The sequence below is a fragment of the Arachis ipaensis genome, chromosome B3 (genome assembly GCF_059453495.1).
Source record: "Arachis ipaensis isolate K30076 ecotype BB chromosome B3, ASM5945349v1, whole genome shotgun sequence".
In the NCBI taxonomy this organism is placed as follows: Eukaryota; Viridiplantae; Streptophyta; class Magnoliopsida; order Fabales; family Fabaceae; genus Arachis; species Arachis ipaensis.
In genome coordinates, this window is record NC_142438.1 from 89,753,719 (window position 1) to 89,825,807 (window position 72,089).

The window sequence follows — 72,089 nt, forward strand, 5'->3', positions numbered from 1 at the left end:
AAGAGTGTGCTTAAGAGCTCTGTGGCAATTATGTATCCGGTGGTAATACTGGAAAACAAAATGCTTAGGGTCACGGCCAAGACTCATAAAGTAGTTGTGTTCAAGAATCAACATACTGAACTAGGAGAATCAATAACACTATCTGAATTCTGAGTTCCTATGGATGCCAATCATTCTGAACTTCAAAGGATAAAGTGAGATGTCAAAATTGTTTAAAAGCAAAAAGGCTACTAGTCCTGCCCATCTAATTGGAACTAAACTTCACTGATATTTTGGAATTTATTTTATATTCTCTTCTTTTTATCCTATTCTGTTTTTAGTTGCTTGGGGACAAGCAACAATTTAAGTTTGGTGTTGTGATGAGCGGATAATTTATACCCTTTTTGGCATTATTTTTACATAGTTTTTAGTATGATTTAGTTACTTTCTATTATATTTTTATTAGTTTTTATGCAAAAATCACATTTCTGGAATTTACTATGAGTTTGTGTATTTTTCTGTGATTTCAGGTATTTTCTGGCTGAAATTGAGGGACCTGAGCAAAAATATGATTCAGAGGATGAAAAAGGACTGCAGATGCTATTGGATTCTGACCCTCCTGCTCTCGAAATAGATTTTCTGGAGCTACAAAAGCCCAATTGGCACGCTCTCAATTGCGTTGGAAATTAGACATCTTGGGCTTTCCCACAATATATAATAGTTCATACTTTGCTCGAGATTTGATGGCCCAAACTGACGTTCAAAGCCAGCCTAAAACTTTCTAGCGTAAAACGCTAGAACTGGCACAATTCTTGGCGTTAAACGCCCATTTTGGCACCCAGATCCTGAGGTGTCAAGGAATTCTACTCCCTGCACCATTCTGGCATGTAAACGCCCTCTGTGTGCCAATTCTGGCATTTAACGCTAGCTCTGCTACCTTTCCTGGTATTAAACGCCAGTCTGCTGCCCCTTTCTGGCGTTAAACACCAGCCAAACACCCTTTTCTGGCGTTAAATGCTAGACACCTTTTTTTGGCGTTAAACACCCAGAGTGCTGCCTATTCTGGCATTTAACGCCCAGAATGCTGCCAGGCTGGGCGTTAAACGCCCATTCTGCTATCCTTACTGGCGTTTAAACGCCAGTAAGCCTGTCCTCCAGGGTGTGCTATTTTTGATGTTGTTTTTCATTTTGTTTTAATTCCGCAATTATTTTTATGACTTCACATGATCATCAACCTAAAGAAAATATAAAATGACAATGGAATATAAATAAATATAATTAAATAACATTGGGTTGCCTCCCAATAAGTGCTTCTTTAATGTCAATAGCTTGACAGTGAGCTCTTAGAGAGCTTCACAGAGACTCAGAGCTTGATGATAGCCTCCCAACACCAAACTTAGAAGTTGAGTGTGGGGGCTCTGTTTGACTCTGTATTGAGAGAAGCTTTTCATGCTTCCTCTCCATAGTTACAGAAGAAGATCCTTGAGCCTTAAACACAAGGTAGTCCTCATTCAATTGAAAGACTAACTCTCCTCTGTCCACATCAATCACAGCTCTTGTTGTGGCTAGGAAAGTTCTTCCAAGGATAATGGATTCATCCTCATCCTTCCCAGTGTCTAGGATTATGAAGTCAGCAGGGATGTAAAAGCCTTCAACCTTCACTAAGACATCCTCTACAAGTTCATAAGCCTGTTTTCTTGAATTGTCTGCCATCTCTAGTGAGATTCTTGCAGCTTGTACCTCAAAGATCCCTAGTTTCTCCATTACAGAGAGTGGCATGAGGTTTATACTTAAACCAAGGTTACACAGAGCCTTCTTAAAGGTCATGGTGCCTATGATGCAAGGTATTAAGAACTTTCCGGGATCCGGTTTCTTCTGAGGTAATTTCTGTTGAACCAAGATATTCAGTTCATTGATGAGCAATGGAGGTTCATCCTCCCAAGTCTCATTACCAAATAACTTGGCATTCAGTTTCATGATTGCTCCTAGATACTGAGCAACTTGCTCTTCAACAATGTCTTCATCCTCTTCAGAGGAAGAATACTCATTAGAGCTCATGAATGGCAACAGTAAGTTCAGTGGAATCTCTATGGTCTCTATGTGAGCCTCAGATTCCTTTGGTTCCTCATTGGGGAACTCTTTAGTGGTTAGTGGACGTCCATTGAGGTCTCCCTCATTGAAAATCACTGCCTTTTAACTCTCTCCAGGTTCGTCCATGTTGGGCATATTGATGGCCTTGCACTCTCTTTTTGGATTCTCTTATGTATTGCTTGGGAGAGTACTAGGAGGGATTTCAGTAACTCTATTACTAAGTTGACCCCCTTGTGCCTCAAAATTTCTGATGGAGGACCTTGTTTCAATCATGAAACTGAGAGTGGTCTTAGATAGATCAGAGATTATGGTTGCTAAGTCAGAGAGGCTCTCCTTAGAATTCTCTGTCTATTGCTCAGGAGATGATGGAAAAGGCTTGCTATTGCCAAACCTATTTCTCCCACCATTATTATTATTGAAGCCTTGATTAGGCTTCTGCTGATCCTTCCATGAGAAATTAGGATGATTCCTCCATGAAGGATTATAGGTGTTTCCATAGGATTCTCCCATGTAATTCGCCTCTTCCATTGCAGGATTCTCAGGGTCATAAGCTTCTTCTTCAGAGGAGGCTTCTTTAGTACTGCCGGATGCAGCTTGCATTCCAGTCAGACTCTGAGAAATTATATTGACTTGTTGAGTCAATATTTTATTCTGAGCCAATATTGCATTCAGAGTATCAATCTCAAGAACTCCTTTCTTCTGAGTCATCCCATTATTCACAGGATTTCTTTCAGAAGTGTACATGAACTGGTTATTTGCAACCATCTCAATGAGTTCCTGGGCTTCTGCAGGTGTCTTCTACAGATGAAGAGATCCACCAGCAGAGTGATCCAATGACATCTTGGACAATTCAGATAGACCATCATAGAATATACATAGGATGCTCCATTCTGAAAGCATGTCAGAAGGACACCTTCTGATCAATTGCTTGTATCTTTTCCAAGCTTCATAGAGGGATTCACCTTCCTTCTGTCTGAAAGTTTGGACTTCCACTCTAAGCTTGCTCAACTTTGAGGTGGAAAGAACTTAGCCAAGAAGGCATTGACCAACTTTTCCCAAGAGTTCAGGCTTTCTTTAGGTTGTGAGTCCAACCATATCCTAGCTCTGTCTCTTACAGCAAAAAGGAAAAGCATAAGTCTGTAGACCTCAGAATTAACCCCATTGGTCTTAACAGTGTCACAGATTTGCAAGAATTCAGCAAAGAAGTGATGAGGATCTTCCAATGGAAGTCCATGAAACTTGCAATTCTGCTGCATTAGAGAAACTAATTGAGGCTTTAGCTCAAAGTTATTTGCTCCAATTGCAGGAATTGAGATGCTTCTTCCATAGAAGTCAGAAGTTGCTGTAGTAAAGTCACCAAGCACCTTCCTTGCATCTCCACCATTGTTGTTATTTTCGGCTGCCATCTCTACTTCTTTTTCGAAAATTTTTGTAAGGTCCTCTCCAGAGTGTTGTGCTTTAGATTCTCTTAGCTTCCTCTTCAGAGTCCTTTTAGGTTCAGGATCAGCTTCAACAAGAATGTTCTTATCCTTGTTCCTGCTCATATGAAAAAGAAGAGAACAGAAAAGAAGAGGAATCCTCTATGTCACAGTATAGAGATTCCTTTATGTGAGTAGAAGAATGGAAGAATAGAAGAAAGAAGGGAGAAGAAGAAGAATTCGAACACAGAGAGAGGGAGAAGGTTCGAATTTTTAAGAAGAAGAGAAGTGTTAGTAATTAAATAAAATAAATAGAGAGAGATGAGAGAGAGAAAGTATTCGAATTTTTTATTAAAAAAAAAAGAAAAATATTTTTGTTTTTATTTTAATTATTAGTTAGAATTTGAAATTATTAAAAGAAATAAAGTAAAATTAAAATTTAAAATAATTAGTTAATTAAAAAGAATTTTGAAAAAGTGGTTGGTGATTTTCGAAAATTAGAGAGAGGAAAGTAATTAGGTAGTTTTGAAAAAGATAAGAAATAGTAAAACAAACAAAAAGTCAAGTAGTTAATTGAAAAAGATTTGAAAATAAATTTTGAAAAGATAAGAAGTTAGAAAAAGATTTTGAAATTAAATTTTGAAAAGATATGATTGCAATTTATTTTGAAAAAGATTTGAAAAATAAATTTAAAAAGATTTGATTTTGAAAATTAAAATTGATGACTTGACTAACAAGAAACTAAAAATATGATTCTAGAATTTAAAGATTGAACCTTTCTTAACAAGAAAGTAACAAACTTGAAATTTTTGAATCAAAACATTAATTGTTAGCAATAATTTCAAAAATTATGAAATAAAATTAAGAAAAAGAATTTGAAAATTTTATTTTGAAGAATTTTTGAAAACCATGAAAGAAAATGAAAAATATTTGATTTTTGAAAAATATTTGATTTTTGAAAAATATTTGAAAAGATAGAATTTTTAAATTGAAATTTTGACTTGACTAACAAGAAACAACTAAATTTTAAAAATTTTTGACCAAATCAATTCAAAATTTCGAAATTTATGAGCAAAATAAGGGAAAGATTTTTTTTTTTTTTGAATTGATGAAGAAAGAGAAAAACCACAAAATGATACAAGACATAGGAATTCAAGATTAAAACAAATAATACATGCAAGAACACTTTGAATGTCAAGATGAACACCAAGAACACTTTGAAGATCGTGATGAACATCAAGAACATATTTTTGAAAATTTTTAAGAAAATAAACACATGCAAGACACCAAACTTAAAATTTTTTTAATGTTTAGACACTATGAATTCGAAAATGCATATGAAAAACAAGAAAAAACACGAAACAAGAAAATCACAAGATTAAATAAAGAGAATCATCAAGAACAACTTGAAGATCAAAGAAGAACACAATGCATATATTTCGAAAATTCAAGAAATATTAAAAACCTGCAATTGACACCAAACTTAAAATTTGACACAAGACTCAAACAAGAAACATAAAATTTTTTTGTATTTTTTGAAAATTAATTTGGAAAAAGAAAAATAGGAATTTCAAAATTTTTAATAAGAATTCCAGGATTCATGCATTGTTAGTCTAAAGCTCCGGTCCAAAAGATTATGCATGGCTTAATAGCCAACCAAGCTCTAAGTGAAAGCTTCGGTCCAAAAGATTAGACAATGCCAAATGGTCAGCCAAGCTTTTGCAGATCATGACATACAACAGCCAAATAGATGGGAATCCAAAGGCTCTTGCAATGATAAGTGGAAGCCTCAGTCCAAAAGATTAGATATGGCTTAACAGCCAGCCAGGCTTCAACATATCTCAGTAATCTCTAGAATTCATTCTTAAAAATTCTGAAGAAAATTTTTTTGAATTTTTCGAGAACTATATAATTTCTTTGTTTTTTTTTTTAAAATAAAAATAAAAAGCTTAAACATAACATAAAATTACCCAATCAAGCAACAAGATGAACCGTCAGTTATCCAAACTCGAACAATCCTCGGCAACGGCGCCAAAAACTTGGTGTGGGAAATCGTGATTCACACTTTTCACAACTTCGCACAACTAACCAGCAAGTGCATTGAGTCGTCCAAGTAATAAACCTTACGTGAGTAAGGGTCGATCCCACAGAGATTGTCGGCTTGAAGCAAGCTATGGTCATCTTGTAAATCTCAGTCAGGCAGATTCAAATGATTATGGGGTTTTGATAATTAAAATATAAATAAAACATAAAATAAGATATAGATACTTATGTGATTCATTAGTGGGAATTTCAGACAAGCGTTTGGAGATGCTTTGTTGCTTCTGAACCTCTGCTTTCCTATTGCTTTTTTCCAACCATGCGTGCTCCCTTCCATGGCAAGCTGTAGGATCCTCTCAGTGAAAATGGTCCTCTACGGATTCTGCACGGCTAATCAACTGTCGAATTTCTCGTCTCGGATGAAAAATACCAGGCACAGCTACCGCATGGCTAATCATCTGTCGGTTTCCGCTAGTGTCAGACTAGGATCCATTGATCCTTTTGCATACTGTCACTGCACCCAACATTTGCAGGTTCGAAGTTCGTCACAGTCATCCCTTCCCAGATCCTACTCAGAATACCACAGACAAGGTTTAGACTTTCCGGATCTCAAGAATGACTGTCAATGCTTCTAGCCTATACCACGAAGATACTAATCTCACGGACTCGGTCCGTGTATTAGATATCCAAGAGAATATACTCCAGCTGTCGTCCAATGACTACGTTGAACATCATGTAGACCGCTTTGTGGTTGTCAGGCACGCGGATCTTGGCTAAGCGAGTAACGAAGATTGGGTGATTGTCACGGGTTACCCCTTCATTCTGACTTAACTGAATTAAGTATGAGAGTATATCTTGGAGAAGAAGTAGGCGTGAATTGAAAGGAAAACAATAGTAATTGCATTAATTCATGAAGAACAGCAGAGCTCCACACCTTAATCTATCAGGTGTAGAAACTCCACCGTAGAAAATACATAAGTGAAAAGAGGTCTAGGCATGGCCGTGAGGCCAGCCTCCAAACATGAACAATGGTCTCTAAAGTATGATCAAAAGATAGATAAAGTATCTGAATACAATAGTAAAAAGTGCTATTTATACTAAACTAGTAACTTAGGTTTATAGAAAATGAGTAACTAAGTGCAGATAGTGCAGAAATCCACTTCCGGGGCCCACTTGGTGTGTGCTTGGGCTGAGCATTGAAGCTTTCATGTGCATAGGCTATTTCTAGAGTTAAACGCCAGCTTGGGTGCCAGTTTGGGCGTTTAACTCCAATTCTGGTGCCAGTTTGGGCGTTTTACGCCAAGAAGTTTTAGGCTGGCTTTAGACGCCAGTTTGGGCCATCAAATCTTGAGCAAAGTATGGACTATTATATATTGCTGGAAAGCCCATGATGTCTACTTTCCAACACAATTAAGAGTGCGCCAATTGGCTTCTGTAGCTCCAGAAAATCCACTTCGAGTGCAGGAGGGTCAGAATCCAACAGCATCTGCAGTCCTTTTTCAGCCTCTGAATCAGATTTTTGCTCATGTCCCTCAATTTCAGCCAGAAAATACCTAAAATTACAGAAAAATACACAAACTCATAGTAAAGTCCAGAAATGTGATTTTTGCATAAAAACTAATAAAAATATAATAAAAAGTAACTAAAACATACTAAAAACTATGTAAAAATAATGCCAAAAAGGGTATAAATTATCCGCTCATCACTATTCCTCCTAGATTTTGAAGCAGGTCCAGGTTTAACTATCATTCTAAATGCGACACTCTTGTAAACAACATGCGTGAGCTTTAATGGTGCAATAGTAGAGTCTAGAAAAAAGCCTATTATTACTATGCTAGAAGAAATTAGGGTTTATTTGATGAGTAGATGGGCTATTAATAGAGAAAGAATTCAAAGGTTTAGTGGTACAATTTTACCTCGAATTAGGAAGAAAGTAGAGAGAAGGGGCAGGTCAGCTGGTGAGTGGAGGCCTTATTGGTCTGCTGCACAGACATATGAGGTTGTAAATGCGTTGAACAAATATGTTGTTGACTTGTCTGCTCATGAGTGCTCTTGTAGGAAGTGGCAGCTCAGTGGCATTCCATGCACACATGCCATCAGCTACATCAACTTTAAAGGTTTTGGTATGGATGCATTTGTTGATGACTGCTATAAGAAAGAGGCCTATGTCAGGTGCTATGACTCGGTAATCAACCCTCTAAATAGCCCAGATTTGTGGGAGAAGATTGAGTTAGATGATGTGATGCCACCACCCTATCGGAAGTCTAGCCACAGACCAGTGAAAAAGAGAAAGAGAGGACCTAATGAAGCTGAGGATAGAAGCCAGACTCACTTGTCTAGGAAGGGGCAGATTTAGAAGTGCTCAAAATATGATGAATCAGGTCACAAGAGGGAAGGATGCAGCAAGCCATCCTTCCCTGTAAGTGTATTTACAATATGTATATTAGGGTTTTATTGCAATGGTTGGTTAAATGTAATTTGCCTTATTTTTATTGTATTTCAGGTCCAACTACCTAAGTACTTTGCTGTCAAGAAAACCAATAGAGGAAGGAAGAGATCATCTTCACAACCTGCTATCCAATCTGCTACTAGAGGGAAGAAGAGGTCCAATCTGCAACAAAAATTATCATCACAGCCCCCAACCAGCCACCAGCACAACACCCACAATCAGGTCCAAGTCATCCCAACCCAAGTCCAAGCCCACACTACCATCATCTAGGCCCAACACACCAGCAGTAGCTCCTCTCCACCGAAGGCCCAAGATGAAGCCCATCAGAAGCTCAACACAACCACCACCAATGCCCAAGGAGAAGGATACATCCAGCTCAAGCCAACAAGTTATCAAGAATGTCTCCATCAGTCACAATATGTTTCTCCAAGAAAGTTGAGGCTGATGGCAAAACTGCCTCCAAGAGCTTGGGAAAAACTTTAAAAATTTGAGATCCTGATTATGTTGTTATGTGCAAAATGTAGGCTATAAGTTGATTATACTCTAAGTTTGCTTAGACTTTATATTGGCTGAAACTTATTACATACTCTTTATGCTTATTGTTGTTTAGATAGCAACAAAGTTGCTCTAGGTTTGTGGTGACTGAAGTTTTCATCTTTGTTGTTGTTTTCTTTAGGGATAATATTTTGTTTTGGGTCCAACTGTCAACTAAGACAACAATGGGACATATGCTTATTAATGAATTTGATATAGTTGTGTTTTAATGTATCTGCTTGTGGTGCTCTCTTATGTTAATTCATATTGCATATTGCATATTATACATTATTAAAGCGGGTCATGGTATACCAATCTCGTTGACACAATTCTTGAGTAACAATTCCAGGCTACCAGATTCAATTTCATTAACAATTTCTTGTTTAATTACAGCTACACAATTTCACTTACACAATTCTTGACCAACCTATAAAAACCAAACTCATTAACACAAACTCTGTTCGGCCACAAAAGCAGATTTTCATTAACACAATACATGTCAAGCTACAAAACTCAATTTCATTCAAACAAAAAAGCTCAAGTAATAACACAATCTCATTAAAGCCTAAATACATCCTAACTAAAAGAGCCCTATTTTATCCCCTAATTTCATCAAGCTATTTTCAGAAGCATTACACAAGGTAGCCCCTGCTTATAATTCAATGAAATCTGCAACCAGAAAAAAAAAATAACCAACTCAACCAACCATGCCCAAGATTGCAATGCAACAACCTTCAACTTCTATTCAAAGTCCTTCACTTTTGCTTTTAGGCCTACAATTTTCAACCTTGCAACTTGCAAATCTTCAGTTTCAGCTTATGGGTCTGCCCAACAAAACAACTGACACTCTTTTTTAATCTACAAAATTTCACCATAGTTCAGTCCCCAAAAACAAAACATTATCATCAATTAAGAACAAAAATAAAAAAAAACGCACCTCATAGTAGACGCAGCCCCAAAATCGTCGACTAGGGTTGTTTTTCGTTCTCGAAATTTACAACACAGGTCTCACCATGCCCACAAAGAAGCTCTCTCTTCTGCGCAGGCAAGCGACTTCGAGACGACCTTGAGCTCTCCGAAGTCATGGCTGCACTGCAACCTCTGGAACCCTAACAGACGTTCTATTATTTTAGTTGGTGGTGAGATTTTTTATTTAATCTCTATCTCTCCAACCAATTATATAAAAATAACTTAATTTTTTTAATCAATTAAAGGTATCAACTATCGGTAATAACCTAAAGAGTAAAAGTGTCAGAAAAAATTCGTTAATGGAGGGGGAGGATGATTTTAAAGTGTTCATAAACGTTGAGGAAGATTTTAATAACAAAAAAAGGTCAGGGACGAATTTGATTTTCATCCCAGACCTTTGGGACGAAAAAAGTACTTAACCCTAATTTTTACTATTCAATTTTAATTTCTAAATTTTGTGTGAAAGAAAAAAATAAATTATATTTTTTATTATTTATTCTATCTTATCTTCAATTTATCATCAAGTAAAATACAAAAATATTTTTTTTATGTTTCTATTCTTTATATATTTTTATATCTTATTCTCATAATTATATGTGGCATACGTATTAATAATTCTTGTGAGAAGTAGGGCTGGAAGTGAGTCGAGTTAGACCAAGCTCAAACTCGACTCACAGAAAGCTCACGAATTTGCTCAAACTCACGAACTGGCTTAAATAAGAGAATATATAATATATAATATATAATTTTATATCAATAAATCATAATTTATATATATTAAAAATATTTTAAAAGATCAATTTTATATATTGACTATCTATCAATTATAAATTTTTTACTCATGTCCTACATCAAAATTATATATAAAAAATGACTATAAAATTTTAATATATATATATATATATATATATATAATCGAGCCAGCTCACGAGTTAATGGGTTTGAGCTGATCAAAGTTTAAGCTCGCCTCATTTAATATATGAGCTCAATTTCAAACTCAAACTCAGTTCGCTAGCTCGCGAATTTAGTTTATCGAACTATTAATAAGTCGAACTCGAACTGATTTATGAGTTGACTTGACTCAATTGCAGCCTAGTGAGAAGTGTTGCAAAACTGTGTCAGCTGCATAAAGGAATAACGAAAAGTCTTAGTACAACTACAATGAAAAAAATAAATAAAAGCTAATTTCTGATTTTTGTGTATGTCACGGCCGGTCGGCCCAATCCAAAGAGGGTGAAGACGACAAGAAAGCCTCTAATAAGTTGTTTATGCCTGATCCAATAATTAAGGTTTATATAGCACAACCAAAGATTGAGAAAGAGAGACAGAAGATGAGGTGTCATAGTAGAAGAGACATAGAAAAAATAGAAAAGAAAAAAATAAATAAAAATGAGAGGCCTGAAATCGCTATAGCCTTAAATTCTCTCCGTGCGTGTATGTGTACAAGAAGAAGAGGCTACCCTGGCTTTAGTTTTCCCCTTGGCTTACCTTATCCTATCCACACTCTCTTTTCTCTTTTGTTTTCATGTTTTATTTCTCTCTCTCTCAATATCTTCTCATGAACTAATCTCTATTTTACGTACCCTTTTTTGCGCTGAGTACCCCCACCTACACTTTCACTTGATCCTTAATTAAGCTCAAGATTCTTCCACACCCATTTCTGTTCAGTACTCAAAATTAAAGCTCTTATTAGCTTCCCGCACTTCTTCGGCTCCATTTATTCCGTTCAATATATTTTTTATTTCCACAAACAAGATAACATCTATTTTTTTGCTTAGCTTCCGTGTTTGAAGTTAATTACAAGCAGGTTTCTTGAGATTCAAACTCCTATTAAATATCGTGTATATTATGATTAATATATATTCTTTTTTGGCTTGTTGAGCCACATATCAACTGATGAAATGTGTTGATTTTTGAGGCACTGGTTGGTTAGATAGTTGCTGTTCTATCTGTTTGTTCACAAAGAAACTTGACATAGTTTAAGGACGGAGAATAGATTCTTCCCAGTTCACGTGCAGAAGGATTTCATTTAATTATTCGATGAATTCAACCATTGTGTCATAGTTATTTCCGTCGGAGAGGAAGCTTTATAATTGAACTGCCGGTTTAGTTTATTTTGAAGTACAATAATGGCTCCCAAAACTGGGAAAACCAAACCTCACAAAGCTAAGGGAGAGAAGAAGAAAAAAGAAGAGAAAGGTACGGTTCACATAATAATAGTCCATCCTGCATTCGATGCCTGTTTCATTTTCCCTTTCTGTTTATGTGTTGTCTTTGAATACAATGCCTTCTGTTTATGAAACATATATACAAGAAGTAGCAATAATTCCTTTGGCCGTAAAAATAGAAAGATAGACGCAATATGTCTCTCATCTCCTTCTTTTAATTATTCATTCTATTCTATTCAGTGCTTCAAATTCTCGGTTATGAACTTGCTAACGTGACTCAACTTCAATATTATTGTGCTCTTTTGGTTCTTGCATTGTTATTGAAAAGTTTTTTTTTACCAGTTTTAGGAGTATGTGATGTTCATGTTCTTTCATGTTTCCTCTTGCTAGACTAACGGCCGGAGAAAACTAAACAAATCAAATAAATTATATAATAATCAATGTCTAATATTTTAAAAATATTATCTTATTCAGAGATTAATCAAGAAATATTAAATTGATATTTGCCATAAGTATGTAGTTTTTTTCTATTTATAAAATCTATTATTTAATTATAATAATTATTTTTATGTAAAGAATATTTTATTATATTAATAACCTCAATTTATTGTAACTAATGTAAAATATATAGCAAAAATTAAAGATATAATTGAATTAATTAATAATGTGAAAAAGGTGCAATATCACAAGAAATCGCAGATTCGAATGTCCTTATTTTTTTGTTAAAAAAAATATATCACATACAGAGACACAAAAACTTGTATATTAAAAATTTGAAACAGGTCCAACAAGAACATGAGAATATTTTTTTTTCTCTTTAAATTGATTATTGACATTTATTAAAAATTGCTGATATAAAACAACTAATTAAGAAAAATCTTTATACTCATTCTATAATAATTGTTATCAACTTTATATAACATAAAGAGATTTTATCATCCTTTGTATGTGGTAACCAAACATTAAAGCGGTGTTACTTATCTCAAATTTCATTGGCTCTGAGAATTCTCCACCTTATCCTATGAGAATTTTAATCAGAATCACATTATATCCATTTGCAGTTTTGCCAACGGTCGTTGAGATTTCTGTGGAGACACCGGACGACTCGCAAGTTACACTTAAGGTATGGACTACGGATCGGCATTTCCAGTTTCTTTGTCTTCTTTCACAAATTACGATACTTGAATTTCGTTCATATTCGTTTATTAACACTCAAATTAAATATTAATTTATCTTCTTTTCCTTTTAATTCTTTCTTCTCTTCTTCAATCAACATAAAGGCGTATTTATATCTAAAAATGCTCCGAGTGAAATCAACTCTTATATATATATAGAGTCAAATCTCTTTGCTATAGAATAATCAAATCTTTTATTTGTGAAATAAAAAATCAGTCATTATTGTATTTTAATTTTGAATATAAATCTAGTTTAATTATATTATTTATAAAATCTAACATAAATTTGAATATCTTAATTATATTATTTATAAAATTTGATTATAAATATAAATATGTGGTCATTCCAAATTTCATATTTATATAATATTGTTTATTTTACTTTTATTAGAGAAAATGTTACACTATTTATATAAACAAAAATTGAATCAATATCACGAATCATTCAATACATTTATGTATATTTATAAATATTCTCCATATTATTTTAATATAATAATTAATCACCCAAAAAAAAATCAAATCTTTATCAAACTTTCAGTAATGGAGTAATCAATTTCGCACTTTTCACTAACAATAAAATTATTGATAATTTTTATTTGTTTTACTTTCACTCATATTTTAATTATAAATTTGAATAAAGTTTAATTATATTATATATAGAGTTTTATTATAAATAAATTTGTTTATTATATTATTTATAAAATTTGATTATAAATATGAAAATAGAGTTATTCTGTATTATTAGTTGATTTTTTGTATTCATGCAATGTGACAAATAAATTAAAAGTTTAACTAATATATATCTTAAAATTAAATGTTAAAATTATCATTAAAAAAGTTTTTAAACTTTTTATTATAATAAAAGTAAAACAAATATATTAAAAAATTGAATTTTTATATTTTTTATAAAATATCTTTTAATTAATAACATGTATCTTTAAAACAAACTCAAAAATAAAATATGAATAAAAATTTTGTTTTTTATTTTTAGCACGCGATTGTTTAGTACTATTTTGTATTTATGTTCTCTGGTCACAGGGTATTTCTACGGACAGGATCCTGGATGTGAGAAAGCTTTTAGCGGTACACGTTGAAACTTGTCATTTGACTAATTACTCCTTATCACACGAGGTATGCTTCTCTTTGTACTTCTAGATTTCCAGAAAATTGGAAAACAATAATCTCACTTTTAAATTTATAAATTATTTTTTTAATTATATTTTTTTATGTTCTTCTAACTATTTATAATTTTTATTTATCATATTAATATTTTATGATATTTTTCTTTATATCCATAAAAATTATGGATAATTTAAAAAAATATATATAACTAAAAAAGAGTAAAGTTATCAATATGAAAATAATATTATCATCTTCTTAATCGGATGACTTAAAACCTACTTTTCTTATAATTAAATAAGAAGAGAGAAACTTAGAACTACTTTGTTTGTGTTTTTATTTTTAACATTTTTGTTTTTAAAATTTTTAAAAAATGAAAATAAAAGATAAAATAAAAAATTATTAATTTTACTATATTTTCTTTTTTCTTAATAAAATGAAGAAATAAAATATTAAAAATAAAAAATAAAAACACACAATTTACCATTTTTTTTAAATTAATAAAACTCTTTTTCGACAACATGCACTTTATCATCCTTTTGTAATGTTATTTTGATAAATGTATAGGCAATAAATAGTCATAACCAATGGTTATCATGCATATAGAAAGGTAAAGGACAAATAATATAAGCTAACATCACACCTAAATTTTTTTGCCATTTTTTGTCAAAAATTTTTATTGAAAGATTCATGTGTCTAACAAAAAGGAATAATAAAGAATAAATTGTTATTTTTTAATCGTTAAAATACGAGTTGTCTAAATTAAAAAATTAAAGAATAAAAACTGAAAAAAAAGTTTACTCTTTTTAAATCTACTTCTTTCATGTTCTCTCTCCCTTTTTTCATATTTCTTTATTTTTTTATTTGAATCTATTGGGTTATTCATATTAGTATGAATAATTATATCCTACCATTTCTTATTAAATAATTGTTTTGATTTTTTTTAATTTAGATAACATTACCAAAGTTTTCTAAAGAAATAATTATTTATAAAAGAATAAAATATTATTTTAATTCCTAATATTTAGACTATATTCTAATTTCGTTTCTAATGTTTAAAATATTTTATTTTTATGTTAAGCATTTTATTTTATCCTATTTTAATCTTCGGATCAAAATTAAATTTTTTTTTTCAAAAATAAACATTTTTCTCTATTATTATTTTTTCTTATTAATCTATCACTTACGCATTCAAATGACCACAATAATTACTATGATCATTACAATTACAATATTTTTTGTTATCTAAAAAAAATTATAATGAAAAAAGAGTATTTTTTAAAGAAAAAATGTTAATATTAACCAGAAAATTAAAATAAAATAAATAATATTTAAAATAAAAAAATATTCAAAATATTAAGAATAAAATTAAAATTTAGTCTAAATATTAAAAACTAATATGAAATTTTATTCTTTACAAAAACTTAAAAAGTATACCATTTTTTAAGGAGTATAAATACAGATATACTCGCCTGCGCCCATGTCCAAAAAGTTCTAGTTTATTTATTTGTTAAAAATATGTGAAAAATTGCGCTATTAGATTTGGATATAACTCTAATCACTACTCTTAATAATTTAAAAAATAAAGTATTATTTTGATTTCTAATATTTAGATAAAATTTTAATTTGGTTTTAAATATTTTAAATGTTATGTTTTTGTTCTAAAAAATTTTAGACAGGTTTAATATTATCATATAATTAAATTTGACACTAATAATTAACAACATAATTAACGTGTACATTAATAATATTATTATTTGAGATATATTTTTTTCATGTATTAAAAAAACATAATCAAAATCGTCCTATAACTTCTTTTTTTCAATTTTCTTTTTGTACAAAACTCTAAATCCTAACACTCAATTATCAATACTTCAAAATTAAAGAAAAAATTTTTATATTAATGATCGTTGATAGATTGATTTTACTTACATACTGAAATCGATTGCTATTGGTGAAGGATTACCATATGTTCATAATACGTAGGAAAAGAAATGAAAGTAATCCTGAAGATCTATTTTATGCTTAAATTTCATTCTTATTTTCTAAAAATTTGTGAATTAATATAATTAATTCATGTTTTAAATATTTAAGCATGTAATTTAGTTATTTCTATTGAGATTTTTTAATAAATTAATAGTTAATTTATTTTAATTTTAATTATTTAATTAGGATTAAATTCTCATTCTTTTAATTTAATACCTATGTTATAATCAAATATTTGATTTATTTATTTATTTATTAAATTTCAGTAACTTTGGTCACATTAAAAGGAGTAAAATACAAAATTAACTTTTTGCTTGTTTCTTTTATATATATATATTGAGAATGTAAAATTTAATTTTATAGTTTTATAAAGTTAAATATTAATCTAATAAAAATCAAATTTTGATTTGATTATGACAACTAGGAGTTTTATTTTCAAGATAATAATAAGTGAGTACAAGTTTTTTTGTTGTCAGGTCGCTCATGGTAAATAAGAGATAGATTTATTTTTGACAAGCTCCTACCTTTTAGGACTTATCTTTGTCAAAGAATTTGTGTCAGTACCCATAGATTAAATTTTATACTCCCAAATTATCTAGATAAAATATAAAATTAAATTTTTAAAATTATAGTATTCAAAACATATTAATCAAATCAAAATTTGATTTTAATAGACTAACGGTTAGTTTTATAAAATTATCAAATAAAATTTGACATTTTCAATATATACACTTATATATATAGAAACAATAAAAATTTATTTTTATATTTTATTCTTTTTAATGTGATCAAAGTGTAAGATGAAATTTAATAAATAAATAAATCAAATTAAATATTTGATTATAACATAGGTATTAAATTAAAAGAATGATAATTTAATCATAATTAAATAATAGTAAGACAATATTGTATCCACTTAAAATTTTTTTGAAATTGAAATAGGACATTTAAAAATTTTCAGAATTAAAATATAACATATAAAACGTTAAAAATCAAATTAAAATTTGGTTCAAATGTTAGAAATTAAAATAATATTTTATTTTAATTTAAATTTATAATATGAAGATAATATATCCTCAAAAATAAGTTTATAAGTTTTAAATAAAACATCCACCCTAACAAATTGTCTTTGGGATTAGAGGAAGGAGAAAAAGTGATGCACTGGGAAGCTTTTCTAAAACAAGTTAGCACCGTTGGGCGTTGGCTAATACAATTTTCAACCATTTAAGCCTTTTGGTCTATCCTTCTTTGTAACATCAGTTTTTTGACTTTTTCTATCTTCTAAGTAAAAGAATGATAAAGTGAGAAAATATAAACAGATTAATGTCATTAATCACTTTTGTGAATTAATCTCGACAAATAAATAAACATTACAAAGACAGATAGTAATTATCTACAAAAGTGATTAATCCCTAAAATTATTGTCACAGAAAAACGCTAAAATTATTATTATTATTATCATTTTTTGGTGTGATGGATCAAGATTAATCCTCATTTGTTTTTTACTTTTCAAACCATTTTACCAAATTTTTTGAAATTTTTTTAAAGTGATGCAATGGATTAATGGAGTTAACCAAAAAGATCCCGCCTGGCGACTGGCGTTAACGAAGTTCGTTATTGGTTGCACAGGTGCGAGGTGCTAGGCTGAAGGATTCAGTGGAAATCGTGTCCCTCAAACCCTGCCACCTTGCCATCATCCGAGGTAAATTCTTCATTCTTCGTATCATATATTCATAGTAAAAACAACATATTTAACCAACTTAATTAAGCTCTTTTTGATAAAATAACTTAAATAATAAATAATTCTATTAAAAGTAATTTATAAATAAGTTATTTTGTGTTTGGATTTTTAACTCTAAAAGTACTTATTTTATAGAAATGTGATGAAAAATAGAAGTATTATGAGAGAAGTCATTTTTTTTAACTTCTCTATAAGCTCCTAAATAGCTTCTTAGAAAGTTACAATTTAGTTTTGAAAATTGCACCAGACATTAATACTACTACTTTTCATAAGTCAAAAGTTAAAAAAAGTTACTTCTAAAGTTTCCCAAACGGCCCTTATTGGTTTAGAGAATGGTACTGTCTCGGCTCAAGATTCGGTGGTCCAAGAACCTTTGGACTACTTAGTGGTCCAAGTAGAAAATATGTTTTTGGAGTTTTTTTATCAATTGCTACGTAGTCCTTGAACTAATTTTAATTACAAATCAATCCCATATATTTTATTTAATTATAAAAATAGTTTTTTATTTTATAAATTATTATTTTATCAATTATCTATTATATTTATTAACAATCAAATACAAAAATAACAACCAATTATATCCTCTATTCATCCTAATAATTCCAATTGATTAAAAAATTAACTTTGATCTCGTTACGTTCGTCCATGGCTTCCAAATCGTGTTTCCTTAAAATTCAATCGATTGTTTGAAAGTTGTAAGGTAGAATGGTAAAAAGCTTAAACCAATCGATTGTTTATACTTTCCAATCGAATGAATGTCTCAAAGTAATCGATTGTTGTTGTTACTCAATTGATTGAATTCACGAAAACAACATGGATTTGCCAAATACAATCGATTGAAAAGTGATGACATTGAAGTTTTAGCCAAATTCAATCGATTGGTAATGTAATCCAATCGATTGGTAATGGAATATCCATCTACTCAATCAATTGGTAATGTTCTCATTTTTCAGAATTCTGTAAAATTTTGCACAATTTATTCTATTCTACTCTCATAAATCACAAATAGGTTGTACAAATCCTCATTAATCCAATTTTTTTTTTCAATCACCATGATCAGGATCTTATTATCTTCTTGCACTAATATCAATGTATTAACATAAGAACAATTTTTATCACTTAACTTAAATCATTGATCCTGTAGTTTGGTCTAATTTGGACGAAGAAAATGTATTTCTACTAGTATTAATTAAATCTGTGATACTACATGACGAAATTAAAGCCATGGACGAACGTAACGAGATCAAAGTTAATTTTTTAATCAATTGAAATTATTAGGATGAATGGAGGATATAATTGGTTGTTATTTTTGTATTTGATTGTTAATAAATATAATAGATAATTGATAAAATAATAATTTATAAAATAAAAAATTATTTTTATAATTAAATAAAATATATGGGGTTAATTTGTAATTAAAATTAGTTCAAAGACTACGTAGTAATTGATAAAAAACTTCAAAAACATGTTTCCTACTTAGACTACTAAGTGGTCCAAAGGTTTCTCGACCACCGAATCCTGTGCCTACTGTCTCTATTTCTAAAATTTTAGTATTTCAGTATTTTTAAAAAATAGAGACACAGAAGACTAAATTTTTTAGAGATGGAAACTAAAATTTTAATAATATTTTATATCTAAAATACATTCATTTCAATTAATTAATTTCAATTTTATCCTTTGTGCAAACTAAATTAGAGTTTCATTCTTATTTTCTTTCATTTTGTACCAAACAAAATACTGAAATTTATTTCAATCTCTGACTTTTAGTTTCTGTTTCTCAGTCTCAATCTTTTCGTTTCTGTCTCTTCACTAACACTGTGTTTGTTTGAGGTGAAAATGGGAGGAAGGAAAAGGAAGGAAAAGAAATTAGAAGAAAAATAGTTATTTTCTCTTGTTTGGTTGAGGGAAAAAATGGGAGAAGAAAGAAAATGGGATAGAAAAATACTGGTGGGACCCACCAATTTTCTTTCCCTACAACCATAAAGAGAAAATGGAGAAAAAATTAATTCTCTCTCTACTTCCAATATTATCTCTTTACTTTTTTTAATATATATTATAAATAAATACTTAATTTTTAATATACATATATTTTTGGTGTCTTTTTAATATATATATATATATATAGTTAAAATGTATATAATATTTATTAAATTTAACTTCAAATATAAGATTTTATTATTTTATTATATAAAATTTATAAAATTATATACATTAATTATATATCAGCTGAATCTGAGTTACTCTAATTTATTTTGATTGAATTTACTCTAATTTATTTTGATTGAATTTAAGATTGGATTAGATTGACTTACCTAGTTTTACTTTTATCAATTTAACAAAAATACTATTCATATACTAAAATTAATTATTAATATATTTGTATATAAATATATATATAATTTAATTTATTTTTAATATATATTTATATTTTAATATATATTCTATATTAGTAATTAATTTTTGTAGTTAATTTTTGTATACATATAATATAATTGCCAATTTAATTGTATGAAAGATTCTAGTATCAAACTACACCCATTAAAACTGTGGTTCACCAATTTGTCAATTGAGGGTGTTTGAAAAGCTTTAAAAATTGTTTTTTTGGATTTTTGACTTATAAAAAGTAGGAGTATTAATATTTGGTGTAATTACAATTCTCTAAAAAACTATTTAAAAATTTATAAAAAAAATTAAAAAAAATAACTTCTTTTATAATATTATTTTTTTATCATATTTTTATAAAATAAATATTTAAAAATTAAAAACTAAAAACTAAAAACTAAAATAATTTATTTATAAACTATTTTTAATATAATTATTTATTATTTAAATTATTTTTTTTTAAAATTTAATTAAACTATTTATCCAGACTAAATAAGCTGTTTTTGTCCGGTTTTGATAACTGAAATTTAACTGACCAACTCTCTCGACACTCCTCTCCTTTTCTTTTCTCCAATTTTTTTATTGAAGTTTTCAATTTATTTATGTAATTACTATTTTCTAGAGGACTACAGCGAAGATCTCGCCGTCGCTCACATTAGACGACTCCTTGACATCGTCGCATGCACCACCTCCTTGGGCAAGTCCACCGCCAGCAGGCCCACTGTCAAAGAACTCGCCGCCGCCAAAGACTCTGTTTCCGTGGACAACGAACAGTCGCAACAGAGCTTTGGCCCAGAAAATGGGTCCGAAACGAGTCCAAAGCCCAAGCCCAGCGACCCGAATTCGGATTCTGGAAATGCCAAGAGCGAGAAGGCAGAGAAATTGGAGGGAGACATATCCATGTGCCCCCCACCCAGACTCGGACAGTTTTATGATTTTTTTTCATTTTCGCATCTTACGCCGCCGTTTCAATGTAAGCTTTTCTTCTCTTCCCCGTTTCTATAATTGCTATGTCTGCAAATGTGTTTTCTAGGGGAGTCAAAGCGGGTAACCCGGCCCACCAAGCCCGTCCCGTCCTTTCGAAGTGTCGTTTTCATTTTCATCGCAGCATCATGTTGTTTTACTAAGCAGAAGTGAGAAAGTTCATATCGTTGAAGAAGAATTGTAACATAAAAGACTTAAAACTAGTAAATGCTCAATTTACTCCCTGGAATTTCTTTGAATGAAGTTGGTCCTCAATTTCTATTTTTTGTTTATTTTCCCCCTTAAATGTTAGGTACTAAGTATACTCTAGAACCAACTTGATTCAAGCATGAAATTTGAGAGACTAACTTGAGTATTTACTCAAAAGTTTATGTTTTTAAAACTTGAGTTTAATTTTCATGCACTTAAAAGTGTAAAAAACGTGCAATCACAACGTTTTTCTTAGATGACCATTCATGCGGTAAATCTAAAAGATAGTATTATGTGATTGGATACACGTGGAAAATGGTTTTACATGATAGTGTATCAAAATTAAATTCTTAAAACTTATCTTGAGCCAACGCATTATTTATTTGTTTATTTATTTATTCTTGAAGAATTTAATTTTGATGCATTGTTCGTGTAAAGTAGTTTTACACGTGCCAATGAGTTATAGTTCAAATGGCATAGTCTCCCCATACTCAATCCCATACTCAATTAAGAGGTTGCGGGTTTAAGTCTCATATCTTTGGTAAAAAAAAAAAAATAGTTTTACACGTGCATCCAATTACGTAACGCCACATCAGTAAAAATAAGCACGACTGTTACACTGTCAGCGCATCAAAATTAAACTCTATTTTTGAAACTGCATGCATTTTGCAATATAAAAACCACGTAGCTTCTGGCATTGTAGAAAAAAAATGTTATTTTCTTTTACTTAGATGAATCTATATATGTTTGTGGAAATATTTTAGATAAAATTCTTTAAGGCAAACGGTATTTAATTTTTATTCGATTGTTTTCTTTTCTTTACAACTTCTAATTCAGTTTCCTCTTTAATAAATTTGTTACAATGTAGTTTACAGGCAAATGGGTTATGCCTGTGGATTTTAGCTTGGTTGAATAAGTAATCAAACTATTCAGGCACGGGAAACCAAGAAGACTTTGGTTGATACTAGATTGAATCCAAAGCTATGTTCTTTTTTGACATACTTTTTGTTTTCTTGCAGACATACGGAGATCAAACCGTCCATTCCTTGAGGATAAGACAGAAAATGATTTCTTTCAGATTGATGTGAGGATCATGTTGTTAACAGTTTAGCAGCCGGTTTTGTTGTTGTTGGGGTGTGTGTGTGCGCGCGAGCCTTTTTGATTGAGCTTTGGTAGACTAACTCATCTTTGACGTGGGATTGCTATGGATATGGCATGTGCAGGTCAGGGTTTGCAGTGGTAAACCAACTACTATTGTTGCTTCAAGAACAGGATTCTATCCTGCTGGAAAACGTCTTCTTGTCTGTTATACTTTGGTTGGTCTTCTTCAGCAGATAAGCAGGGTGTTTGATGCTGTAAGTTTAGTGTTTGCTTACGGTTGATGCTATAAATTATTTCTGGCCCTTCCGGATCACTTAATTTGATTACTGTTTGACTATTTGAAGGAATAGAAGAGTCGTTGGATTATTATAAAATTTTTTACTTTCTTCTCAAAGTATATGTTTATGTTAGTAGAATGTGAAGGTCCAAAGGATGCTTAGTGAATTTCATTTGTAAGCTTTGAATTTGCCTGTGTTTGACAGGTATAAATGTAGAAGTCGTCCTTGAAAATAGCAACATAGCATGAAAATTATACTCATAACCCATATCCATCTCTCTCTCTTTCCCCCCTCCCCCTTAAAATTAAAATCTTTTAAACGTGGACTCCTATCTTGTGTTTCTTTTCTGTACAAAAACCTATCATCATATCTAATGAATTCGAAACAGTGTAAATAAATGATAGCACTGGAAGCAAATACATGAGAGATCTAATTTCATAAACATTACATTGTATCTTTAAAGTTACCCCACGAAATTGATGGTGCATTGCTCTAAACAATATCTATTTCCTTTTAAGAATTAATAATAATGTATTGCAATCTTTCATGCAGGCCTACAAAGCTTTGATGAAAGCTTTCACGGAACACAATAAGGTATATACTTCTCAGCATAAATTTTCACACTACTCTGCTACCTATACTAGACGTTCTTAATATCATAGTGGCATCTTTTCAGTTCGGCAACCTTCCTTATGGTTTTCGTGCAAACACTTGGGTTGTTCCTCCAGTTGTTGCTGACAATCTATCTACATTTCCTCCACTTCCCGTGGAAGATGAAATGTGGGGTGGAAATGGTGGTGGGCAGCGCAGAGATGGTAAACATAAAAAGAGACGGTGGGCCAGAGATTTTGCAATACTAGCTGCAATGCCTTGTCAAACAACAGAAGAGAGGCAAATTAGAGATAGGAAAGCGTTTCTTCTTCACAGTTTATTTGTCGACGTGTCGGTCTTTGAAGCTGTTTCAGCAATACAGCATCTTAAAGATAGTAAGCAAAGCCCTTTCAGTGATACAACTATTCCAACTTCCTATGAAGAAAGAATTGGAGATTTGACTATAAAGGTAACAAGAGATGTATGTGATGCAAGTTTGAAATTGGACTGCAAAAATGATGGGAATCAGGTTCTTGGATTGTCGGAGGAAGAACTTGCTCAGAGAAACTTGCTTAAAGGCATAACTGCTGATGAGAGTGCAACTGTCCATGTAAGTGATATAATAAGTGTTGTGAACCTATTAGAATTCCCCTAAGTTCCTTTTTGATAAATCATTCTTTTGCTCTTGTAGGATACTCCTACTTTAGGTGCAGTAATTATACGACATTGTGGCTACACAGCTGTTGTGAAAGTTTCAGCTGAAATGGATTGGGAGGGGAGTCCTGATTCCTTGGAAGTTTCTATTGAAGACCAGCCTGAAGGAGGTGCAAATGCCTTAAATGTTAACAGGTAATTTTAATCACTGCCTTGATCTACTTTGGTTATTGGGTACCATCATGTGTACCTACACAAATTTAATTCTTGGGTTGCATTCTTGTAAACTTTAACCTGTGAAATCATACACCAATAATGAGGAAAAATGCTGGCTTGGCAAATGATAGTGCAATAGTGACAATCTGTTTTGGTACATCTGCTTTTATAAGTTTTTGATATGACCCTATTAACATATTAGCTTCAGCGTGAGGATGTTTTTAGTTAGTTTTCTTGGATATTATTATTATTATGATAATATTTTCTTTCCTTTATTTTTTATTTTAATTTTTAAAACAAAATTAGCTTGAGGATGCTGTTGCATAAGTCATCTGCATCCCAATTGTCAAATACAACTCAACGAGTTCAGAGCACAGATAATGAAAATTCACGTTCTGCGGTGTCCTTGGTTAAGAAAGTTCTAGAGCAAAGTTTACATAAACTAATGGAAGAACCCACAAGATATAATAAGTCTATCAGATGGGAGCTAGGGGCATGTTGGGTGCAACATTTGCAAAATCAAGCTACGGGAAAGACAGAGACAAAAAAGACGGAAGAAGCTAAACTTGACCCTGCTGTGAAGGGTCTTGGGAAGCAAGGTGGGTTGCTGAAGGAATTGAAGAAAAAAATTGACAACAGGCACTCTAAAGTTGAACATGGGAATGATATTTCCACCTGTAATGGTGTTGATACAAACAAGCTAGATGCCAGTCAACAGTATTTAGAGAAACAAGATGAAGAAAAGGAAACAAAATGGAGAAAACTGCTTTCTGATGCTGCATATACAAGACTCAAGGAATCGAAAACTGGTCTTCATCTGAAGGTTGTTTAAAACATCTGTATCTTCCTTTTTCTCTGTGCATAAATTGTAATGTGATTCTCCCAAAGATTACATGAAATTTGTAATATCTAATGGTATTATCATAATAGTACTAAAAATTAAGGATATACTTTGATTCAATACTTTATTGGTTCTTTATCTTTACAGTCACCTGATGAATTGAGGGAAATGGCCTACAAATATTATATTGATACTGCCCTTCCAAAGCTGGTTAGTTTCTTACTTATTAACATGTTTATCTGTTACTGTGAAATATATTTGATTATTGTGACTTCAAATTCCTAGGTGGCAGATTTTGGCTCCCTTGAGCTCTCACCAGTTGATGGAAGGACATTGACTGATTTCATGCATACTAGGGGATTGCAAATGTCTTCCTTGGGAACAGTGGTAATATATTTAATCATTCATCTTCTTTTGCACCCTTTAACCAACTGTTTTGCAGTGTTTCTCTTTGACATTGTGCAAAATAGATCAAATGAAAATTCGGTGATGCTGCTAACTATGGCTGTTTTTTATGAAACAATTGATAAATGAAAACCATATACTATTACAGTATTGCAGCAGAAGAAATATAATGAACTGGCTTTTATAGATTCCATGGATTGAGAATGGAATGGAATGTCCTCTCCCAGGTTACAGTTTGGTAGCTTTAGGATTAGCACTCCCATGTTTGTACATAGAATCAAAGTTGGTTCAAATTATTTGAATGTCTGTCATGGTATAAACAACTAAGTTTAGCAAATTTCAATTTTAACATATGTGTTCAAGCAAAATAGGATGATAGGAATAGAAAATCAAATCTCATTCCAAATAGTATGTTAACTCAGACCCAACTTCCATTTGAGAATCTTCATTCTTAATTATGTAATGAGGTATGAGATAGAATCACAATTCTCTACTTTTGGAACGGAGCAGAGGATGCTTAGTAGTCTGCACATTTCTCAATTTATATGTCATCATAGCATCTTAATCTACTGTTTCCTGACATTGAATTCTACTACAACATACTTGCTCTTGCTCTCCTGTAGGTTTGCAATATGTCTCAAAGACACTGTTCTCACACGGGGCACACACATGCGTGCACACACACAACTTTAACAATAATATGTTATCTTAATTCTGTTTTCAATTGCCAGGTTGAGCTTGCAGATAAGCTTCCACATGTACAATCACTATGTATTCATGAAATGATTGTTCGAGCCTACAAGCACATCTTGCAAGCTGTTGTTCCAGCAGTTGATGATTTTTCTGATTTGGCTTCATCGATAGCCGCATGCTTAAATATTTTATTTGGAACACCATCTTCTGATTCTGATACTAATGATGCCAAGATCATTAGTTGTTATGAATTGAAATGGAAATGGGTAGAATTATTTCTTTTGAAGAGGTTTGGGTGGCAATTTAAGCGTGAAAGTTGTCAAGATTTAAGAAAGTTTGCAATTCTTCGTGGACTGTGCCATAAGGTTTGAAAAAACACACACACTAGGTTGATTTTGTAATACAGTGATATATTCCGTTATCCAATATGAGAATCTTTTGACAGGTTGGGGTTGAGCTGGTTCCGAGGGACTATGATATGGATAGAGCCTCTCCTTTCAGAAAGTTTGATGTTGTAAGCATGGTTCCCATATACAAGGTAAAATATAGTACAAAGTGAGTTGGTTGCAAGGAAAATTTCATCACTATCATTATTATTATTGTTATTACTGTTGTTGTTGTTGTTGTTGTTGAATTGTAATTGTGATTGTTTCTGCAGCATGTGGCATGCTCATCTGCTGATGGTCGCACACTGTTGGAATCGTCGAAGACGTCATTGGATAAAGGTAAATTGGAAGATGCTGTCAATTATGGCACTAAGGTATGTTTAAATTCAATCATCTTACAATATAGTTTGTTCACAAGACCAATAGTTAAATGAATTAACATTCCACATTCAATGTTGAAGGCGCTTTCAAAATTAGTGTCAGTATGTGGGCCTTACCATAGAATGACAGCAGGAGCATATAGTCTTTTGGCCGTTGTGCTTTACCATACTGGAGATTTCAATCAGGTATGTGTTTTATATATTTTAAGTGCTCTTTGTTTATTCATCAGAAATGGTGACATTTGCTGTGAAAATGAATGGCAATTGATGTGCGCTATGTCAGGGTCAAACTATTTCTAATATACAAAACTTGTTGATTTTATAATTCACTAAATTTTCCAAATATTGGGGGGAAAGAGCATTTTTTTTTTCTGGACGTGAATTACATCTTTTCTGATATAAATATTTACTCTTAAAATGTGGTAGAGAGATTTTACAAGTTGCAGCATTATCTTGTTCATCCCAGTCGATACTTGATATCAAATAGAGACCGCTATCAACATTTATTCATTGCAAAGTCTTCAACTGATAAATATTTTTTTTATAAATTTGTTAGTGGTGGAAAACATATAATACACTAGGTTCTGTAACTTACATTTTCTTCTCTATGCTAAGTTTTGATGGAAATATCATTTCCTAATAAATGTATTATAGCCTGAACATGTGATAGTAATGCTCAGGTTGCAGCAGAGAATTCCATGATGATGACATTTTTCTTACGTAAATTTTGATTATTGCAAATGACATTTCAATTAAGAATATAAGGTTGACATTTTCTTAACTCATTTGGAAACATAGACACAGATCAATAAAATATCTACTTGCTAAGCTAAAGTGATTCTAGTCAGTATCATCGTAATCATTGTAGCAATGATTTTGTTAGGCAACTATCTATCAGCAAAAGGCACTTGATATTAATGAGAGAGAGCTTGGACTGGACCATCCTGATACCATGAAAAGTTATGGAGACCTTGCTGTTTTCTACTATCGACTCCAACATACAGAGTTGGCTTTAAAGTATATTTCCCTATCCTATTAAATTGTCGAATTATTATACCATAGCAATAACGTTTGTGGTTCATTGACTATCGACTCCGACATACAGAGTTGGCTTTAAAGTGTATTTCCTATCCTATTAAATTGTTGAATTATTATACCATAGCAATAACGTTTGTGGTTCAATGTATGAGAATCTATTGTTCCAATCTTCTGGGATCCTTTCTATCTCTATTCTTTCTTCATAAAACTAACATTATGGTAAAGTAATAATACTGTCATTGGAACAAAATTCTAAAAGTGGTTCAAGTCCTCAGAATTCGGCCATTCCTTTGTCTATAATTACCTTAAAGTATGATTCGCAATTATAAACTAGTAATCTTTGATGGTTTGTTTTATATCATTGTGGGGACCATTGATTAAAATCACAGATAGGAGTGTCATCCCATGAATTCATTAACCTAATTGCTTTAGTAGTTGTTGTTCAAATTATAGGGATCTGGCAGTAAGAGATGATATATGCTGGCTAATGTATATAAAATTGGTCATGGTATCAAATGGGAAACTCCTGTGAGTTATTCTTGTTCTGCTGCTGAAATTGATTTTGACCAATTTTATGTTTTTCCTTATATGCTAGGTATGTCAATCGAGCACTATATCTTTTGCACCTTACTTGTGGACCTTCACATCCAAATACTGCTGCCACCTACATTAATGTAGCCATGATGGAAGAAGGATTGGGAAACGTCCATGTTGCTCTCAGATATCTTCATGAAGCTTTAAAGTGTAATAAAAGGTTACTTGGAGCTGATCATATTCAGGTTCTCTCTCATTCCAAAGCATGAGGAATTTTCCATGTGTTGCATGAGTCATCTTATTTTAGAATGGCTTGACATGTTTCTAGAACTTTTGAAACTTAGAAGCATGCTCATGTATGTGCACTAATTAATGTCGGACTACGTTCAAATGGATAGTAAAGAAGTGGGACACGACATAGTTTATTTGGTGACAAAAATAGGGATTCTAAGCTAACCACTTTTATTCAACCTTTTCTTCATGATTCATGAAGATTAAAATTTGTAACAGACTGACTTATAATTGTTGGAAACAAATAGGTTTTCAAAATCTAGCTTGACTTGAACCACCATGGTTTCTGGGTTTGAACCTTTTGAGCCACTATTTTATTGTCAATACTAAAAGCTCAAAGACAACTTGGTTCCAAAGTGGTGGGTTTACAAAACCTAAAAGTTGGAGATTTGGGCACACCTGGGTGGCCATTAATTAGCTGAATCAAGTAAAATGAAATTCTTGCTAAAAATTAAAATAAATAGATAACTCAACATGATATTTAAGTACAAAAGATTTTAAAGAAGATGAGGGAACCAACATTTAGTTAGCCAACTTTGGGGTTTATAATTTAAAGTTTAGGGTTAAGGGTATATAATTTGGTGGATTCTAGTATGAGTATACTATGGTGACTACGGTGATTATGCAAGTGTTGTTAAAATTAAAGTTACATTTTCTTTTACATTTTGGTAACACTTTTTTTAAGCAATACTTTTTAAAGTGTTGTTTGACAATAAAAAAACATTACTTTAATTTTAGCAACACTTTTTGAAACACAATAGCCACCGTATCATAGTCATACTAGAATGACTTATAATTTAGTGTCTAAAATTTAAGATGAGCAAAAAGTAATTTTAAAAAAGTTTATTAATGTTGGCTGCAAAAAGTTGGTTCTCTAGCATTACTCATGAGAGGCCATCGTTCTCTTTTATGTGACATTTGCTTTTCAAACTTAAACGAGCTGACATAATATGATTTTCTGTTATTTGCAAAAGAAATAAAAATTAAAAAATTGTTTGGTTGGACTTTGATGCCTTGAACATAAAGCTTAGATCGTTCTTATAGTGGAAGTTCAATTCAATTGATCTTGCAAGTTAAAAACCGATAAATCTTTTAATAGACACTATTTGTTCTACACAATGTATAAGTCACAATTATAGTTGAAAAACCAATCGAGTACAGAAAATATTATATCATATCATATCTTGATTTCTAACAAATTCTTAGAAATGCAATCAAATCTTGTACTGGTTTATGTGGTCGCATGCCATTGTTTTTGTTGGCACATTATACGCTTGAGTTCTTGGTTCATATTAATTAGATTAGGGTAACTGGCATCTTTAACTTGTTTTATGAATTCATGGCTTATTCAGACAGCTGCAAGCTATCATGCAATAGCGATTGCTCTTTCTTTGATGGAAGCATACTCGCTAAGTGTTCAGCATGAACAAACAACCCTCCAGATATTGCAGGCTAAACTTGGCCCTGATGATCTAAGGACACAGGTAGGTTGCTATTCGATGGTAGATGAAATACATTCCAATTGTTTTTCTTGTTCTTCAAGCCTACATGAATCTATTACAGGATGCTGCTGCTTGGCTAGAATACTTCGAATCAAAGGCTCTGGAGCAACAGGAGGCTGCACGCAATGGCACACCTAAGCCAGATGCCTCAATTTCCAGCAAAGGTCATTTAAGGTACTCATTACAATTAGCACAAGTCCTTCTTATTTGAGTACCCCTGTTTCAGTTCACGACATTTTCACTGTCTCTGAATGGCCTGCAAGACTTGAAATTTAAATTAAATTTCCATTTTAGAAAGAAAAAATATTCTCTGAAATTTTATGCCTATAAAAATGATTTTATCAGTGTGTCAGACCTTTTGGATTACATAACACCTGATGCTGATCTGAAAGCAAGAGAAGCACAGAAAAAGGCCCGTGCGAAGGTATCACATAACTCCTTTCGTCTATGAATACACTTGTCCTTTCCTGGGTACTTCTTTCTTTTCTCTATTTCATTGAATGAAACCATTTTTCATGAATCTTACAGTTAAAGGGAAAACCAGGCCAAAACTGGGAAACTACATCAGATGAAAATCACAAGGTTGAAGATGTGTCTCAAGGTTATTCACTTGCTGAGACTACAAGTGACAAAGAAAATAAAACAGAAGCTCATTTGGAAGAACACAGGATTCATAAAGTTGAGACCACTCACTTAGATGAAGCACAAACAGTACTGAACGAGAGCAATAATATGGCTCAAGATGACAGCTCAGATGAAGGATGGCAAGAGGCTGTACCTAAAGGTCGTTCACTTACAGGGCGCAAAACTGCTTCGTCGCGGAGGCCTACCCTAGCAAAACTGAATACAAATTTCATGAATGTTTCTCAGTCGTCAAAATATCGGGGCAAGCCTACAAATTTTTCTTCTCCAAGAACAAACATAAATGAGACTTCTTCCATTGGTCCATCCTCTCCTGTATCAAAAAAGTTCCTCAAGAGTGCAAGCTTCAGTTCTAAAATAAATAGCCCCAACTCGCAAGCTGTTGGAGCAGATAAATCAGGGGATTCAAATTCAAAGTCAGCTCCGGCAAGTCCAGCTGATAACATTAAAGCTGCTGCTCCTAGCAGTGCCATCAGTATTAAGTCAGCAGGTAAACTTTTCTCTTATAAAGAAGTTGCCTTAGCCCCACCTGGTACAATTGTCAAGGCTGTGGCTGAACAGTCACCAAAAGGAAACCCTGATGTGAGTCATGAGATAGTTGCAACAAAGGAGATTGATAGTGATGTGCCAAGTACAAAGGTTGCAGAGGAAGATTATGGTCAGAAACCAATGGATGATAATCAGCAAAGCTTAGTACATGAACACAAAGAAAAACAATTGGTGATTGATATGGTAAAAGGTAATGAGGTCCAACATGAGGTTGTGGAAGTTGAATCCCAGGAGCAGAGAATAGCCAATGATGATTTGGTAGATAAAAAAGTTGAAGAAGTTAATATCACAGCCATGGAGGTAGAGAATTCTGGTTCCTTTTGGCATATAAGCAACAATGCCTATGAAGATGCATCAGTGATAGAAGTGATAGAAATTTGCCAAGCAACTTCCTCTGATCCAAATCCCCTACCAAGGTTAGTTGAAGATTCAAAACATTTATTTGACAACGATGACTCTGTCTCAAAAGAGAAGGTCAAGGAAGATGAGAAGCAACAAGTTATTAAGTCACTACCAGCCGAAGGAGAAAAGCAAGATGCATTAGAAACAGGAAAAGAACCAACCAAGAAACTGTCTGCAGCTGCACCACCATTTAATCCATCCACAATTCCAGTTTTTGGTTCAGTTCCAGTTCCAGTTCCAGTTCCAGTTCCAGTTCCTGTTCCTGTACCAGGTTTCAAGGATCATGGGGGAATTTTGCCACCACCAGTAAATATTCCTCCCATGCTTGCAGTCAATCCCCGAAGATCAGCTCATCAGTCAGCAACTGCACGGGTTCCATATGGTCCGCGAATATCTGGTGGTTACAACAGATATGGGAATCGTGTTCCACGGAATAAAAGTGTATTCCACTCCTCAGGTGAACACACCATTGATGGCAATCCCAACAGCCCTCCTAGAATAATGAATCCACATGCAACTGAGTTTGTACCTGGGCAACCTTGGGTTCCAAATTGCTATACTGTTTCTGCTAACGGATACCTGGCTCCTCCAAATGGAATTCCAGTTTCACCAAATAGTTTCACACCCATGTCTCCAAACGATATCCCAGTGTCACCCAGTGGATTTCCTACTTCATTAAATGCTATCCCAGTGAATCAAAACGGGCTTGCAACATCTCCAACCAGTTCTACAGATTCAGCACAAGTTGTAAATGTTGAACCGAATGCTGAAAACAAGGATCAAGCTCTTGATGTGGAAAACAAGGATGCCTCCTTAGCGGAGGTGATCATATGTGAGAGTGAGCAGCAGCACGCTGAGCAAAATCCTGGAAATGTATCTGCCATTGATGAAAATTGTTGTCCCAGAACGGAAGAGAAGCATGCAGGCTTTGGCTTGACAGCTGGTTGTAGTGAAGAGGATAAAGTGACCACCAGCAAGGAAACATTAGATGAGGAAAAGCCAAGCAAGTGCTGGGGAGATTATAGTGATGGCGAAGTGGAGATGATTGAGGTCACAAGTTAAATAATGACATGCTTTTTCTGACCTATCAAGCTACCCTGAATGTGATGCCAGGGACTTGACTTAAAGTTCTTTGACCTGAATTTTCACGGCGGAATTGACTTAAAAGTTCTTTCAAGCAATGTGAATGTTATATACATATTAGTACTACTCGTTTACTGTGATTAAGAGGATCAGGTTTTATAGCCTGTTTTGGGATGTTACCATGGAAGGATTTGTAGATTAACTATCTGGCACTGTCTTCAATCTTTTCCTAATATATATTTTTCCTGAGATATCGGCATATCGCCTGCTTTGCGGTCATAAGACTCTGAACTGATGACGTGGTGTCATTTTTGAGGCCAGTGTATGTTTTTCCAAGTGGTTATCTTTGTAGCAGACTTTGTATTCATGAATTTGTTCATATTTCTAGTTTGAAACGGTATGTTTCATTTGATAAATGACAATATTCAGCACCAAAGGTGATGAAGTATTTTACTATTTTGAGAATGTGAAGCAAACATTGTATCTTAATATGGGCTGAAAATTTAGATATGGATGATTGGATGTTATTTTGGTGAAATGTTTTAAAACGGGACTCACTAGTCGAAGATATCGTACTATTGCATGGAACATTTTAAAGTAATAGAAAAAATTTAGAAATTTATTATTTATTTTAAATTTTAAAATTTTAATTTTATTCTTAAATAATATACTTCAAATTCTTTAGAAATGTATAAGTATATAACTTTTTAATAACATAAATATTAATTTATCTACAGAAGTATATTCTACGTTAAATAAAATTAATACTAATTTGTTCAATTTAAAAAAAAAGATATTTACAAACTATATATTTTCTAAAACATAAAGCTTTATTAACATGATGATGCCACGTAATTATAATTTGTTTCTCTGTTGTTAGTACTTAGTATAAATAGATATGGATGAAAGCAAGCTGAAGTGATGTAGAGGTAAAAATGCTTTTGTAGATGGAAAAGTCTGGGCCAGCAACTTTGTTAAATTCTGGCCAGCATGTAACCAGCAAAGAAAAGTGAGTCATTGGATGAAATTTTACATCATTAAAATCATCATTGATGGCTATTTGATAGCTACAAATCACAAAAGTTGCTAGCCCCGTAGCATTCCTCTTTGTAGATTGAGTTGAAGAATTCAATTTTTTCGAGTAATTGATTAATATTAAAATAATATTTTTTAAACGAAATCTAGATGTTATAAAATGAAAAAATGTTATATATATATATATGCTAGTTGTGATGACTACTTATCAATCTTTCATTATAAGTTTTTCTTCTTCATTGTATCCCATTTAAAGTTTCTCATCTTCAATCTTCAATCTGTATAAGCGTGGAGCTGAGTAGTTAACAAGGTTTACTGTAACGATGAGATCATATCATATACATGTAAAGTAATTACTTTGCCGCATCAGAATAGTATCGGCACACTACGGAAGGCTGCATTTATACCTAGTATAGTAGTATTACTAAATAATCATTGCTATCAGTATTAGCTAGCCATTCCTTCCTAATATTACAATAACGCAATTCATAAAAGAGAAATAACCAAGAAGATATGGTGGTTTTGTATATATAGCAATTTTCATGGTGAGTTATGCGTGAATTGCAGAAAATGCACAGGTTGGCGATCCACGGCGAAAATCCATTATCCATAGAGTTGCAACACTATGTGCAAGAGCTCCAAGAACAACAAAAGTATGGAAAATCTGGTGGCTATGCCCTGCAATATCAAACGCACCAGGCTTCCATCTCTCAGGTATTCTAGTAACATAAAAGACTGCTCCTGTGGCATATAAAACGGCCATAACAACCTCGTATCCGAGTGCAACAAGAACAGGAGAGTGGTCCCAATGGAGCAGCAGAGCATGAATGGCCGGGATGACACCTGAGAATCCCATGGCAAGGAATATGGACGCCCGGAATGGTCGAAAGCGAGGGGCCGAGAGCGCAGGCGCAAGAAGAGTGATGATGGAGAGGACACCAAGCAGTGATATTGAGGTCATGTAGAGTAACCTCACGGGAGGGTTGCAGAAGAAGACATAGTGAATTGGAGCAAAGAAGGAGCATACTATCATTAGAGAGATTCCGGCGTAGTCGAGTCGCCAGAAGAAGAGATTGAAGTGCTGCGAGTGGCAGGCCAGCAGATGGGAGATAGAACTGCATGCCAAGCATCCCATTGCTCCGCCCAAGAAAACTAACCATGGCCATAGTGATATTGTTTCTGCACCCTTGTCTCTCAGATCATGAAAAACTAGGGGTTCCAAAAGCCGTCTCAAATGTGAAACCTGAGGGGAAAAAAATAAATAAAAGAACAGTTTTGTTGGTAAGAATACACATCAATTCGATAATCCAAAAAGCTGAAATGTAAGTTTACAACCAACGCACAGGTATTATTGTCACGGAATAAGTTACTTCCTCCTGTCAACCCAAAGAGGGATGAAGTCGTAAACCAAGCTATTATGGACAAGTAAATTGTTTGATTTTCAGATTTTTGGGCATAATGAACATATTAACATGGTTCTGAAAACCGAACCGGACCGGCCGGTTCAACCGGAAAAACCGGAAACCGATCACCTAACCGGTCCGGGTAAGATCAAAAACCGTCTGACAAAAAACCGGTGAAAAAACCGGTCGAACCGGCGGTTAACCGGTGAACCGAGAGAACTGGCCGGTTTTTTTACGGTTTATTGGTTTGAAAATATAATCCTAAACGGCGTCGTTTTGCTCTTAAAAAAAAAAAAAAAAAGAAAAAAATAAAACCCAACAAATCCCTAACCCTATCAGAGCCCCCAGCCGTTGTGCGTCCCTACCCCTCTCTCTTCTCTCTCACTCTCACATTCAAATCCCTAACCCTATCAGAGCCCCCAGCCGCCGCTACCGTCAGCCCCCATTCGCCGCTACCGTCAGCCCCCAGCCGCCGCCACTCTTCTCTTCCTCAACGTCTCTGTGCTCGTCGCGAAGCCACTCACCGCACCTCCTCAACCCTAATTTCCTCTTCTAACTTCCTCCAACAAACTCCACCGTCACTACCACAATTGACGCCGAATCGGAGCTTCTGTCAGCGAAACTGCCACCGTCGCGGATCGAAGCAGCTTCCAGCGGCGTCGTCATCTTGAACTCTGAACTCTGAAGCTTCCGGCATCGCGAACGTCTACTCAGCCCTGTTCTTCTCGCCGTCGCCAACGTGTTTGTTCTCCTCGCCGTTGCCAACGTGCTTGTTCCCCTCGCCGTCGCCAACGTGCTTGTTCTCCTCGCCGTCGTTCCAGTGCCTCCAGAAGCTTCCTTCCTCCAACAACAAGTTCACCTACAACTGCGACAACCACACCTTCAACTTCCTCGTCTATAATGGCTTCATTCGGTTTCTCTATTTTTCTCTCTAGATCTGTTTCCTCTGATTCAATTTTGTGTATATATGTATACATTTTTGTGTAAATTGTGTTGTTTTGAATTTGATTTGTTTTGTTTGAATGGTGCAGTACTGAAATTGATATGGTTTTGAAACTTTAATTAAAATAAAAAAAAAGAAACTGATGATCCTCTTCTAGCTCACTGTCACCACGGTCGTTCCTCCCTCGCCGTGTCTCCAGTAAGCCGCTGCTTCTTTAGTTTCAATTTCTAAGATTTTGGCTTCTGAGTTGATTTTTTGTACTAGATTCTGAATTGGGATTGTGTTCTGAGTTGGGTTGTTCTAAGTTGGGTTGTTCCTTAATGTGAGTCTGAATTTAATTTGAATTATTTCACTTAGTTTTTCTGATTCTGGATTTGGAGGTTGAGTTTTCTGATTCTGAATTTAATTTAATTTTCTGTTTCACTTAGTTTTTCTGATTCTGTATTCTGAGTTTTTGTTGTTGAAAAGCATTGAATTTGTTGAATCTAGTTAGGGTTTGGTTAGTTATAAGAAGCTTGTTGCATAATAAGAAATTTCATCAATGTGTTATTCAATTGAATTGTATATTGGCAGCCCAAAAAGGGATAATTGGATTGTATAAGAGAATTGATGTTGAATAATTAGCCTTGGCTTGACAATGTTGCCTGCAAGATCTTTAATTTTTTGCAGCTTGAGTGAAAATTCTGCCTCAGTTAGTTGTTTTAAAGTTATCAATAAATTTAACTCGATCTGAATATTATTAATGAACTTTTCATCTTCAATTTTTATTATATCTTAAATTCTATTAAAATTTTTTTACTTAAAAATTCATGAATTTTAATGAATTTAAATATATAAAATTATATATTAAATTTTTAATAATTTTATTTAATATTTAATTAAATCGGTTGAACTCCGGTTGGACCCCGGTTGAACCACTGAACCAGTAAACCAGTCGTCTCACCGGTTCATTGACCGGTCCGGTTCTCGCAACCTTGCATATTAAGCCAGTTTATAACTTACATGGTACCCTAGTTTCGGGGGAGTGCTCAATCACATTTTTTTTATTCTAAATGTTATATGATTTCATTACATATATTAGTTACCAAATAAAATTTAAAATAACGTTATATGTTCTTTTTAGTCAGTATTTAATTAATAATAATTTGTATTTATATTTATAGAAATATTATAGACAAAAAATTATATAATTTATACTTATATTTATCAGAATTTACATATATAAATTAATATAATTTATATTTATATTTTTTAAAATTTATACGTATAAATTAATAAAATTTATTTGTTAAACATAATTTAATATTTATATTGATCAAAATGAGAGCCAAAAATATTAAAAAATCCAATGCATAGGCATTTAATTTGAAGCATAGGATTTTGATTATTGATTGTCAGATTAAAACTTCATAATAAGTGATTTTACAAAATTATAATGCGAGTCACGGCGGTCATATTTCCCCTTAGAAATTCATCGGTTGGTCGTTTCACAAAAAATATTTTATCAGTTGATAGAACCACCATGAACAAATAACAACAACTCAGGTTATTATCATAAATATTTATTTATTTCTTTGGTCCACTACTATCATATTATTATATCATAACTAATTTTTAATCCATGAAATGCACTGGAAAGTTGTAAAATATTCATGAGTAAGTGTTTGTTAAAAATTAAGTATGATGTGTATCTTTGTAATATGCTAACTCTTATTGATTAAATATGTTTACATTTATACCACCCGCCGTGAGGTGCAAAAATTATTAAGAATTTTTTAATGTTAATTAATACAATCTAATAGTTACATATAATTTTTTTTTTAACTAATGACAACTATTCTAAATACTATACATAATATGCAACTTCGTCAAACCTAACAACCCTGCCATTTTCTGTTGATATATATATATATATATATATATACGCACACCCCTTATGTCTTTATTGTTTGGGATTGGTTTCAGTTTATTTCAAGCATTTCGCCTCCCTTGCCCCTTCCCCAATTTTACTCATAAGATGTAAATACTCAGTAAAAGATTCCCAAGAATAAATTAGCTGTCCAAGTACTTTTATTAATTATTTTATTAATACCTACAATATATAATAATTTCTAAATTAGATAATACTATTTTAAAATTAGACTCATGTTTTCTATTTGTTTATTCTAGAGAATATTATGCTGTAAGATAAAATTATAATGTCCTTCAATATCAATAAATCAATTAATACATTACTTTTATTATCATTATATTTGATTTTGTAAATGTCGTGTATACATATATAGTTGTATGTATTAAAAACTGTTTTATTTAGAATCATAAGCTTTATTTATTATTATTATTATTATTATTATTATTATTATTATTATTATTATCAAATTTAATTTTCTATATCGTTACATTTTCTTTTGTAATCATCACGCATTTTTATATAATTAGTGTGTATTAAAAAAACAGCATAATTGAATTTGGGTTTAACAAAATCACGTACCCGACCCATGGATAAGAGCAGAAATCACATGAAAATGGGCTATGCTGGCCCACTTAGCACCTAAGTTCGGAGAATATTAGAATTCCTGTTCTTTGTATTTAAAAAATAAAGAATAATATTATACGTTGAAATAATAAAAATTAAAATAATATTAATTATAATTAATTTGATTATATTAGATTAATTTAATTAAATTCAATTTATAAAAAAATTTAGATGTATAGTATTATTTAAAAATAAAATAAAAGCTGGGATTCCCTTGTTGGCTTGTTGCCTTTTAAAAGTTAAACTCCACTTCAATTGACAAGAGAAATTAAATATATTGGATTTGATCAAAAACCAAAAATCAGAGGGACTGGATAATTATTGATACGAACCAGATTATCAGAAAACAATTGTGAATAAATTTTTTATAACTTGTGATAAAGATAGATGTCTATTTAATGGGTCCCTCATTTTTTTAAGAATAATATTAAGGAAGACTGAAGTGAATGTAATATGTGATTTTTGTACGTATAAAAATAAAGTATAAGTGGAGACAAAAAAATACACAGAATATGAATATAAAAACACTTTTTTTTTTTGTTCTATAGATATATGTTACAACATATAATAGTAGTAAATATATATAAATTATTTCAGTTATATTGAGATAATAATATTAGTGAATATTAATATTAGAGATTTTTATTTATATTTTTTATTTTATATTTTTTTTATTTATTTTACAACATGTTATTATCACGAAATTCTGATTAAAATTTAGAAAGATTCAAGTAATAAATTTTTATTATGTCAAAATTTTTTCATCTTGAATTTAATGCTCTTGATATATCTAAAAATAACTACTTATTATAGATATTAGATGTCGAAATTCATCTTGATTCAATGAATTTTGGAGATACTATTAAGGTTGAAAATAAAACATCACAGAAGGATAAAAGCCAAAGCCATGACAATCTTCCTTCGCGGTCAACTTGACGAAGGATTGAAAAATGAATATCTCACACTAAAATATTTTGTAGATTATTTGTGGAAGAACCTTTATCAATCCGATATGAGTGGACACACTTGCGTCTACAAGATTTTAAATTTATAAATGAATACAATTCAGCAATGTTCCCAATTATCTCACGAATGAAATTATGTGGGAAAAAGATAACTAATAATGATATGTTAGAGAAAGTTTTTTTGACCTTCCATGTATTGAATGTGCTGCTGCAATAACAATATCGAGAAAAAGAATTTAAAAAATATTCTAAACTAATTTCTTGTCTTCTTGTTGCTGAACGAAACAATGAATTGCTTTTAAGAAATCATGAAGCGCGCCCAATTGGCGTCGCCCCATTTCTTGAAGCAAATGTGACAAATTATAACCCCAGAAGAGGTAAATGGTATGGCTTTGGTAAGAAGAAAAATTATGGAAGGAAGAAAACGTGAAGTTTTTAGACCTGTAGTCCGTACACCAGAAGATGTAAAACTTGTTGGATACAGATGAGTATTTGTGAGAAAACAAAATGAGAAAAATGAAGTTGTACGCTACAAAGCTCGACTTGTGGCACAAGTTTTTTTCACAAAGGCCCAGTATAGATTATGAATAAACATATTCTCCTGTAGTAGATGCAATAACTTTGCATTATTTGGTCAGTTTATCCGCATACCATAAACTACATATGCATCTAATAGATGTAGTGACAACTTATTTATATGGATCATTAGATCGTGATATCTATATGAAAATCTCTGAAGGACAAAAAGATATTTAAACTATCCAATGAATATTCAAAGGGGTTATACTTAGTCAAATTCCTAAGATCTTTATATAATTTGAAGTAATATGAACGAATGCATTATAATCGTCTTATTAAGTATTTGGCCGAAAACGGATTCAAGAATAATGATATCTGCCAATGTGTTTTCATAAAGAAATCTGCATATGGATTCATTATAGTTGTTGTGTATGTCGATGATTTAAACATCATTGGAACTCTTGAATAGATTTTAACAATTATAAAAGCTCTAAAAGAAGAGTTTGAGATGAAAAATTTTGAAAAAACTAAATTTTGTTTTGACCTGTAGATTGAGCATACAAAAAATGGGATTTTTATTCATCAAACAACATACACAAAAAAGATCTTAAAAAGATTTTATATGGATAAATCATATCCATTAAGTATCCCAATGATTGTAAGATCTTTGGATGTGAAAAATGATCAATTTTGTCCTAAAAAAAAAAATCTTTGGTTCTGAAATAGCATATCTCAGTGCTCTCAAAACACTAATATATCTTGCTAACAATACACGACTTGATATATCATTTATTGTGAATCGAAAATTTTTTTGATATCTTCATAGAACAGTTGATATGGGTTTGTTTTATTCATATGAATCTAAGTCACAATTACTTGGCTATGCAGATGCAGGATACATGTTTGATCTATACAAAGGAAGATTTCAAACAGGATACCTATTCACATATGGTGATACAGCTATATCATGGAGGTCTACAAAATAGATGATAGTAGCAACATCCTCTAATCATGCTGAAATACTAGCGATATACGAAGTAAGTCGCGAGTGTTTTTTGTTCAAAAGTTTAATCCAATATAATCTGTCGTGTGAACTGATTAATTATAAAATAGCTTCAACTATTCTATTTGAAATAATATAACATGCATTGCTCAACTGAAGAGTGGATACATTAAATGTGATAGAACAAAACACATTTCTCCCAAATTCTTCTTCACTCATGTTTTTCAAAATAAAAAACAATTGATGTCCAACAGATCTATTCAAATGATAATTTGACAGATTTATTTATAAAGTTATTTCCAAAAATTCTCCTTTAAAAGATTGATATATCATATTGGGATGCATCGATTTCGAGATATTAAATAATGTCGACAAGAGGGGGAGGTTATATTCTTTTTTCCTTAATCAGGTTTTTATCCCTATTAAGTTTTTCTTGACAAGGTTTTTAATGAGGCAGTCCTTAAAGAATATTGTACTCTTTTTTTTTTAACTAAAATTTTTTTCTATTAAATTTTTTTTAGTAAAATTTTAATGAGACATAATTTTAAATGAACATCTAAAGAAGAGTGTTATGATAAAAATGAATGGCCATTTAATAGAAGCTCACTTTTTTAATAGTAAGAATTTAATTTATGAAGGAAGACTAAAATTAATAAAATTTGAATATTTGACTTTTGTATGTATGTAAATAAGCATGGGTTGAGACAAAGAAGATACACACAATACTAATATAAAAACATTTTTTTTTCTCTATAGATATATATTGCAACATATAATAGTAGTAAATATATATAAATTATCTCAGTTATATTGAGATAATAATATTAGTAAATATTAATATAAAATTTTTTATTTATATTTATTTATTTTATATTTATTTTCTTTTTTTTATTTATTTATTTTACAACATAACTAATATTAACTAATATTTTTTCTTTACCTTTTTTTTACCTTTCTTAATCTTTTATTTGTTTATTATTTTGTGGGAAGGTTTTTTGGTTAACACGAAAATCTATTTTCTAACAAATAGATTAAAATTTAGGTGATAATGTTGTTATAATTAGTGTTGGTGGAAATTCGGGTGAAGTCGACTTCACATGAAGTTGATACCTGAAAACCATCAGATGATTTGACTAATTTGACTAAATTTTCATCTAATAGCATCCAACGGCTCAGGTATCAACTTTACGTGAAGTCGACTTAACCTGAGTTTTCAAGTTAAGTCATACCTAAATAAAAAAAAAACCCACATGCTAACAAATTAATTACGTAGAGTAAATAAATAACTAACCGGGAACATATTTGTGTCGTGTGGAGAACCATTGATCTCTTTCTCCGTCGTCAGCGACCCCATTCCGTCTGCCCTACTGGCTCCACCACATACAAGATGCATACAACATCAGAACGTGACATTTTGTTTTATAGGTCTAGCTAATGATTTGGTATAAATAAAAAGTACGAGAAGAATTTCTCTTTAGGAAAGGCTTTTCTTATCTGATTTCATTAATATAAAACACCAAAGATATACCCAAATTAAAAGTATTCAACCATATTGTCTTCAACAACGACGACATATATACCTGTAGAAATTTGAGGTAAAGCCTCCAAGACCGCCGGTTCCAGTGGTTCCCACGGGCAACAAGCTCATGACCGTCATCGCCCCAAATATCAGAAAACCAACCAAATGCCTGCTCCATACCAACATAATAAAATGAAAACATGGTAATAATTAGAAGAAGTAGCAATTAAAAAATAATTACACAACAGCAAAATACAAATTAATTGTATCCTGAATGAATTTTTTAGAGCACAAAAAATGAAATTGGCTTACGTCCAAACGTTTAAGGTCTCGTTATGCCAGGCGAAGATGCTCCATAATGCATCCTTGACGGGCCATTCCGAACGGTAATGGTCCAAGATGAACTCGTTATCTTTCATGTACTCCGGCAACTCCTCGAACCTGAGCAATCGAGGTTCGAATCTCGCTTCTGCCTTCGTTTTCGTCTTCGCCTTCATCATCATCATAGTCGTTCCGTTGTGTTTGCCGCCGCTCTTCTTGCCTCTCCGGTATTGGACGCTGCCGTTCATCCTCCGCCAAAAGGTCGCCGGAGAAGAAATATAAATTAACTCCCTTCCGGCGAGGTTGTCGCCGGCTATTTCGTATTCCTCCTAGATCTTTGCTTCTCACACCTTTGTATTTGTATATCCTATCTCTCTCCTTCTATTTATATACTCATCAATAAAACAAGACAAAGTCATGTGAAAATATTTTCTTATTCATTTTTTTGATAATAAGAAATTAATCAAATTATACATAGGATGGGACGTCTCTCACTCTCTGGTATTGAAAATTTGTGTTTTTTAGTATTAGTTTATTTTTTAAATAAGTTTTATTACCAAAAAAGAAGAAAGTGTACCATTTTTTACTTTCACGCTTGTTGATTTTTGGGGAGAAATCGGACATAAAAAGAAAAGAAAAAAGAAAAAGAAAAATAGATTTGGTGGCAGCAAGTTGAGAATGAGAAGTGAGATTTCTGTCGGAACTTAAAAGCCAAATCTAGTGACTCGTTTCTTTTGGGAGAAGGTGAAGAATGAGTTTTCAGTGTGAACCAAGAAAAATGTGATAAAGCCAAAGTTCTAAGACTTGGGATTGAGAAGCATGTTGAGGAGTCATAACAAATCTAATCTTCCCCTTCTTTTTCTTAACATTTTTCCCGAAATAATTAATTAAATTGATTGTATTTCATTTAACTATTTTTTTACAGATCCATATGATCGATGAAGTATGAGGTAACTGTCAACAGGGTAAAAAGTTATTTTATGGGTTTGTATTCAATTGCAAGATTTATTGTCGGGGGAGTAGATGGTTCATACACTTTTATCACAAGGTACTAGGAGTGTTTAAAACCGATTTAAATAGAACAAAATCGATCAATCCAACTAAAAAGACTGATAATCAAATAAATTGAAAATCGAATTGAAAAAAAAAAAAAGTAGTTTGCACGCAGTTTTTTTTTTTATTTAATTTGATTTTTGATTCTGATACTAAAAATCTTAATCGAATCGAACCGGACCAATTTTTTACAAAAACCCTATATATATAAAAGACCCACTCTAAATGACTTAACCCACCCATGACTATCAGAAATCCTAACTACTTCTAGCCCTCTCTCCAATCTCTAATCCTTTAAACTCTCACTACCTCTCAGCGCCAAAAACTCCTCCCACAGCGCCAAATCTCACTGCCAAAACTCCTCCCTCTTCTTCGCTATCGATGCTGCTAGACAGAATCATCAAAGCGTGGCGGCGCGACCCTTTTCTCTCCCTCCCCATTTCTCATAGCGCTTCTCTCTCTACATTGTCCTCCACGACTCCACACACCATCTCTTCCAGCAGCACGTCGTCTCTTCCACTTATTAGCAGCCGCCGTTGTCCTCCACGCATAGCAACAGCACGCACCAAAACTGTTGTTCGTCGTCCTCTGCGAGTTCGCAGCCATTGTTGTCATTTGCGCTGCAGTCAGCACAGTAGCATTCTTCTGCATCTAGAATTGGGATGCTTCTTAGGTAAATTATTTGTTCTAATAATTGGTTTTTTATTCCTCTGATTAGTTGTTTTTAGTTTTATTCTAATAATTGGTTTTATTTTTATTTTGCTACTAGTGTTAAATCCGTGCGATGCACGGGTTTATATTTTAATTTGACATGATAAATTAAAAATAGTATTTTATAACTATAATTTTTTTAACTTTAGTATAATACTATCATCGTTATTATATAATAAGTGTATTAAATGTTATTTTATATTTATTTAAAATAAAATCTAAATAAAACAGTTTAAAATTTATAATATTCTTGAACAATAAGAAAATAGACCTAAAAAGATAAGAATATATATAACTGTATTGGTAGTATATTGATGAGTCTATATTTGATGGTATATTTTGACTCAATTTGGATGGATTCTAGCACATGAACTCACTTAAGCACCAAAATAGCATACTTTTGTGTTTGATCCCTAATTTAGAATTAAATGTGAAAACATGCATTTTTGTGCTTAAATCGAGTAATTTAATTCCACTGTTATGTCATTCGATGCCGTGATATGTTTTGTGAGTGATTTCAGGTCATTTTGGCAAGATTGGCTAAGCAAAAGTGGAAGAAAGCATGTAGAAGGGAGAACACATGAAGAAAATATGGAAAAGCACACATAGCAAGGTGTGCGTGCGCACAAGCAAGCATGCGTACGCATAAGACCACATCAGCCAAGTGTGCGTGCGCACAAGCTAGCGTGCGTACGCACAAGAGGAAATTTCTATGCATGTGTGCACACAAGTACCCGTGCATACGCACAGGAGCCAAAATAGCCAAGTGTGCGGATGCACACACCTGTGCGTCCGCACAGGTCCCTGCACGTGATTTCATTAATGAAACGCGTGTTGTGCATTTTCTGTGGGCTTTTGGCCCATTTTGGAAGGCTTGGATGCTAATTTTGGAGTGCTATATAAGGGGATTCAACACATATAAAAAAAGAAGCTTTTTAGGGTAGATTAGGTAGAAAATGCATTAGGAGTAGGAGTAGAGTAGAAAATGCTTTCTTAGGGTTTAATTTTTATTTTCATCGTAGCATTTTATAGCAAGCTTTTCCTTGGATTTTTGCTTCTTTTATTGTAAGTACTCTTGATCTTCTCTTTAATTACATTGCTTTTGCCTTTATTTTCTTATGGTTCAAATTACTTTGTTTATAATTACAATTTTGAGTTTCTTGAAGTTTTGATTGATGAATTTAATGTTTCATGCTTTCTTTATATTTGTTTGGATGTTTATTGTTGGTATTGTTGATAGTTGGTTATAGTTTGTTATTTTTCCTTGCAATTTTTCATGTTTTACTTTTATGCACACAAGGTGTTTGTGAAAATGTCAACTTTAGAATTTGAGTAGATTTTCCCACCTTAGCTTGTGGTTTGAGTTCCTAGGATACTAGAGTCATAATGTCCGACATTTAGTGGTAATTCTTGGGTAGTTAGTTGACTCTTGTTTCCATTGACGTTAGCTTTTTATCAACTAGTTTGGTAAGTTAACTAGGACTTATGGATTAAGGTCAATTATGCTTGTTTGACTTACTCCTCGATGGTTGGGTTGACTAGGCGAGATTGACTCATCGTAATTATCATAGTTGTGGTTATGGCGATGATAGGATTCCTTGGATTCTCATTCCCAAGTAAAGGCTTTTTTTTGCATTTATAGCATTTTCACTAGTTTTGATCTTGTTTTCCCTTTACTTGCATTAATTCACAATTTCGCTCATTGCTTAGTTCTTTTATTTCTTGGTTCTTTTAATATTTTGTTCTTTGATTGCAAAACCCCTTTTGTCCTCTTAACAACCAAAAGCGTGACATTTCCAATTGCATCCTATGGAGAACGAACCGAGGTTGAAAGACTCTCGGTTTATATGTTTTGAATTGAAAATACTAAACTTTGATTGAGAGGATTGTTTGTTGGTCTAGGCTATACTTGCAACGAACATATTCTATTTTGAGAAATTCTAGATCGACATTTATCCACTCGTTAAGTTTTTGGCGCCGTTGCCGGGGATGCAATTGAGTGCTATCTTTTGGTTGTTGTAAATATGTCCATAGTGTAAATATCTTACTTTTTGGTTATTTGGTTGTTTTTGTTAATATTTAGGTGTTTGCTTTTCTTGTTTACTTATGTCTTTTGCTTTTATTTTCTACTTTCTCTATGAGCTATCACCTTTGTTGCTTGGAGCTTGGTTGAGATTGTTTTGTAGGGTATGATGAATTCAAATTGGGATTGTATCAAGGAATGGGAGAAGCAATGGAGGGAAGAGGAATCTTCCCCATGCTACAACAAGCTAAATCCTTCCCCAAGCCCTCCCCTATATGAATATCAAGTCCAAGGATATGAGAGATACCCCATACACAACCCTCAACCACTAAACTTTCAAGTACCACACCCTCCACCTCCATGGAATCAAAATGTCTATACACCTTGTTACCAACCATATGAACCATCACCACCTTATATACCACCTCAATACCCTCACCCACATGATACACAACTCGCCCATACAACCTTTCTCCCAACCTTTGAATCTTCTTTTCCACCTCAATATGAAGTTTTCTAACCCTTGCCCCAAGAACAACAAGACCTTCAAGCATTCTTCCAAGAGCAAGAAGGGTTCCGAAAGAAGTAAGGAGAATTTATGGCTACCATAGCCGAAGCAGTGAACCGCTTAGCCTCACTATGCTCGAACAATCAAGACATTCCCCTTGAGGAATGTGGAGGAGCAATGAAGGAGTGTAGAGAAGAGGATAACATGGAGCCTCAAGGAGAAGAAGAGGAGTCAAGGCTTGAATCTCATAAGGAGGAAGGTAAAGCTAGTGAACCAGAAGAGGTAAGTGGAGAGTTGAGGGAATTTGATTAAGAAGTGGATTGCATCATCAATGATTTTTTGTCCACCTTGGTCAACCCCCTCAATGATCTTGAGGAGCCTTCCACTTTTGAGTTTGAAAGACATAGTGAAGAACTAGAAAAGAGTGGTGAGGAAGAGGTGATCACCCAAGAAGTGGAAGCATCCATACAAGAGCTTACAAGAGTGACTCCAACCCAAGGACAAGTTGAATGGGTAACAATAACTTCATTGAGCTTCGTAGGCCCATGCCAATATGCTCTTTTAGAAACGGATCACCAACTTAAGGTGCTTCTTGGGGTGTTAAATGATGAAGAAATGCGTGTTGGTTGTCAAAGGAGTTCAAATCATAAGTGGTACAAGGTTCAACTAGGAGGAGTCCAAGATTGTTCATCCAAGGGTACAAGTGAAAGTCAACAAGAGGATGATAGAGAAACCAAAGTGTGGGATCCGGGCATACAACTCCACAACCAACAATTTTGGATCCTGATGAATCCACATTTCATGGTATTTATTTGCTCCACTTGGGTGGATTTCATCAACTTTTCCTACACTTATCCATTGAAATAGCATAGTTTCATGATTTCTTCCTAAATTGTGCTTGAAAGTGAAAACATACTTTTTAGGTCTTATAATTGCTAAATTTTATCCACTTTAATTCCATATGATGCCTTGATGTGTTTGTTAAGTGATTTCAGATTTCCAAGGCAAGTATGGGTTGAAGAAGTGAGAAAAAGAGCATGCAAAAGGGAAGAAACCATGAAGAAATGGAGTTTGGAAGTTTCAGCACCCATGTGTACGCACAAGTGTGCGTGCGTACGCACAACGAGGATTTGCGAGCGACTCGTACGCGTGACCCATGCGTACGCGTGGATGTATTTTTGCACAGGGACGCGTATGCGTGACCCACGCGTACGCGTGACCCGAATTATGTCAGCTCATTAATTGCAAATTGCAGGGGGCAAATTCTGGGCCTCCAAAACCCAGCCCAACTCATTTCTGAAGCTATTTCAACCCCAATTCAAGTGGAAACAAGGGGGGGGGGAATTAGGTTTAGCTTTTACATGCTTTTCTCTTAGTTTCTAGAGAGAGAAGCTCCCCCTCTCTCTAGAATTAGGTTAGGTTTAGTTAATTTCTCTTTAATTTCTGTCTTTAATTATTGTTTTAATGTAGTTTCATTTATGTTTCTTTACTTTATTGTCTTACTTCTCTTAGTTCTTCTTCTTAATTTCTCTTTTATGTCATTTTCCATTTTATGAACACTCTTGTATTTCTTTACTTTCAATTAATGCACTTTATGTTTTATGTTCATTTATTGCTTTTCTTAGTTGTTGTTATGATTTTCTTGCTTGTGGAAGTTAGAATTTATTTTTAATGCATTTTAATATTATTTTATTTTCATGCACACCAAGTGTTTGATAAAATGCTTGGCTTAGTTTTTACATAGTTTTTCTCCACTCTTGGCTTGAAATTGTTGACTTTGGTATTTCTTGAGTCATTGATGTCCATTCTTGTTTGATATATTAGAGTAGTTAGTTGATTTGGTTTTTCTTGACTCTATGTGACCCCTTAGTGTTGACATAGGACTTAGGGATTGAAATTAACTATGCCTATCTGACTTATCTTCGATGTAAGGTTGACTAAGTAGGATTTACTCTTCATAATCATCATGTGTTTGCGGTCAATGGCTAGGATAGGTAGCCTTAGTCCTCAATTACTTGCTAAGAGGTTTCTTGCTTTTGAAGTTTTATTGCTTTAACTTTTACTTGCTTTCATTTACCTTCTTGCATGTTAAGTTACTTTCTTGCCATTTCTTTTCCTTACATTTAATTGCTTTAACTTTTATTGCTTTAATGTTTAATTTCTTGCATGTTTAGTTTTCACACTCTTGGTTGAGAAATTGGGTGTTTGGGTGGAATTGAGTTGTGGATGTCCATTCCGCATTGTGTGACAATAGTTAATTGGTTTGGTTTCCATTGACGCTAGTCTTTCACTAAGTAATTAGTGAGTTGACTAGGACTTATGGATTGAGATCAATTACACCCTTTGACTAATTCTCAAGGAGGATTGACTAGTTTGTATTGATTCCACACAATTGCTATGTTTGTAGTCCACAACTAGGATAGGAATCCTAGATTACCCTCTTCTTGCCAAGAGTCCTTTAATTTCTTTCTTTTCAATTCCTTGCATGCTTGTTTCAATTTCTTGCTATTTACATTTCTTGCTTGCTCTCTTGATTTCATTCCCAATCCCCCCATGCTCTCTCTCATAGCCAATGATTGTACATTTCATTGCAACTCCTAGGGAAGAACGACTCGGGAGCTAAATACTCTCGGTTAATATATTTGGTTTGAATTGAATTTAACATTTGATTTGGGAATTAATTGTTGGTCTAGACTATACTTTCAATGACGGAATTCTATTTTGTGAAAATCTAGATCAACGATAAATTCTCTTTTTCAAATTTGGGGCCGTTGCCGGGGAGTTGCAATGGTGTAAAGTCAGTGGCTATTGTATATATGTGAATATTGTAAATAGCTTGCTTTTTGGTTGTCTTTGTTGATGGTTAGAATTGGGATCCTAGAGGACATTGGACATTCTAGCTTAGGATTAGTTTAATTTTGAGATTTGTATGTTAATTTTGGTTTGGATAATGAATTTATAGGTTCTTGCATGTTTTGGTGTTTGGTTTTGATTGAACTAAGGCTTGGTACGTTAGAATTTTGAAGAATTTTTTTTTTGGAAAAAACAGGGCATGTGCATGCGCACACCCTTGTGCGCACGCACACAACAACGAAAATTCACCTTCTGTGCAGACGCACCCAGCTGTGCGTACGCACAGAAGGCTTTATGCCTTCTGTTCGCAGCGCTAGCACACCTTGTGCGCGCGTGTTTCCCTATTTTCTGCGACCTATGCATGCGCACGTACCTGTGCGTACGCACACATGCCTTTTTCGCACCCTCTGTGCGGTCGCACAGACGTGTGCATCCGCACGCCAACTTGCAACCACTCTGGTGTGAGCGTTGGCACAGCCTGTGTGTGTGAACCCCTGCCCCTTGTGCTCTTGAGCACGTGCACGAATCTGTGTGCACGCGCACACATGATCCTTCCTGAAAAAAAAATTTCGGCCTTCTATGCGTGGGCACAGCCCTGTGCCCATGCACACCTCAAAATATGGCCTCTGGTGGGGGCGTTAGAACGTATGATGCGAACGCACAACCCATTTGAGTTTTCTCAGCGACGCATACGCGTCCCTCATGCGCACGCATCACCTTGCTTTTTTCCTTACGCGTACGTGGTGCACGAATTGTGAATCACACGTTTCACAACTCGTACCACTAACCAGCAAGTGCACTGAGTCGTCCAAGTAATACCTTACGTGAGTAAGGGTCGAATCCCACGGAGATTGTTGCTTTGAAGCAAACTATGGTTATCTTGTACTTCTTAGTCAGGATATAATATCAATAATAATTCTTAGTTTTAATTGTAAAAAGTCAAAGGGCATAAAACAAATACTTGTTACTCAATAATGGAGAATCTGTTGGGGTTTTGGAGATGCTTTGTCTTCTTTATTTCAGTTTTTCTCTTGTACTCCTCTTCACACACGCAAGGCTCCTTCCATGGCAAGCTGTATGTAAGGTGTCACCATTGTCAATGGCTACTTCCCATCCTCTCAGTGAAAATGGTCCAAATGCTCTGTCACAGCACGGCTAATCATCTGTTGGTTCTCGATCATGTCGGAATAGAATCCCTTTATTCTTTTGCGTCTGTCACTACGCCCAAGAATCGCGAGTTTGAAGCTCGTCACAGCCATTCAATCCTTGAATACTACTCGGAATACCACAGACAAGGTTTAGACTTTTCGGATTCTCATGAATGCCGCCATCAATTCTAGCTTATACCACGAAGATTCTGATTAAGAAATCTAAGAGATACTCATTCAATCTGATGTAGAACGGAGGTGGTTGTCAGGCACACGTTCATGGATTGAGGAAGGTGATGAGTGTCACGGATCATCACCTTCTTCATAGTGAAGCGCGAATGAACATCTTAGATAGGAACAAGCGTGTTTGAATGGAAAACAGAGATAATTGCATTAATTCATCAAGAGGCTGTAGAGCTCCTCACCCCCAACAATGGAGTTTAGAGACTCATGCCGTCAAAGAGTACAAAATTCAGATCTAAAATATCATGAGATACAAAATAAATCTCTAAAAGTTGTTTAAATACTAATCTAGTAACCTAGGTTTACAGAAAATGAGTAAACTATGATAGATAGCACATAAATCCACTTCTGGGGCCCACTTGGTGTGTGCTGGGGCTGAGACTTAAGCTTCTCACGTGCCTGGGCTGTTTTGGGTGTTCAACGCCAGGTTATAACCTATTTCTGGCGTTGAACTCCAACTTGTAACTTGTTTCTGGCGCTGGACGCCAGACTGCAACATGAAACTGGTGTTGAACGCCAGTTTACATCGTCTATCCTTGAGCAAAGTATGGACTATTATATATTTCTGGAAAGCCCTGGATGTCTACTTTCCAACGCAATTGAGAGCGCGCAATTTGAAGTTCTGTAGCTCCAGAAAATCTACTTTGAGTGAAGGGAGGTCAGAATCCCACAGCATCAGCAGTCCTTTTTCAGCCTGAATCAGATTTTTGCTCAGCTCCCTCAATTTCAGCCAGAAAATACCTGAAATCACAGAAAAACACACAAACTCATAGTAAAGTCCAGAAATGTGATTTTTAATTAAAAAATAATAAAAATATACTAAAAACCAACTAAATCATACTAAAAACTAAGTAAAAATAATGCCAAAAAGCGTATAAATTATCCGCTCATCACAACACCAAACTTAAATTGTTGCTTGTCCCCAAGAAACTAAAAATAAAGTAGGATAAAAAGAAGAGAATATACAATGAATTCCAAAAAATCTATGAAGATCAGTCTTAATTAGATGAGCGGGGCTATTAGCTTTTTGCTTCTGAACAGTTTTGGCATCTCACTTTATCCTTTGAAGTTCAGAATGATTGGTATCTATAGGAACTCTGAATTCAGATAGTATTATTGATTCTCCTAGTTCAGTATGTTGATTCTTGAACACAGCTACTTTATGAGTCTTGGCCGTGGCCTTAAGCACTCTGTTTTCCAGTATTACCACCGGATACATACATGCCACAGACACATAACTGGGTGAACCTTTTCAGATTGTGACTCAGCTTTGCTAAAGTCCCCAATTAGAGGTGTCCAGGGTTCTTAAGCACACTCTGTTTTTTTGCTTTGGACCTCGACTTTAACCGCTCAGTCTCAAGTTTTCACTTGACACCTTCACGCCACAAGCACATGGTTAGGGACAGCTTGGTTTAGCCGCTAAGGCCAGGATTTTATTCCTTTAGGCCCTCCTATCCACTGATGCTCAAAGCCTTGGATCCTTTTTATTACCCTTGCCTTTTGGTTTTAAGGGCTATTGGCTTTTTGCTCTTGCCTTTTGGTTTAAAGAGCTTTTGGCTTTTTCTGCTTGCTTTTTCTTTTTCTTGCTCTTTTTTTTTCGCATTTTTTTCTGCAAGCTTTGTTCTTCACTGCTTTTTCTTGCTTCAAGAATCATTTTTATAATTTTTCAGATTATCAAATAACATTTCTCCTTTTTCATCATTCTTTCAAGAGCCAACAATTTTAACATTCATAAGCAACAAATTCAAAAGACATATGCACTGTTCAAGCATTCATTCAGAAAATGAAAAGTATTGCCACCACATCAAAATAATTAAAATATTTTAAAATTCAAAATTCATGTACTTCTTTTTCTTTTTCAGAAAACAATTTTCATTTAAGAAAGGTGATGGATTCATAGGACATTTACATCTTTAAGACATAGACACTTAGATACTAGTGATCATATAGTAAAAACACAAACATAATTAAACATGAAGCATAGTAAACGAAAAACAGGAAAATAAGAACAAGGAGATTAAGGAACGGGTCCACCTTAATGAGGGTGGCGTCTTCCTCTTCTTGAAGGACCAACGGTGCTTTTGAGATCCTCTATGTCTCTTCCTTGCCTTTGTTGCTCTTTCCTCATAGCTCTTTGATCTGCAGTCAATTGCTCTACCACTAAATTATGGAAAAACAAAAGCAATGCTTTTACCACACCAAACTTAAAAGGTTTGCTCGTCCTCGAGCAAAAGAAGAAAGAAGTGGAGAAGATGGAGGAGATGGAAGTGTGTGAATGGGTGGGTTTGGGAGGAAAATGGTTTGAATTTGAATGGTGAGGTAGGTTGGGATCCTGTGGGGTCAAGGATTTAGCATCCCTGCTCCAATTAGGCGTAAAAAATTCCCTTACTGTGCAATCCTGGCATTTAACGCCAGACTGCTGCCTGTTTCTGGCGTTAAACGCCCAAATGTAGCCTGTTTCTGGCGTTTAACGCCAGACTGATGCTTGTTTCTGGCGTTAAACGCCAGACAGATGCTTGTTTCTGGCGTTTAAACGCCAGAATGATCTTCCTCCAGGGTGTGCTATTTTTCATGCTGTTTTTCATTCTGTTTTTGATTTTCCATTTGTTTTTGTGACTTCACATGATCATCAACCTAAAGAAAACATAAAATAGCAATGGAAAATAAATAGATATAATTAAATAACATTGGGTTGCCTCCCAACAAGCGCTTCTTTAATGTCAATAGCTTGACAGTGAGCTCTCATGGAGCCTCACAGATAATCAGAGCAAGGTTGGGACCTCCCAACACCAAACTTAGAGTTTGGTTGTGGCCTCCCAACACCAAACTTAGCGTTTGATTGTGGGGGCTTTGGTTGACTCTGCAGTGAGAGAAGCTTTTCATGCTTCCTCTCCATGGTTACAGAAGGAGAACCTTGTGTCTTATAGTTTGAAATGTCTTCAAACCACAAAGCTTCCTGAATAGCAAACAATTGCTCATCCGGAAAGGTTTCAGAGATCTCAGTAGGAGGGAGGGATGCTCCTGCTACTGGTTCTATCCGGGACAGGTGATCAGCTACTTGATTCTCTGTCCCTTTTCTGTCTCTTATTTCTATATCAAACTCTTGCAGAAGCAACACCCATCTTATGAGCCTGGGCTTTGAATCCTGCTTTGTGAGTAGATATTTAAGAGCAGCATGGTCAGTGTACACAATCACTTTTGATCCTACTAAGTAGGATCTAAACTTATCAATGGCATAAACCACTGCAAGTAATTCTTTTTCTGTGGTTGTGTAATTTTTCTGGGCATCATTTAAAACACTGCTAGCATAATAAATGACATGCAGAAGCTTGTTATGCCTCTGTCCCAATACTGCACCAATGGTATGGTCACTGGCATCACACATTAATTCGAATGGTAATGTCCAGTCTGGTGCAGAAATAACTGGTGCTGTGACCAGCTTAGCTTTCAGGGTCTCAAACGCCTGCAGACACTTTGTGTCAAACACAAATGACGTGTCAGCAGCTAGCAGATTGCTCAGAGGTTTTGCAATTTTTGAAAAATCCTTTATAAACCTCCTATAGAATCCTGCATGCCCCAGAAAGCTTCTGATTGCCTTAACATTGGCAGGTGGTGGTAATTTTTCAATTACTTCAACTTTAGCTTGATCCACCTCTATTCCCTTGTTTGAAATTTTATGCCCAAGGACAATCCCTTCAGTCACCATAAAGTGACATTTTTCCCAGTTTAAAACTAGGTTGGTCTCTTGGCATCTTTTCAGAACAAGTGCTAAATGGTTAAGGCAGGAGCTGAATGAGTCTCCAAATACTGAAAAGTCATCCATGAAGACTTCCAGAAACTTCTCTACCATATCAGAGAAGATAGAGAGCATGCACCTCTGAAAGGTTGCAGGTGCATTACACAGACCAAAAGGCATCCTTCTGTAGGCAAACACTTCAGAAGGACATGTGAATGCTGTTTTCTCTTGGTCCTGAGGATCTACTGCAATTTGGTTGTAACCGGAATAGCCATCCAAAAAGCAGTAATATTCATGACCTGCTAGTCTCTCTAGCATCTGGTCTATGAATGGTAAAGGAAAATGATCCTTCCTGGTGGCTGTATTGAGCCTTCTATAGTCAATACACATACGCCACCCTGTAACTGTTCTTGTAGGAACCAGTTCATTCTTTTCATTATGAACCACTATCATTCCTCCCTTCTTAGGGACAACATGGACAAGGCTCACCCAGGGGCTATCAGAAATAGGATAGATAATCCCAGCCTCTAGTAACTTAGTGACCTCTTTCTGCACCACCTCCTTCATGGCGGGATTTAGCCGCCTCTGTCGTTGAACCACTGGCTTAGCATCATCCTCCAATAGGATCTTGTGCATGCATCTAGCTGGGCTAATGCCCTTAAGATCACTTATGGACCACCCAAGAGCTGTCTTGTGTGTCCTTAGCACCTGAATTAGTGCTTTCTCTTCCTGTGGCCCTAAAGCAGATCTCATGATTACAGGAAAAGTGTTACCTTCTCCCAGAAATGCATATTTCAGGGATGGTGGTAGTGGTTTGAGCTTGGGTTTATGAGGTTTCTCCTCTTCCTGAGGAGTTTCAGAGGTTCTTTTATTTCCTCTGGTTCCTCCAGATCAGGCTGAACATCTTTAAAAATGTCCTCTAGCTCTGATTCAAGACTCTCAGTCATATGGACCTCTTCCACCAGGGAGTCAATAATATCAACGCCCAGGCAGTCGTCTGATGTGTCTGGATGTTGCATAGCTTTGACAACATTCAACTTAAACTCATCCTCATTGACTCTCAGGGTTATCTCCCCTTTTTGGACGTCAATGAGGGTTCGTCCAGTTGCTAGGAATGGTCTTCCTAGAATGAGAGTTGTACTCTTGTGCTCCTCCATTTCCAGCACTACAAAGTCAGTAGGGAAGGCAAATGGCCCAACCTTGACATTCATGTCCTCAATTATGCCTGATGGATATTTAATGGAGCCATCAGCAAGTTGAAGACAGATCTGGGTTGGTTTGACCTCTTCAGTCAAGCCAAGCTTTCTGATAGTGGATGCAGGGATTAGGTTGATGCTTGTCCCAAGATCACATAGAGCTGTCTTGGTGCAGTTACCCTCTAATATGCATGGTATCATAAAGCTCCCGGGATCTTTAAGCTTTTCTGGGAAGCTTTTCAGAATGACTGCACTGCATTCTTCAGTGAGGAGAACCCTTTCAGTTTCTCTCCAATCCTTCTTAAGACTCAAGATATCTTTCATGAACTTGACATAAGAGGGTATTTGCTCAAGTGCCTCTGCAAACGGAATCTTTATTTCAAGAGACCTGAGATAGTCTGCAAAGCGGGCAAATTGCTTATCCTTCTCCTCTTTGCGGAGTTTTGAGGACAAGGCATCTTGGCTTTGTATTCCTCAACCTTAGTTGCTGCAGGTTTATTTCCTACAGAGGTAGGTTGAGAAGCCTTCTTGAGGGATTTATTATTAGCACTTGCAGGTGTCTGATCCCTCACTAGCATTTGAAAGCCAGGGTTGGAAGCTGGAGTGGCGTTAGACGCCAACTCCTCATCTGTTCCTGGCGTCTGAACGCCAGAACTGTGCTTCCTTTGGGCGTTCAACGCCAGTTCCTTGCTTGTTTTTGGCGTTGAACGCCAGTCCTGAGCATGGTTTGGGCGTTCAGCGCCAGCCTTCCACCCAATTTCTGGCGTTTTAGTGTCAGAATTATTTTTCCCTGGGCTCTTACTGTCCTCAGATGGAATTTGGGTAGTTTGCTCATTTCTTGGCTTCCTGCTGCCTTGAGGTGGGGTATTTAATGTTTTTCCACTTCTTAATTGAACTGCTTGGCATTCTTCTGTTATTTGTTTTGACAGCTGCTGCTTTGTTTGCTTTAATTGTTCTTCCATATTTATATTAGCCATCCTTGTCTCTTGTAGTCTCTCCTTGAATTCAGCTAACTATTTTGTTAGAAAATCCAATTGCTGATTGAATTCAGTAGCTTGTTCTATAGGACTGAGTTCAGCAGTTATTGTTTTAACCTCTTCTTTCATGGAAGGGTCACTGCTTAGGTACAGATGCTGATTTCTGGCAACTGTATCAATGAGCTCTTGAGCTTCTTCAATTGTTTTTCTCATGTGGATAGATCCACCAGCTGAGTAATCTAGAGAGATCTGAGCTCTTTCTGTAAGCCCATAATAGAAGATGTCTAACTGAACCCACTCTGAAAACATTTCAGAGGGGAATTTTTGTAGCATCTCTCTGTATCTCTCCCAGGCATCATAAAGAGATTCATTATCTCCTTGTTTAAAGCCTTGGATGTCCAGCCTTAGCTGTGTCATCCGTTTTGGAGGAAAGTATTGATTCAGAAATTTTTCTGTCAGCTGTTTCCATGTCCTTATGCTAGCCTTAGGTTGGTTATTTAACCACCTCTTGGCTTGGTCTTTTACAGCAAATAGAAACAGTAATAATCTGTAGACATCCTGATCTACTTCTTTATCATGTACTGTGTCAGTAATTTGTAAAAACTGTGCCAGAAACTCTGTAGGTTCTTCCTGTGGAAGACCGGAATACTGGCAGCTTTGCTGCACCATGATAATGAGCTGAGGATTCAACTCAAAGCTACTGACTCCAATGGAGGGTATGCAGATACTACTCCCATATGAAGCAGTAGAGGGGTTAGCATATGACCCCAGAGTCCTTCTGGACTGTTCATTTCCACTTAGATCCATGATGGAGAAAGGGAGATGATGTAATAATAAAAAAAGAAATTATTTTTATTTATTTATTTATTTATTTATTTATTTATTTCGAAAATAAAATAAATTAAAATAAAATAAATAAAAATGGGTGAAGATTTTCGAAAAAAATGAGGAGAGAGAAAGTGGTTAGGAAGTTTTGAAAAGGATGATGATTTTTGAAAAAGGTTTTAAATTTTGAAATAAAAATCTGAATTTTAAAGGTAAATTTCGAAAATTTGCTTTAAAATAGAGAGAAAAGATATTTTTGAATTTAAAGAAGAGAGAGAAAAATAATAAGATAGCACAAGATTTAAAATTTTTAGATCTAATGCTCCTTGTTTTCGAAAATTTTGGAGGGAAAACACCAAGGAACACCAAACTTAAAAATTTTAAGATCAAGACACAAGGAAAACTCAAGAACACTTTGAAGATTCACAAGAACACAAGAACATGAAGAAAGAACACCAAACTTAAAATTTTTAGAAAACCAAACTAAAATTTTCGAAAAACAAAAAAAAATCAACAAGAAAACACCAAACTTAAAGTTTGGCACAAGATTTAATAGAAAAATTATTTATGAAAAAGAAGATTTTGAAAAGAATATAAAAGATTCTAACCCAATTACCAAGAACACAGACTAACGCTCTAGCCAACTGAGTTATGAATGTAACACTTGTTTTGAAGAAGTATATATATTTTTTTAAATAACTAAGAATGAAAAAATATTTTTTTTTGAAAACTAATGTTTTGAAAAGGCACAAGAAAAACAAGAAAAATCACAAAACAAGAAAAACTAAAGATCAAACAAGAAAAATTCAATAAAAAAAATAATTTTCGAAAAAAATTTTTTTTTTTGAAAGAGAAAATAAGGATTCTATAATTTTAACCAAAAACAATAATAAGAGACTCTAAACCAAAAAGAAAAATTTTTCCTAATCTAAGCAACAAAATAAACCGTCAGTTGTCCAAACACGAACAATCCCCGGCAACGGCGCCAAAAACTTGGTACACGAATTGTGAATCACATGTTTCACAACTCGTACCACTAACCAGCAAGTGCACTGGGTCGTCCAAGTAATACCTTACGTGAGTAAGGGTCGAATCCCACGGAGATTGTTGGTTTGAAGCAAGCTATGGTTATCTTGTACTTCTTAGTCAGGATATAATATCAATAATAATTCTTAGTTTTAATTGTAAAAAGTCAAAGGGCATAAAACAAATACTTGTTACTCAATAATGGAGAATCTGTTGGGGTTTTGGAGATGCTTTGTCTTCTTTATTTCAATTTTTCTCTTGTACTCCTCTTCACACACGCAAGGCTCCTTCCATGGCAACCTGTATGTAAGGTATCACCGTTGACAATGGCTACTTCCCGTCCTCTCAGTGAAAATGGTCCAAATGCTCTGTCACAGCACGGCTAATCATCTGTTGGTTCTCGATCATGTCGGAATAGAATCCCTTGATTCTTTTGTGTCTGTCACTACACCCAACAATCGCGAGTTTGAAGCTCGTCACAGCCATTCAATCCTTGAATCCTACTCGGAATACCACAGACAAGGTTTAGACTTTCTGGATTCTCATGAATGCCGCCATCAATTCTAGCTTATACCACGAAGATTCTGATTAAGAAATCTAAGAGATACTCATTCAATCTGATGTAGAACGGAGGTGGTTGTCAGGCACACGTTCATGGATTGAGGAAGGTGATGAGTGTCACGGATCATCACCTTCTTCATAGTGAAGCGCGAATGAACATCTTAGATAGGAACAAGCGTGTTTGAATGGAAAACAGAGATAATTGCATTAATTCATCAAGACGCTGCAGAGCTCCTCACCCCCAACAATGGAGTTTAGAGACTCATGCCATCAAAGAGTACAAAGTTCAGATCTAAAATGTCATGAGATACAAAATAAATCTCTAAAAGTTGTTTAAATACTAATCTAGTAACCTAGGTTTACAGAAAATGAGTAAACTATGATAGATAGCACAGAAATCCACTTCTGGGGCCCACTTGGTGTGTGCTGGGGCTGAGACTTAAGCTTCTCACGTGCCTGGGCTGTTTTGGGCGTTCAACGCCAGGTTGTAACCTGTTTCTGGCATTGAACTCCAACTTGTAACTTGTTTCTGGCGCTGGACGCCAGACTGCAACATGGAACTGGCGTTGAATACCAGTTTACATCGTCTATCCTTGAGCAAAGTATGGACTATTATATATTGCTGGAAAGCCCTGGATGTCTACTTTCCAACGCAATTGAGAGCGCGCCATTTGGAGTTCTGTAGCTCCAGAAAATTCACTTTGAGTGCAGGGAGGTCAGAATCCCACAACATCAGCAGTCCTTTTTCAGCCTGAATCAGATTTTTGCTCAGCTCCCTCAATTTTAGCCAGAAAATACCTGAAATCACAGAAAAATACACAAACTCATAGTAAAGTCCAGAAATGTGATTTTTAATTAAAAACTAATAAAAATATACTAAAAACCAACTAAATCATACTAAAAACTAAGTAAAAATAATGCCAAAAAGCGTATAAATTATCCGCTCATCAGTACGCGTCGATCTCCTCCTTTCGCCACACCACGCGCGCGCGCCCCTGACGCGTATGTGTTACACCCTGTGCATGTGCACAGCCCTTTGTGCGTACACACACCCCTGTTTTCACTCCATATACTTCTTTTCTTCTCTTCTCTCAACTTCCTCTCTTCTTTTCTCTTCTCCTCTTTTCTTTCCCCTCTTGAACGACCACTCATCACTATACTTCGTCATCCACGACACTCTCCTTTAGTTAGTTATTTAGGTAGTAAGTAGTTAGTTATTTAGCTTAGTTAGTTTAATTTTCTATCTTGATGCTAAGTGTTGGATAATTGAGTTGATTTATTGATTGTGTTGAGATATTGCTGCTGAATATTATTTTTGTTACTATTTATTGAGGTTGTAAATTGTTGCTTGGTGTTGAGTTCTTCATGTTTAATTTTGCATACACCAACCACTTATAACATTGCCTCCATGAACTTCTCTGGACTTCTAAATTGCATGTTTGATCACTATGTAATTTGATTTCATTATCTTTAGATAGGCAATTTATTCTTAGTTGATGCATTTTTTGTTAGGTGATGCTTGTTTATAACTGATTCTTATTGAAGTCACTATTTGATGCATTAACATTGAGAATTGTGAAATTGGATCATGAGCTTACTTAATGACACTTTTTGAGCTTTTTAAGCTTTATGGACTATGCTTGTCATGTTTTCTACTTCATGTTAATTAGGTGTTGCTTCATTACCTAATTCACAATTCTTTGATTCTTGCTTGAACACTTTCATGCTTCTTTATTACTTGTTTGTTTATCTTAGCATACAAGTTTCTTTAAAGTATTTCAAGCACACTAGGATGAGTTAAGTGCATGCTATTTTGTATACTTGTGACCTAGTTATCCATGCTAGTGTGTGTGTGTGTGTTCTAAATTGTGCACAAATTAGAATTCACACACTTGTTTTTCATGTCACAAACTACTTCACTCACTCATTCTAGTGCTTATCACCTCATTCTAACACTCCATGCTTCCTTGTTCTTGTATTTACTTGTCTTTCCATCTTTTTTTTTTCTATTTTTCATGGATGAGTCACCATAAGTGACAAGAAAAGCAGGAGGACGAGCATGCAGCAGCCGATTGATACACCAGCTGAAGGTGGCAATCCAAAGTCACCATACCCCCGTTGCTCACCTTTAGTTGCACTGCGGACGGTGCAAATCCTTAAGTGTGGGGAGGTCGTCTCCGATCGGCAATCTTGGGTGACATACTCTAATCCTAACACTTACACATTCTTTTTGAATACTTGGTTGTATTTCTCCTAGTTTGTACATATTTTAGAGCTTTAATTGCATGTCTCTTAGTTTATTGCGTTTCTTTGCATACATATAATAAGTTTAGTTAATTTAATGAAAATTTTCCAAGAAAAACATTCTTGATAGGGCATTCATATCCTAATTGATTTGAGTTGGTACCTTTGATTGAAACTTGCTTGAAATATATTGTGGAACATGTTTTTGAGTTATGAACACACAACCTTGTGAGTTTTGAGCCTCATTGTGTGGTTATATCATATAACCACTATTTTTATCCTTGTGTGTGTTATTCTCTTTTTATGATTGCAATCTTTGATTTGTTTGATTCTTTATGTCCATTTTTTGATGTATATATATATTTACATGATTGAGGCCATCTTTTCATTAAGCTCACTTGTTCCAAATAGCCTACCCTTTTATCTCCCTTTGTTAACCAACTTTGAGCCTATTTCAATCCCCTTTTGTTCTTAAAGTTAGCACATTACTAGCCTTAAAGTGAAAAACAATAAATGTCCTTTATTTGAATCTTTGATTAGCTTAAGCTAGTGAGAGTGTATCATCTAAGTGTGGGGAAGTTTGGAAACTTTGGTTGAGGTAAAAGTGGATCTTTGTACTTTGTTGAAAATATTGGAAATTGGGTACATACTCATGCATCAAATACTTAAACCATATGCATTGTCACTTTTGTATATATATTTTTAGTTTGAAAAAAAAAAGAGAAGAGAAAGAAAGGGGACAAAATGCCCCAAAGTTTGAGAAATAAAAATGAATATGAGTTGTAATTAAAGAGAAAATGCATGAGTGTGTAAGAAACGTGAGAAATGGGTAGTTAGGTTTGCTTTGAGTTGTATAGATTGTTATGTAGGTTCGGTGAGAGCTTAGGCTAACCAAAGATGCAAATATCAAGCTCACTTGACCACATACAACCCTACCATTACCCTAACCCCATTACAACCATGGAAAAGTCGTCATGATACTTGTATGCATACATTGAATAAGTGTTGATTGTTAGATGAAAGACTGATAAACCCCTATTTTATGGTTTATCTTGTGCTCAATTGAGTGGTTTTTATCAACTCTTTACTCATTTATTCATACTATTTGCATGTTTTACATTTTCCTTCCTGATTTTGTGCTATGATTGAGAACATGTTTCTTTGGCCTTATATTTGCTAATATTAATCCTCTCTTATTACCATTAGATGCCTTGATATGTGTGTTAAATGATTTCAGAGTTTATAGGGCAGGAATGGCTTAGAGGATGGAAAGGAAGCATGCAAAAATGGAAGGAATACAAGAAGTTGAAAGAACTGCAAAGCTCTCAGCCTGACCTCTTCGCACTCAAATGGCTATAACTTTAGCTATAGAGGTCCAAATGATGCGATTTTAGTTGCATTGGAAAGCTAATGTTCGGAGCTTCGATTTGATATATAATATGCCATAGTTGCTCTGAAGCTAGGCGACGCAAACATGCGCTCCACGCGGACGCGTCGCAGTGCCAAAAATCAGCGTGGCAGATTTCTTCTCCAGCGATTTCTGGGCTGTTTTTGACCCAGTTTGCGGCTCAGAAAATACAGATTAAAGGCTATAAAGTGGGAGAATCCATTCATTCATAATCATCAGCTCATAATTCATAATTTTTAATTTAGATGTAGTTTTAGGATTTAGTTTTAGGATTTAGGATTATTTCTTCTTCATCACAGGTTCAATGTTCTGTTAATTTATTTTTCTACTTTTATTTTATTACTTTAATTGATATTTATCTTTTCAATTTAGCTTATAAACCTTTCCATGTTAGATTTGAATTTATGTTTAAACGTAGTTTGATGTGTTTCAGATCTATGATTGCTTTATTCTATTTTTAATGTCTTCAGTTTAATTTAGAATTTTCCCTTTTGGCTTTGGTTAAATAATTAGTGACGCTTGAGTTATCAAACTCAAGGTGTTGACTGAAAATTGGAATTTTTCAAGAATTAATTCGAGTTCCAATAACTCTAGCCTTTTCCAAGGAAAGACTAGGACTTGAGGATTCAAATTAATTCATCCACTTAACTTACCTTCATAGTTAGAGGTTAACAAAGTGGGAGAAAAATCCAATTCTCATTACATCTGATAAGGATAACAAGGACAGGATTTCCAGTTCTAATACCTTGCCAAGAGATTTTATTATTATTAATTTATTTTTCTTGTCATTTAAATCACTTGCTTCTTATTTCAAAAACCCCCAATTTACAAAACTCATAACCAATAATAAGAACATACCTCCCTGCAATTCCTTGAGAAGACGACCCGAGGTTTGAATACTTCGGTTATAAATTTTAAAGAGGTTTGTTACTTGTGACAACCAAAATGTTTGTATGAAAGGACTTTTGTTGGTTTAGAAACTATACTTGCAACGAAGATCTATTTGCGAATTTCTAGACCACGCAAAAGTTCTCTCATCAAAGACAAATCTTAGAAAGCATGATTAGAAGAGAAATGAGTGGATTGACCCTATACACTTGAGTGATTAGAGTGGATACACATCCGGTGAGGGTTCAATTGCTCAATTAAATGTTTTCACCAATGCTTAATTGCTTATCTTGCAAGTTGTTTATGCTTTTCAATAACTCTAATCAATTATAGATTTGACTTGGTTGAGATTGCTTTAGCCCTAATGTTCATATATGCTTTCTTGGAAATTAATTTATTTTGACTAAGTAGTTGCATTCATGTAGATAGATTGCATGTAGGTAGTTTACTTGCTTTGAATAAATGTAAAACCCCTTGTTTCTTTCTTGAGTATAGCATGAGGACATGCTATTGTTTAAGTGTGGGGATGTGATGAATCCATATTTCATGGTATTTATTTGCTCTACTTGGGTGGATTTCATCAACTTTTCATACACTTATCCATTGAAATAGCACAGTTTCATGATTTCTTCCTAAATTGTGCTTGAAAGTGACAACATGCTTTTTAGGTCTTATAATTGCTAAATTTTATCCACTTTAATTCCATATGATACCTTGATGTGTTTGTTAAGTGATTTCAGGTTTCCAAGGCAAGTATGGGTTGAAGAAGTGAGAAAAAGAGGGAAGAAACCATGAAGAAATGGAGTTTGGAAGTTTCAGCACGCGTGCGTACACACAAGTGTGCATGCGTACGCACAACGAGGATTTGTGAGTGACGCGTACGCGTGACGCACGCATATGCGTGGATGGATTTTTGCGCAGGGACACATACGCGTGACCCACGCGTACGCGTGACCCGAATTACGTCAGCTCATTAATTGCAAATCGCTGGGAGCGAATTCTGGGCCTCCAAAACCCAATCCAACTCATTTATGAAGCTATTTCAACCCCAATTCAAGTGGAAACAAGGGGGAGGGGCAATTAGGTTTAGCTTTTACATGCTTTTCTCTTAGTTTCTAGAGAGAGAAGCTCCCCCTCTCTCTAGAATTAGGTTAGGTTTAGTTAATTTCTCTTTAATTTATGTCTTTAATTATTATTTTAATGTAGTTTCATTTATGTTTCTTTACTTTATTGTCTTACTTCTCTTAGTTCTTCTTCTTAATTTCTCTTTTATGTCATTGACGTTAGGATTTTTTCCAGTAAAGAATTTTATAAAAACAGTCGCATTGTAGATATAGTCTCTAAACCAATAGAAATCCCTTCGTACAAACGTTTTGGTTGTCACAAGTAACAAACCCCTAAATAAATTGATAACCGAAGTATTCAAACCTCGGGTCGTCTTCTCAAGGAACTCCAGGGAAGTATGTTCTTATTATTGGTTATGAGTTTGTAAATTGGGGGTTTTGAAAGTAAGGAAGCAGTATGTTGAACAATAAGAATAAAATAAATAACTATAAAATAGACTCTTGGCAAGGTATGAAAACTGAAAATTCTATCCTGGTTATCCTTATCAATTGTAATGAGAATTGGATTTTTCCCCCACTTTGTTAACCTCTAACTATGAAGGTAAGTTAAGTGGATGAATTAATTCTGATTCCTCAAGTCCTAGTCTTTCCTTGGGAAAAGTTAGAGTTATTGGAACCCGAATTAATTCTTGAAGAATTCCAATTTTCAATCAACAATGAGTTTGATAACTCAAGTGTCTCCAATGACTCAACCAAAGCCAAAAGGGGAAAATCTAAATTAAATTAAAAGCATTCATATAAATAAAGCAAAGAGAAATTGAATCTGAAAATACCTCGAATTGCATTAATAATAGAAAATCAATATAAACATAAAGAGTTCATAAATTAAATTGAGAAAAGAAATAAAAAGAACATTGAACCTAGGATTGAGAAGTACTCCTAAAACTAAGAGAAATCCTAAATCCTAATCCTAAGAGAGAGGAGAGAACCTCTCTCTCTAAAAACTACATCTACTCCTAAAATTGTAAATTGTGAGCTTCCTCATGAATGGATGAATTCTCCCACTTTATAGCCTCTAATATGTGTTTTCTGGGCCGCAAACTGGGTCAGAAATAGCCCAGAATTCGCTGGTTGCGAATTCAAACACGCTGATTTTTCGTCACTGCGACGCATCCGCGTGGAGCACGCGTTTGCATCACCTAGCATCAGGGCAACTATGGCATATTATATATTAAATCGAAGTCCCGGACATTAGCTTTCCAATGCAACTGGAACCGCGTCGTTTGGACTTCTGTAGCTAAAGTTATAGCTGTTTGAGTGCGAAGAGGTCAGGCTGGACAGCTTAGCAATTTGTCCAACTTATTGTATTCCTTTCACTTTTGCATGCTTCCTTTCCATCCTCTGAGCCATTCCTGCCCTGTAATCTCTGAAATCACTTAACACACATATCAAGACATCTAATGGTAATAAGAGAGAATTTAATAATTAGCAATTTAAAGGCCGAAGAAGCATATTTTCAATCATAGCACATAATTAGGAAGGCAAATGTAAAACCATGCAAATAGTATGAATAAGTGGGTAAAGAGTTGATAAAATTCACTCAATTGAGCACAAGATAAACCATAAAATAGTGGTTTATCAGTCATTTTTTATTTTATGAACGCTCTTGTATTTCTTTACTTTCAATTAATGCACTTTATGTTTATGTTCATTTATTGCTTTTCTTAGTTGTTGTTATGATTTTCATGCACACCAAGTGTCTGATAAAATGTTTGGCTTAGTTTTTACTTAGTTTTTCTCTACTCATGGCATGAAATTGTTGACTTTGGTGTTCCTTGAGTCATTGATGTCTATTCTTGTTTGATATATTAGAGTAGTTAGTTGATTTAGTTTCCCTTGACTCTATGTGACCCCTTAGTGTTGACATAGGACTTAGGGATTGAAATTAACTATGCCTATTTGACTTATCTTCGATGTAAGGTTGACTAAGTAGGATTTACTCTTTATAATCATCATGTGTTTGTGATCAATGGCTATGATAGGTAGCCTTAGTCCTCAATTACTTGCCAAGAGGTTTCTTGCTTTTGAAGTTTTATTGCTTTAACTTTTACTTGCTTTCATTTACCTTCTTGCATGTTAAGTTACTTTCTTGCAATTTCTTTTCCTTGCATTTAATTGCTTTAACTTTTATTGCTTTGATGTTTAATTTCTTACATGTTTAGTTTTCACACTCTTGGTTGAGAAATTGGGTGTTTGGGTGGAATTGAGTTGTGGATGTCCATTCTGCATTGTGTGAGAATAGTTAATTCGTTTGGTTTCCATTGATGCTAGTCTTTCACTAAGTAATTAGTAAGTTGACTAGGACTTATAAATTGAGATCAATTACACCCTTTGACTAATTCTCAAGGAGGATTGACTAGTTTGTATTGATTCCACACAATTGCTATGTTTGTGGTGCATAACTAGGATAGGAATCCTAGATTACCTTCTTCTTGCCAAGAGTCTTTTAATTGCTTTCTTTTCAATTCCTTGCATGCTTGTTTCAATTCCTTGCTATTTATATTTGTTGCTTGCTCTCTTGCTTTCATTCCAAATCCCCCCATGCTCTCTCTCTCATAGCCAATGATTGTATATTTCACTGCAACTCCTAAGGAAGAACGACCCGGGAGCTAAATACTCTCGGTTAATATATTTGGTTTGAATTGAATTTAACATTTGATTTGGGAATTAATTGTTGGTCTAGACTATACTTTCAATGACGAAATTCTATTTTGTGAAAATCTAGATCAACGACAAATTCTCTTTATCAGATCCCAATCGTTTTCTTGAGGTTGCTTGAGAGCTTGATGTACTTTGTGTGGGATTCCGGAGGATTTGTGAAAAGCAAGCATGGTTGGCAACTCAAGGATAGATAGAAGCACAAGCCGCCTTGATGTGAGCTCCAACCAAAAGTCCAACTTGAGGACTTAAAACCAAAGTGCTAGGTGGGAGATACCCTACCATGGTAATATCATTTCAACCCTTCTTTCTTTTAGTTTTATTTATTTAATTTTGTCTCTTCAATTAGCTTAGTTTGATTGCATTCTAAGTTGAATTTAGTTGAATTTTATGTATGATCATGTGTTTTTGATGAATGATGTGTTTTGGGCTTGAAAAAACCTTGATTGATATCATGGTTGGTACCTTAGAGGCTTTAAAAATGCTGCAGAAACAGAGTTCTGTGCGTGCGCACAGCATCGTTCGTACGCACACTTTCCCTGTTTTTCACCACCTGTGCAGGCGCACAGCAGTGTGCGTACACACACTTGTTTTCACACGCTCTGTTCGCAACGCTTGCACCCCCTGTGCACGTGCACCCCACCACATTTTCATTCTGTGCGTGCGCACACCTCCTTGTGCGTACGCACACATGGTCACTTTTCTCAAAAAAAGAGAGAGAGTTCTGTGCGTGCGCACAGCTGTGTGCGCACGCACACGTCTTGAGACCCTCTCTGCCAGCAGCGCTCGCACGCCTTGTGCGCGTGAACACCTCCAAATTTTTGCTGGTGTGCGTACGCACACGTCTCTGTGCGTACGCACGGGTCGCGGTCTGGGCAATAATGAGGAAGAGTGCCTTGTTGCGCCACACCTCACCCCTCTCTTCTTTCCTTCTCTCTTCTTCTACCACCTCCCCCAAGCCAACCACCCCCTTCTTCCGGCGACCACCACGTCGCGGGACGACCGGCGATCACCACGTCGCGGGACGACCGCCGACCACCACCGGAGCCACCACCACCATCGTCTCTCTCTCTCTCTCTTCTCTTTTCTTCTTCTTTCTTTCTTCTTTTTCTTCTTTCTATCTTCTCTTCTCTGGCGAAACTCCGTCGCCGTGAGCCTCGCAGTGGCTATCACAAGTACCATTGTTACCTATCTTTTTATTTCCTATTCTTCATCTCTTCAATTTTCTTGTTTTAATCTTCTTTGTTATGTTTAGTTGTTTGCTTAATTCTTGGTTTTTTTTATTTAACTTTGGTTATTTAGTTTAAGTTGGCTTAATCATTTGTTTGTTTGCAGCATTGCAAGTGTTCCAATTTTGACTTAAGGGTTGTTCATGCTTGAATTTTGGCTCGAATTTGTTGAATATGTGCACCGCATACCATGTGTTTGTTTAAATGCCTGAATGAACTTTTTGTTTAATGCATGTGTTGTAGCTACCATATGTGTTAGACCATATTCTTGTTTGGCATTCTAATCAAGAATTGTGTACTTTTGAATGATTATGATGTTGTTTTTGATTGGAATTTCAATCATGTACTTGATCATTGTCTTGAGTTACTAAGCACCAAATTGATTTAGAAATTGACTTTTTGTCTCTTATTTGGTGCAAAATTTTTTTAACAAGTACATATTGAATCTAGTGAATTGAATTGAATTGCTTGTTCATCATGATCTTTAAGTCAATATAATCACATCACAAGGTATTTGCTCCTTGTTATTGCTTTGCATTTGTCTGAGTTGACTCGACTTGATTCTTATCAAGACTTGTCACTTTTTGTAGCAAGCAGCTTCCCATGTGATTATTGCCTTATTCTTAAGGATGAATAGGTAGTTTCTCTTCATCGTTGAATTGGTTATTGTTTGTTGTTGCTCTTAATCTTATGCTTTCACTTGTACAACTTTAATATCCAATAATCCAACATTCAATTCACTATTGTTGAAATCGCCTAAGTTTGCATGTGCTTAGTTGATGCTCATTCATTGCTTGCATCTTAGGCCATTTAGTTGAGGAATTCATTCTTACTTTTTGACTGTGTAGATGCCACTTTAACCGGCCGTTGTGTGTATTCTACACCACTATGCAAACTTCCTCAATTAGATGCTTATTTGCTCCCTCCTTTACCCTTTTGTGTTACTTGCTCTATGATTCTAATTGTACTTTCTCTATTCTTTTTGAGGATGAGACGTCAAGGCAAGGAGCCGGGAGAGGAGGAGGACACCGAGAATGGAGATGCCGAGCATACATTAGACTTGGCGATTTTCCCACAACCCAAGCCCCCGCATCCACCAACTGAAGGTGGAGCTCTTGAGAGACATTCTCCCCGGATTATGTTCGTGCACGGAGGACCGTGCAATGCTTAAGTGTGGGGGATGATTCGTCATTTTGGGGGCGTAAATTCTCTTTCCCGAACACTTTGCACCTTATTTTTGTTTCTTTTTATTATGTTTCTTGTAGATATTTAGAGTGCTTTTAACTGTTGCATTGCATTTTTCTTTTGGTATATATATAGAGTTTATTTCTAGTTATTGCATTTGGTATTTTGCTTTGTTTGCATGGTATATATTTTATAGATAGAAGTTGTGATTGGATATTGTGAATAGCATAGCATCTAGTTCAATTTTGTCCAAATTGTTCATGTTAATTTTTGCATTATTGAAAAATAGGAAAAGAGCTAGGAAATTTTTGAAAAATTACATCTATCACAACATACATACATACATATGGAAATAAGTTTTGGTGAAAAACAACAAAGATTTCCAAGAATTTTGTTCAAGGACATTCTATTGAATTGATCGAGAAAATTATTTTCAAACTTGCTTGAATGATTTTTATGGAACATAGAAGAGAGATAGAACAAAATACCTTGTGAGTTTTGAGCTTTAATGAGTGGTTACACATTCTAACCACTATTTTTGTTCATTGTGTGCTATGCTCCTTCTATAATTGTAATATTGGTTTTGCTTGATTCTTTATTTCCAATGTTTGATGTTTTAAATTGCATTTAGCATGATTAAGGCCATCTTTGCATAACTCACTCACCCATATAGACTACCCTTTGCATCTATCATTGTTAACTCCTTTGAGCCTTATTGACCCCATTGATTGTAATATCACCACATTACAACCTTAAGCGAAAAACCATGAATTTACCTTGGATTGTATCCTTGATTAGCTTAGGTTGAGGAATGTGTATCATTCAAATGTGGGAGAAATTTTGGAAAATATTGATAGTGAATGAAAATGTTGTTTTGGGATACTTCATTGAAAATTTGGAAAAATGGGTGCACATTCATGTGTCAATTTGCTTTAACCATATGCATTTCTCATAGGAAAAAAAATAATAAGAGGGGACAAAGGTTGTCCCAAAGAAAAGAAAAAAAATGAATAAGGAATGCATATGTGATGTAAATGAAAGAGCATACATGAATGTGTATAAAAAGTGAGAATAGGAAGGTTAGGTTGCATATTCTTGTCATTGGATTGAGAAAGGTTGAGTGAGATACTTGAGCTAATCAAAGATCCAATTCTTTAGTCCACTTAGCCATATCTATCCCACCTTGACCCTAACCCCGTTACAACCTTCTAAAGACGTCATGATACTTGCATTCATGCATCAATTACTTGTCGATTGTTAGATGAAAAGCAAATCCTTGAAAACATGATTAGAGGATACCTGAGTGAATTGACCCTTAGACACCGAGTGATTAGAGTGTATATACACACCTAGTGAGGGTTCGATCGCTCAATTCTATGTTTCCACCTCTCTTATCATGTATTCTTGCAAGTTGCTTCTTTTTGATGAGTTAAATC

General features: G+C 34.3%; 2 protein-coding genes and 1 non-coding gene across 3 annotated transcripts; 2 read left to right on the plus strand and 1 right to left on the minus strand.

Moving 5' to 3' along the window:
• Positions 1–2,964: 2,964 nt before the first annotated feature.
• Positions 2,965–3,072, plus strand: LOC148571525 (small nucleolar RNA R71). The gene has a single exon (XR_015908751.1). It is a non-coding gene; the product is annotated as a small nucleolar RNA R71 (small nucleolar RNA).
• A 7,734-nt stretch (positions 3,073–10,806) lies between these two features.
• LOC107630624 (Tetratricopeptide repeat (TPR)-like superfamily protein) lies at positions 10,807–33,269 on the plus strand. The gene is made up of 23 exons (XM_088508130.1): positions 10,807–11,679; positions 12,710–12,771; positions 13,865–13,957; positions 17,561–17,633; positions 20,677–21,027; positions 22,247–22,311; positions 22,451–22,582; positions 23,159–23,200; positions 23,283–23,807; positions 23,889–24,046; positions 24,374–24,890; positions 25,056–25,118; positions 25,194–25,295; positions 26,045–26,371; positions 26,452–26,544; positions 26,665–26,766; positions 26,854–26,958; positions 27,656–27,789; positions 28,406–28,589; positions 29,988–30,119; positions 30,199–30,311; positions 30,483–30,561; positions 30,666–33,269. The coding sequence occupies exons 1-23, from the start codon at positions 11,610–11,612 to the stop codon at positions 32,790–32,792; spliced, it is 5,649 nt and encodes a 1,882-aa protein (XP_088364256.1). The 5' UTR covers positions 10,807–11,609; the 3' UTR covers positions 32,793–33,269.
• Positions 33,270–34,149: 880 nt separating this feature from the next.
• On the minus strand, positions 34,150–43,419 carry LOC107634508 (heptahelical transmembrane protein 2-like). Its single transcript, XM_016337971.3, has 4 exons — positions 43,049–43,419; positions 42,798–42,905; positions 42,509–42,584; positions 34,150–35,091 (listed from the first exon to the last, which is right to left on the minus strand). Exons 1-4 carry the CDS (start codon positions 43,303–43,305, stop codon positions 34,399–34,401), a joined length of 1,134 nt encoding a protein of 377 aa, XP_016193457.1. The 5' UTR covers positions 43,306–43,419; the 3' UTR covers positions 34,150–34,398.
• Positions 43,420–72,089: the final 28,670 nt, after the last annotated feature.

Coding starts and splice junctions, on each gene's coding strand:
- LOC107630624 (XM_088508130.1), top strand. CDS start 11,610: ATGGCTCCCAAAACTGGGAAAACCAAACCTCACAAAGCTAAGGGAGAG. Junction 11,680..12,709: donor GAAGAAAAAAGAAGAGAAAG/GTACGGTTCACA, acceptor ATCCATTTGCAG/TTTTGCCAACGGTCGTTGAG. Junction 30,562..30,665: donor AGAAAAAGGCCCGTGCGAAG/GTATCACATAAC, acceptor TGAATCTTACAG/TTAAAGGGAAAACCAGGCCA.
- LOC107634508 (XM_016337971.3), bottom strand. CDS start 43,305: ATGAACGGCAGCGTCCAATACCGGAGAGGCAAGAAGAGCGGCGGCAAA. Junction 42,585..42,797: donor TTTACCTCAAATTTCTACAG/GTATATATGTCG, acceptor TGGTGGAGCCAG/TAGGGCAGACGGAATGGGGT. Junction 35,092..42,508: donor ACGACACAAATATGTTCCCG/GTTAGTTATTTA, acceptor TTTTCCCCTCAG/GTTTCACATTTGAGACGGCT.